This window comes from Azolla caroliniana, unplaced genomic scaffold (genome assembly GCF_043228905.1).
Source record: "Azolla caroliniana isolate FFs.n. ecotype wild unplaced genomic scaffold, voAzoCaro1.0.p SCAF_11, whole genome shotgun sequence".
NCBI lineage: Eukaryota > Viridiplantae > Streptophyta > Polypodiopsida > Salviniales > Salviniaceae > Azolla > Azolla caroliniana.
In genome coordinates this window covers 17,813,535-17,884,181 of record NW_028230446.1, presented here as the reverse complement: position 1 = coordinate 17,884,181, position 70,647 = coordinate 17,813,535, and the positions used below count along the sequence as shown (strand labels likewise).

Below are 70,647 nucleotides of genomic sequence, written 5' to 3'. Positions count from 1 at the left end.
TCAACATAATATTTGTTTTTGTTCATAGTCGTCCTTCATATAGTCGATTATCAAATCACATCAGAAGTGAACAAGCAAGCGCAACCCGAATTCACAGAAATAACAATGCAACAAATTAGAACTCAACATTGTCTGGCATATATTTACATTTATATAAGGCCAAGAATACAAGAGAAACTGTAACTTTGAACTACACGCAACAGATCTATAGTATTCCAAGAGAAGAAGGACGAAAAGAGGGAGAAAGAAAGAAATATTAACGTCTTCTTATGGCCAAAATCGGCTCATGAGACAATTGGTTTACAACAAAAAAGGAGTATTTACCCATTCATCGAAAGAAAAAATAAAAACAAAACAAAACAAAATAGAGCTTAGGCTAAATGGTTTTAGTAAAAAAACAAGTTCTATAAGGAAATGGCTTTATACTCTAAGGCCTAGTTTCATTTCCATCCAAGTCTCTCAAAAAGAAGCGGGAGGTCAAAGGGTTTCGATGTGGATGTGACCCGTGGTCCCAATGTAAGAGGTACCCCAACCATAGCTTCTACGCGGCGTAGCTCATGTTCCCTTATCTTCTTAAGCATTTCTACTCCGCATCGAGTTTGCTTTGAAGCCCAACATCCGAGGGCAATTGGTTGTTCTTTGCATTTCCGCTTCATCAAGAGAGAGGTCGAGTGGTGTAGGTGTGTCCGCATTTATTGTCTCCCCTTGGTTCTTGAAAAATTACATTAGTTTCATGTTGGTGGATATTAAAAGGGTTATCGTTAACACTTTGTAATTTATATCTCCCTATGTTGTTTTAGCTCTAAGATATACCTACCTAGTCTCCCAACGAAGAAAGTGATAAAAGGAGTCGAGAGTCTTGTGTGAGTCCAAGAATACGACCGACAGAATGACCAGGCACAGAGGAACCATGTTTGTGTGAAGGCCCAAGGGAATATAATTCAACATGACATTTTGACTATATGCACTCTTTTTGGGTTATACATACATGTGCATACATACATACATACATACATACATGTATACATACATACATACATACATACATACATACATACATACATATATACTTGATTTCTTCTTCTCCTCTGTCTCTCCTCCTGCTCCTCTGTTCTCCGAAGAAAAAGAAGAATACAGAGACCGAAGGAGAAGGAAAATACCATGGACAGCAACTGGAGATCCACCCTCACTCAGGACTCACGGCATAAGATCGTCAACAGGATGTAACTATTTCTATTCTTCCTTCTGATCTGTCTGTTGCGTTCCTCTGATGATGATCTTTTGATCTTCTCTCTACATAAGAAAAGGGGTTCCTCTCTTGTTTGTTCTGTCTCGCGTAAAAATGGATGTAATTGTTATTATGCACGAAGCAATGAGAGGAGAAGACATGTATACTATACTTGATCTGTTGAGTGATTGTGTGTATGTGTTGCGTGGCTGATGAATACATGCCTAATTAGTCTCTGCTAATATTCTTGACCTGATTAAGTATTGCGTGCATGTATGCGTGTGCCGGGTTAATAACTTAACAGAATTATGAAAAATGTCTGGACAATTCCTTGAGAAAACTTCGTTCTTTTTGGAGATATAACTAATGATGCATTGGTCTTGCCCATTGTTATTTTTTCTTAGAGTAGATATGGAACGGCGATGCATTGGGATTGTCATTATTATTATTTGCTTAGAATAGATGTAAAAGGGCGATCAACAATGTAAATACTGTCTGAAATGCCATACGAACCAATGTAATAGGCCATGTGTAAGTGTTATGTGTAGGCCATGTGTCTTGACCGATGCATGTGAGGTGAACCAATGTGAGAAATAATTTGTGAGAGACAATATTTTCTTGAAAGCAATTCAAATTATGTGTGCACATAGAATGGATACGTTGCAAAGGCATTTGCCCCTCTCTGGCCAAGATGGCATGACTGAGCTTCTGAAAATTTCTGCTCATTTTGAGGAGAAAATATTCTTTGCTGCCACTGATCAGGTATAGCTACATAAAGTTTGCTCCACATTCATCACATTTTCTTGTTTTATTATTGGTATTATTAATTTTTTGCCTATTTTTGCTCTTAATCTTTATAGCACGATTACCTAAAGAAAATATCATTGAAGATGCTCAACTTGGAGTCGCGGACACAGAGTGGAGAGGATGCAGAGGATGCTGGTGCTTTGTCCACAAGGTCAACTGTTACATCTCAAAGCTCTACCCAACCAATGGATACTTGTAAGGATCTACATAGCTTCACATCTCTCTCTCTCTCTCTCTCTCTCTCTCTCTCTCTCTCTCCAGTTATTGTCTGCATTTTATTTGCTGACACAATGTTACACTTAAAAATAATACAAATATATAGCTTGGAACGATAGAAAAATACCTTTAATTCTTTAACTCTAGTACATGCATTCTACATGTGAATTTGATTTCTCTCTCCATTTGTTTCACCTAAAATTAATTTATATATTCAATGCTGAGATTTTGCTTCTTTTTTTTCTGGATTTTATTATTAGTATGATGCATGAAAAGGCACATGGCTGATAATAAAGTTGTCTCAAATTTCCTGAATTTGTAGTTGTAAACAGTGAAAATACATAGTAACTTGAAATATGACCTTTGTGTGTGACTGGTTTTCTGCTTTACTGTTTCTTACAACAAAAAACACATTTTTGGCTGAAAATCAATGCCTATATTCTTTTGAAGGAGTTTTCATAGTTTGACAATGCTGATAAAATCTCTGTGAATAATGTATCTCTTAATCTCTCATTGAAAAGGATATCTATGAAGATTTCTCATATTGGTTCATGCATACTTTATTATAAATGTCCACCCTAAACCCTAAACAGACACTGTGTGCCATCATAGCAACACAAAAGAGCTCCAATAAAATCCTCGCTTATTTCCTGACCGTACTCATCAATGGTAACATTGTAGAGATCACACCTACATTTCAGGCACCCCAATGGGTCTACAGTACCTCGTGTATCGATGGCATGAAGATTGAAGAGCCATGCCTCGTCATCATAGACTCCGACTTCGACACCATATGGACTAGGTAAGGATGTGTTTGTATGGTGCGTCTCGGAAGGCAGGCCATATAGTTTTCCCAACATATAGTTGGCTAAGTACCTTGTTGGGACAAACCCCATCTTTTCCAAGAAGGCTGAAGCCATTTGTAACATTTTTCTGATAATTCATAACTACCCAGTGATGGAGATAAACATCGCTTCATGGGACTGGGTTCCAATCTTCATAGATCACCTCAGCATTGAACTCTCTTATTGCAATGTGTCCTTTGGGAAATGGAATCCCATAATAGAACTTGTTCTGTACTTGTCCTGGTGCTAATATGAAGGTCGGATACCTGAACGTAATTGACTTCAATGTCCCCTCCTCATTACTTTCTGTAATGATTTCTAATTGAGCTAACACAATGGCTGCTGAAAGAATAGCAGCAGAGAGAAACCACAAGTTCATCTCTTGTGCGGCAAAAGAACCTGTATGTATACAGATATGCACACCACTTGAAGATGTAACTCACAAAAGCAGATATACCATAACTATATATTTTTTTCTGGAAACGCAATATATATAGATATCCTCATGTGTACATACAACCACACATATATGTGCACACGTACATACACATACATACTGATACATATATATACACACACATACACACACATACACACACACACAACATTGTGCGGCCATGAATGATTGATTAGAGATATTTTGGTAGATCTCCCAGTAAAACCAGCTATTCAGATTCATATACGCAATAAATACATATAGGGACATGCATACATACATACATACATACATACATACATACATACATACATAATACACACAGCAAAGGAAGTTGTCCTAAGTCCTTATACTCAACATCTATTCTTGCATACTATTTCTTTGATGTTCTTCTTTGTTGTCTTCTTGTCAAGAAACCGCTGTTGTGATCCCAATGTGTTTTGACAATATGACATTGTATTAGAGCGTCGAGGTTATGCATTTTGATACGTTGCACAAGTTGTGGCGAAGGAATCGAAGAGTTATTGAAACATTGGCAATTAAACAAGCATACCATCACTCTATTGAATTGAGTTTACTCCAAGGGGCCAACATGACTCATACTTTGGGGTGTTGCATTTTCGCGATCACGATGGCTATAAAGCACCAATATCGATTGTTTGAAGATTTGGTGAAGGAGTTGTTTATAAATAGTGGCCAATTGCAAGAAGTCTCTTGTTGTGGATTTGGTGAAGCATGTTGATGGAATGAGTTAACAACTAAGAATCGGCAAGGGTTCGGTTCGGTTCAGTTCGAGATGGTCAAAACCGAACCGAACCATTAAAAAATGTTCAAACTGTTAAGCCATTAAACTGGTAAAACCGCAGTTTCGTGGTTCGGTTTCGGTTTTCGAGCTTAGGTCAAATTTTAAAATTTTAAAATTTTAAAGATTTTCCGAAAATGTGAGAATAAGGCCTGAAAATGAGAAGATTGTTGAAAAACAATTTTTTTAATTTTAAAAATTTTTATTGTTAAATCGTTTAAACCGTGGTTTTTAACAGTAGAAATCGAATAGAATCGAACCATTTAAACCGTTAAGCCATGGTTTCACGGTTCGGTTTGGTTCAAACTGAACTGTTGCCAATTGTTATTAATAACAATGTCAAAAAGTTTGATGTATTATACATAATAGGACAAAAGCAATCAAAGAGAGAGATCCCACCAAAAATTTCATATTGTTCGTGAGATCTCAATTTATCAATAATATTTGTTACATTAAAAATATTTGATAGTCTAGCTTCTCTTGGGATTTCGCTACAATCATATTAAAATATTATATCACATTTTGATGATCACACAAATAAAATACACTAATTTTATCCTTTTATTATAAAATACTTGCATTTTAGACCTTCTTGAGACACTCTTAATATGGTCACTACCTACATTACTATGATACAATTAAACTAGCAATGACCAATGGAAACCACCCACAACTTGGTATGCAACAAAAAGACATGTCAACCAAATCAATAAATGAGTGGGTATAAGATGATCATAAATATTATTTATTTATCCAGTTGTGAAAAAACCCATCACATGATGATTTCCATGAAAGGATCAAGACTCGTTTTCCCATTGGCACCGACCTTGGGTAGGCCCAAATTTTAAAGATTGTACGTTTAACCAACTGTCATTGAAAAATCAAAATGCTAATAAGTAGTATTTATGGAAAACTCTGACTTTGGATGAAAAAACAATGCCCTTAGGGCCACAACATAATGTTGAATCTACAACGTCTCTTTGTATTATTCTAGGTTGTTTTCTCTTGTTATGGTAGGACTAGTTTGTACAACAGACAAGATAACATGAAAATATATCTCCGAACCTAGTATTGTTGTTTGTCCTTACACTTAGAAAAAGCTATTATTCTATGATAATGCAGAGAATGGAACATGTAAATAAAATTGAGAATCCCTAATCAATTTTGGCTAGAGAAACTAGTATTTTTTTATTGTTTCTCTTATTCTAGTACAAGAATGAGAGGACAACATAATGAAGAGGGGCCTCAAAAAGCATTCCAAAGCATAAGTGAGAAACAATTATCTTATCAACACTTGCACAAAGTAAAAGGGAATAAAGCCAAGTCATGAATTCGAAACATAATAGAGGTAGGATTCAAACTCTGTTGTCGATGATTAATTGCGATCTACTTACGACTTCAAACTTGATTCAATTGTAATAATTTTTATTTTGCAAACTAATAAATTGGAACCATTTGTGCATGTATAGAGAATAATGCAATGGAATAAGGAACAACACCCTTGAATAAGCCTTAATCTATCATATACTATTGATATATCATCTATCATCACATAGAAGGCCACTTGTGATTTCAAGATAGTTATGTGTTTCTAGAATATATTTCCTTTTACCACACCCGTTAACATTGAATCATAGAGCAAGATGGTGCGCACTTGCCCAACTAAAAATTCTTGTCCTTGCGAAATCCGAGAGAGAGAGACCTCTATGAATGATTATCAAGTACTCGAGAAAGAATGTGTCTTTGACAGATGTTCCTAAAGTTGGCTATATCAGGACTATCTAAACAATTATGCTGGAACAAATATATAGTGGTGAGTACTTTTTTTTCCAAAAGAAGATACTAAATTAGTATTAAGAAAACGTCCTAAGGCTATATGTACATACAAGATGTACCTTTCAATAATGAGCCTCTTATTCCTAAATTGTAATTGTTGGCTTAAATAAATACTTCAATGTAAAATAGAACCACTCCACCTTATTAGAAATCCGTTTATAAAACATGTCTTTGTCCCAGGTGGCATGAAACTCCAATCGGTTGAGCTTTGCCTGTTGCTTATTACCTTTTATATTATTCAAAGAACCTCAGAAATTATGCAAAATCTCTGTCCAAATCCCAAAAATCTTTTTTATAGTAGTGAACACTAATGTTATTTCATAATCACCCTTGAATGTAGAACAAAGTCTCCTTGATAGTTTTCTAAATATCTTACTTTCATTTGACCCCATTTTATAATTTGCCAAATTTTGCATGCAAAGAGTCTGATATTTGTTTGAGAATTATATGCATAAAATTTAGGACATCATTTCAACACATATTATCATGACACATAGCAACAGGAATCCCAAAGACATTGCATTGCCTCTTTGTACATATATTTATATCTAATTAGCCCTTTCATGTTTTCCATCTATATGGTATAAACAAAATAGCTTGCCATAAAAGTAGGGAAACTATCATGTTGATCCTTCATTTTGAAAAACTTATGTCAAGCTTCATGCAATTCAAACAATTCATTGTCATCCTCACAATTCAAACACGACATACCAATAGAAGCCATAATGTTCCATTTGACAAGCCTTTGCATCATGTACTTGTTGAGGACATTTGTCGGCATCAATACTCGTGCCGCATTTATCCTCCATTTCCAAATATTTCCAATGTTTTTGTGAGTCATGAGTCCTGCTATATTCGGCAAAGGGCTTTACTTAAAACACTGAGATACAGAGACATAGACAATTGATTCGACATCTCTATTCTGGTTCTAACTTTCTGGAAGTGTGTCCCCTTAGTGATATGTTGCATCAATCTCGATTAGAGAGGGATCAATCAATCTTCATAACTCTTGTTTCATTTGTGTGTGAAAGGAATATGTATATAATTCAACATGACTTTTTTGACTATGTGACTGACATGTATGTATGTAAATTGTAATGTATGTATGTGTTCATATATAGATTTGAAAGAAGTTATACAGAAGTTTCATCTGGTTCAATTCCAGCCGAGAATGACAGAAGCTTCATCTGGTAAAGCATATATACTTGAACTTTCATGATACTATGAAAATGTACACATACTAAGATCGGGAGGCTATTTAAGAATCATGTGTGTTTTGCAGTGCATTCAGATTATGTTTTGTTCCTGGTTTTTGGCCATTAGTTTGCAACTCTTAACTATCCCTTTTTTGTTTGAAGTTCTATCGATTTTTATGGTGTTTGTGTAAGTAGTTTGTTTTAACAGTTTAATCATCTTGCTGAGACTGTCCACATGCTTCATTGTGTTATTGCAGATGCAGGCTTTGAAGGAGAGGTACCTTGATGGCTCGAAGGATCTTTGTAATTTGCTTGCAAAAAGAAGCCAATAGGTACAGTTACGAACAATACTAAAAACTTCTGTCAAGCCGCCTGAAACATGTTCAAATGTTTCACTTGTATGGGGAGGTTTTTAACACTTGGGATATGTATAGCGTTCACTCGTATGGTGAGGTTTGCAGGAATTTTCTCTATAGCTTAATGATATCATTGACTTTCAATCTTGCAATGCAAAGGGTGATTGTGATATTGAAACCTGGAAATCTTGATCTTGCATGTTCTTCTTGGAATCACTATGGACTTGGTCCTGAAACCTCAAACTTGTTCTCGTTTTCCTTTTTGATCAAGACTATATTTGTTTCAGATCTTAATCTTGTCATTGACATTGGAATCAATAACTTCATCTTGCATTTATTGGGGGAATGATCATTGCAATGTTAATATTTGATTTCATGGAGGATTTTTGGCTGAAACGAATCGAATGTTTTTATATCAGAACACATTTGTAGAAAATAATAGAAGCTTATTTTGTCTCTATTAAGAACTGCATTAACTGCAAGCACCCATCAAGACATCCACATATTCGTCTGTATACATGTGTTTTGGTATGTTGATTCACTTAAGGCCTTTCATCAGAGTAAATTCTAGGGTGAAAACATCCTGTCATGTGTGAAAAAGTTTCAAATTTGATGTTGCATGTTAGTTTTTATATGCATTCAATATAAAATCATAGTTATGCTACTTACTCTGCCATCCTAATTCAGTCGATGCCACACAAACAATATGCTAAATTATCGAGCTACAAGACTGTTCTGCAACGAATGATCCCATTCCTTGCGGCTCCCAAAGGAATTCAACCAAATTAAGGTTGAAGCATTTGAGAAACAAATAGTCAGCATAATGGAAACTTTCAAACGTCGTAAATAGGCCCCTTTACAACAACGGCAATGCGTTCCATAACTCCTAATGAATTTACCCTACCGAATCGCACCATCCCTATAATATGTAGAAGCTTCTCTCGCTCTCTCTTTCACTAATCGGGCAAAACTTGTAGGAAAATATCTGCTAGAATTATGGAAGTCTTTATCAAATGAAGGGTTGTTTGTCTAAGATCTGGGCATAATCAATTCCACTTGATTTTCCTCTCATGGTCCACTTGATTTTGTTGTATTAAGTTGTATTGATTGAGATTACTAATAAAATAATGCTTTTGGTGTCTGCTGGTAGGAGAAAGCAATGAAGTGATAAAGTATGTTGCACATCATTTTACGTGTTTTAATTTGCAACCAGAGATTAAAAAATAGTGTAATAGATTAATCTCCTTTTGATGGATGGAGAAACAGAGAGTGTTGAAGCTTGTTTATGGTAACCTTCCCAAAAAAACAAACCATGTGTTTTTCTTCTTCTCGAATTCTACCCATTCAAACGTAAAAAGGATTTCTATGGTATAGAGAAGATTCATATGTACAATATTCTTGCTTTATATTATGCCAATCTCAAATATCACTGATATCTCTAAGAATAATCTGGAGTAGTGAATACTAGATTTGTGCGTAAAAGAATTAGAACTATTTGATCTTTATGTGTGGATCACCATCTTGCTTGCAACTTTTGCTACCGAAATCTCTAGAATGTGTCAAGAGTATTTGAAAAAGTAGACCTTAAAAGGAAGGGGTGACCGAGGGGCTTAACGTGTGGCACCGAAAATGCAAAGTAGATCGTTGTTTATCGAGGGTTCAAATCCCTCTCCTTCCTTTGGAGGCCCTTCTCTTTCCACATCCCTTTCACTGTGGCATTCCGCTTATGTTTAAACTTTCCTAGAATAGTATTTGACGATTGACAAGCCGATAGATTCTCTAGTGACAGTTTTATTACCTAAGCCTTTTGGATCTGTTGTCTTCTGAAAAAGAGAGATGAAGTGCTCTGGTATTTGATTCCTTCAAGAAGACTACATTATACCGGTTCTTTTAAATTTGTGAATGTTTCATAATTTAGAATAAAACCTCAATCCATTCTAGAATAGTACTCATCCAATTTCAGTAAGGATTCATTTTTGTGACAAGTTACAACCATGACATATGAATAAGAGCCATCAACCACCAAATTTGTTATTGTTTTGTGGATGGAAAAGGTATGGGATTCTAGGGGATGGGCGGGGCAAAAGATCAATATTAGATAAATGGCTGAAAATCATGTAGTATACTATTCATAATTAAGAGGTATCATAATTGTAATTCTACCAACATCCTAAGGGCTTTTGACCAATTGAGAGGATAGACGAAAGAAAGTTGGGGGAGAGATTGTGTGTCATGTTTGTTTGGTAGTTGGTAAAACACTCCTTCAACATACGGTTGTTTGATGGAATAGTCGCGCCTCAAGGGGATTTCAGCATTCTTCAATAATATAAGTGGTGTGTTATTGTTTCTCAACCTTCATATGTGTATATTGTTTAATAATTATTTTCTATTGAGAGAGAGAGAGAGAGAAAAGAGAGAGAGCAAGCGCAAGTAGTAGCAAAGCTAGAGGTTCAAGATTGACAGACAACCATTCTCATCCAATTTGCTACTATCCTTCAACCCAACAATATGGATGTCGAGGAAGAACGTTGTCGATTAAGAGAGCAAGTGCAAGTAGTAGCAAAGCTAGAGGTTCAAGATTGACAGCGAACCATTCTCATCCAATTTGCTACTATCCTTCAACCCAACGATATGGATGTCGAGGAAGAACGTTGTCAATTAAGAGATGTGTTTTAGTGTTGCGAAGTTCATCACTAATAAATAAAAGAATGACAAGTTCAAGTTGGTAGGTGGCTCTTCCACAAGCTCCATCATGGTATGTGCTTGTGGAAAGTTCATGGCTAGTTTCTATTTCTTAACAATGGTGCCAAAGATGGAGCATCTTTTGTTGTCATCACCGAAAGCTATTTCTTACTTGGATGTACTTCTTGAGAGCCACCTTGAGGTGTGGGAATGCACCACTATCTACTCTTTCATTGGCAAGTTGAGAGAGTGAGAATCAACTACTCTTGAGTTGCTAATGTATAAGTTAACTACTTAAAAAACACTCTATCTTACTCTTGATCTGTAGAGCACAATGTCAGTCTTAGCTAATAGGGTCTTCTATGTATTCCCAATTTGTAGCATTCAAGATGTGATGCCCAACAAATTCTTAACAAAACTTAGGACACTCAAGTAATACAACAACGTTTTTGGGTTATTTTGGACTCTTCCCCTTATAGAGGCAACGATGTCCTCAGAATTAGCCTTGTTTGGTGGATGATGCTTCCCAATTATTAAAATATACACAAAGTTATAAACTTAGCCATTAGAAGAGGGGTTGTTTGCAAAAACCACTCTTGAACCTTGTACGCAACAACCACCTCTGTATCTTTATGTCCAAAATAAAACCATGTAGACCATAGTTGAACAAGTGGTTATGCATTAACTATTTGTTTGACATTATTGATTGATACCCTTTGGAGTGGAAAACGAACAAGGAGTGAAGCCGAAACGGCTAGCAACCGATTAAAGTGTGGACGCCGAACTTGGAGGACCAGTCCGAGTTGGCTCGAATTACTGAAGAGGATTTGCTGAAAGCGAATGGCAAAGAGTAGCAGCCAAAGGAAGAAGAAAAGTTGGAGCAACAACAAGAGTAGGAGACAAAGGAGGAGCCGAATCAAAATGAGGACAAGGTTGTTGAAGAGTTCACTTAGAGAGAGCCAAACATATTAAATATTTTGGATAATTGCTAAGGGCACGATGGGTTCAACGTGCAAGGCATTGTCCCACCCCCCTCCCAAGGGGTTGAGCGTGAGGGGGAGAGAGAGATTAGAGAGGAAGCTTCTTGTTGCCATTATTCATGCCCCATATGGGGTTATATAGGAAAAGAGGATCATACCTCAATGTGATCCACAGGAGTGGATACCCCTCTATCCCTTTACACACCCAACTCATTCACACTCTTTCATATTTTACACACATGCACACACATGTACATGTGTTCATACAATACGAACATTCATACTCACTCTTGTGCAAATTACACATACACGTATACCAATACGTTTCACCCAAAGACTCGCACTCATCTATCCCCGTACCTCTTATACGGACAACAAGTAACAAGTGACAAATCAGAGCTTGACATTGTCTTGCATTACATTTCTATATAGCCAACAACGAACGAGAAACTGTAAGTTTGAACTACACGTAACATATCCATAGTATTCCAAGAGAAGAAGGACGAAAAAAGAGAGATGAAAGTGATAAAAAGAGAGTCTTGTGTGAGTCGAGGAAACACGTTTGTGTGATGGCCCAAGGGAATATAATTCAACATGACTTTTTGACTCTATGCACTCTTTTTGGGTCATACATACATACATGCATACATACATACATACATACATACATACATACATACATACATATATGTATACTTGATTTCTTCTCCTCCTCTGTCTCTCCTCCTGCTCCTCTGTTCTCCGAAGAAAAAGAAGAATACAGAGACCGAAGGAGAAGAAAAACACCATGGACAGCAACTGGAGATCCACCCTCACTCAGGACTCACGGCATAAGATCGTCAACAGGATGTAACTATTTCTGTTCTTCCTTCTGATCCCTCCCCCCCACCCCCCCCCCCAAAATAAAAACAAAAAAAAAAGACGAAAACCAGTCTCTTGCGTTCCTCTGATGATGATCTTTTGATCTTCTCTCTACATAAGAAAAGGGGTTCCTCTCTTGTTTGTTCTGTCTCGCGTAAAAATGGATGTAATTGTTATTATGCACGAAGCAATGAGGGGAGAAGACATGTATGAGGGGAGAAGACATGTATACTTGATCTGTTGAGTGATTGTGTGTATGTGTTGCGTGGCTGATGAATACATGCCTAATTAGTCTCTGCTAATATTCTTGACCTGATTAAGTATTGCGTGCATGTATGCGTGTGCCGGGTTAATAACTTAACAGAATTATGAAAAATGTCTGGACAATTCCTTGAGAAAACTTCGTTCTTTTTGGAGATATAACTAATGATGCATTGGTCTTGCCCATTGTTATTTTTTCTTCGAGTAGATATAGAACGGCGATGCATTGGGATTGTCGTTATTATTATTTGCTTAGAATAGATGTAAGAGGGCGATCAACAATGTGAATACTGTCTGAAATGCCATACGAACCAATGTATAGGCCATGTGTAAATGTTATGTGTAGGCCATGTGTCTTGACCAATGCATGTGAGGTGAACCAATGTGAGAAATAATTTGTGAGAGAATATTTTCTTGAAAGCAATTCAAATGATGTGTTTTTGTGCACATAGAATGGATACGTTGCAAAGGCATATGCCCCTCTCTGGCCAAGATGGCATGACTGAACTTCTGAAAATTGCTGCTCGTTTTGAGGAGAAAATATTCTTTGCTGCCACTGATCAGGTATAGCTACATAAAGTTTGCTCCACATTCATCACATTTTCTTGTTTTATTATTGGTATTATTAATTTTTTGCCTATTTTTGATCTTAATCTTTATAGCACGATTACCTAAAGAAAATATCATTGAAGATGCTCAACTTGGAGTCGCGGACACAGAGTGGAGCGAATGCTGGTGCTTTGTCCACAAGTTCAACTGTTACATCTCAAAGCTCTACCCAACCAATGGATACTTGTAAGGATCTACATAGCTTCACATCTCTCTCTCTCTCTCCAGTTATTTTCTGCATTTTATTTGCTGACACAATGTTACACTTAAAAATAATGCGAATATATAGCTCGGAATTTAACTGTATACATGCATTCTACGTAGTTACACTTAAAAATAATGCAAATATATAGCTCGGAATTTAACCGTAGTACATGTACGGATCTACATAGCTTCACATCTCTCTCTCTCTCTCTCCAGTTATTGTCTGCATTTTATTTGCTGACACAATGTTACACTTAAATATAATGCAAATATATAACTCGGAATTTAACTGTAGTGCATGCATTCTACATGTGAATTTGATTTCTCTCTCCATTTAGTTCGTCTAAAATTAACTTATATATTCAATGCTAAATTTTGCTTTTTTTTTCTGGATTTTCTTACTAGTATGATGCACGAAAAGGCACATGGCTGATAGTAAAGTTTTCTCAAATTTCTTGACTTTGAAGTCCTCAACTGTGAAAATACACAGTAACTTGAAATATGACCTTTGTGTGTGACTGGTTTTCTGGTTTACTGTTTTTTACAACAAAAGACACATTTCTGGCTGAAATAGAATGCCTAGAGTTTCCATAGCTTGACGATGAGGATAAAATCTTTATGAATAATGTATCTCTTAACCTCACATTGAAAAGGACATCTATGAAGATTTCTCATATTGGTTCATGTATACTTTATCATAAATGTCCACACTATGTTCTACTTATTCTTTCATGTCCTTAGTATGCGTGTTCAGGCACTCTTTCCTATTTCTGGTTGTGCAAATAGTGGCCCATGAATACAGTGAAATAGGAGACATGTAAATATAGAAATGTTTTGCAGCCATACATCATATATACCACCACTCGTATGGGATAATATACACGTGGGATTAAGCATTTTTCAACTAGTCATTATGCTGTCACCCGTATAGGTAATATATATTAGCATCAGATATAATAAAGTAGAGTATATGTGGAAGTGCTCATGTTGTGATACATGATATGACTTGTTTACTGTGAAAACTTGTGTGCAGCTATGATCCCCTTGCAACAACATCCACCGCAGAGTCAAACACAGAATATGAATTCAGGTATAGGTCAAGTTCAGTCATGGCAGCAAAATCCTCAATCTGCTCCGCCTGCTGGCATGCCAATGGCTAGTGGAATACAAAGCTCATCTGGTTTGGCTTCAAGTGTTGCTAGCATGGGTCAACATACTGCCCAACAAACGGCTTCTTTGCAACATGTCACAGGACAGCCGAACCTTAGTGTACCAAATATAAGTGGCAGTGCACTTAACACGAACAATGCCCTGTTGAAACAGAGGTTACAGATGGCAAGACAACAACAGCAGCAGCAACAACAACAAGCGGTAACGGGTGGAGGATCAGCAGCACATCCTGGCTCGATAATGCAACCACATCTTCAACAGCAACAATTAGTTAATGCACAACCACAGCAGCAGCAAATGCAACAATCACAGCCAGTGCCAGTATTGCCTGTGGTACAACCTCAGGCAGCATCACAACCTCAAGCACCACTGATACAACAACAGCAACAACAGTTGCCAGGGACTCAGCAACTCCAACAGCAGCAGCAGCAACAACAACAGCAGTTGCAAGGAGCGCAGCAACTTCAGCAACAACAACAGCAACAGCAACAACAAACAACCCAGCAACAGCAGCAGCTTCAACAGCCCCTTCTTCAGCAGCAACAACAACAGCTTCAGCAGTCACTACCACAGCAGCAACTTCAACAACAACAGCTTCAGCAGTCACTACCACATCAGCAGCTTCAACAGCAACAGCTTCCCCAACAACCACAGCAACAGCTCCAACAACAGCAGCAGCAGCAGCAGCAGCAACAGCAACAACAGTCGTCCCATACTCTGTTATCCCAACAGCGCATGCACCAGTTATTGAAACAAAAATACCAACAACAATCAATCCTACAGCCTCAACAGTCACAGTCGTTGATTCAACAACCAGCTATGCTTCAGCAACCCTCTTCAAGTCTTACGAATTTATCTCAACAGCAACAACAACAGAACCAGCAGCAGCAGCAACAACAACAACAACAACAACAGCAACAGCAGCAGCAGCAACAGCAGCAACAGCAACAACAGCAACAACAGCAACAACAACAGCAGCAACAACAACAGCAACAACAACAGCAGCAACAACAACAACAGCAACAACAGCAACAACAGCAACAACAGCAACAACAGCAACTGCAACAGCAGCAACAGCAACAACAACAGCAACTTCAGCAACAACAGCAACTACAGCAGCAACAACATTCTATTTCTGGATTGCAACCAATGCAGCTCCCACAAACATGGTCAGGTCAATCAGTGCAACAGGCACAAAATTTGAACCAGCAAGTAAAAGTGGCTCAACCTCTGCAGCCACACTCACAAACACAAGCACAAGGACAAATGCAAGGACAAACACAAGTTCAATCACAACAGACAATGGTTCCCCTAGCAGCTTTATTGACACAATCACAAACACAGCCTCAGCTGCAACCATCTCAACCACATACAACTTCATCCCTACTTTCTATTCAGCAATCAGCATTGCTATCACAGCAACCACAATCAGGACCAAGTCAAATTGACCAACAACAGAGACTTTCTCAGCAAAGCAACCTGGCAATGCAACATTCATCTACTTCAACAGATCAAAACCAAATAGCGCAGGTCCAATTCCAACGGGGAATGACAGAAGTTTCATCTGGTAAGCTTATACGTGAACTTTCATGATACTATGAAAGTTTACAGATACCGTGATCATTATTTAGGAATTATGTGTTTTTTACAGCACCTGTTGACTCATCCTCACAGAATGTACTCACAGAAGCTGAGATACAGGACATTGTTTGGACAAAGGTAAGATAACCCCTTTTATTTCTATTAGTATTTCATGATCAAGGTTTTTGCTTGCTGTCTTTCAAGTGGTAAAGTTATTTCAAATGAAAAAGAATTCATTTATTTCATGTGATCAGGGTATTTCCTGCCTAAAGTCTATCAAAGATTTATTTTGAGTTTCAAGCTAGAGATAATGGAACACTATGCTAGAAAAGTATGAATCAGAAATAGGTCATTCAATTGACTCCAAAAATTCCAACCACATGAATTTAGTATGTTGCACCCTGATGAAATAGCTGTTGTATTACTGGCATCCATTCTTTTTTAGCTATTCAGATTATGTTTTGTTGTTGGTTTCGTTAACATTAGTTTGCAATGCTATCTATCCCTTTTTTGTTTGAAGTTCTATTAACTTTTATGGTGTTTGTGTAAGTAGTTTGTTTTAATGGTTTAATCATCTTTCTGACTGTCCACATGCTTCATTGTGTTATTGCAGATGCAGGCTTTGAAGGAGAAATACCTTAATGACTTGAGGGATCTTTGTAATTTGCTTGCGCAAAGAAGCCAACAGGTACAGTTACTAACAATACGAAAAACTTCTGATGAATGTCACGGCTGAAACATGTTCAAATGTTTCACTTGTCTGGTGAAGTTTCTACCACTTGGGATATAGGTCATAGTTTGCTGGAATTTTTTCTATGGCTTAATGACATCGTTGGCTTTCAATCTTGCAATGCAAAAGGTGATTGTGATATTGAAACCTGGAAATTTTGATCTTGCATGTTCTTCTTGGAATCTATGAACTTGGTCTTGAAACCTCAAAACTTGTTCTCGTTTTCCTTTTCGATCTCTTTATTTGTTTGAGATGTCAGTCTTGTTATTGATATTGGAATCAGTAACTTGATCTTGCATTTATTACGGGAATGATCATTGTGATGTTAATAATTGATTGCATTGAGAATTTTGGCTGAAATAAATTGAATGTTTTCATATCGGAACACATTTCTAGCAAATAATAGAAACTTGTGTTAACTGCAGGCACCCATCATGACACCTACATATTCATGTGTATACTTGTGTTTTAGTATGTTGATTCAGTAAGCCCTTTCATCAGAGTGAATTATTCTAGTGTGCAATATCCTGTCATTTGTGAACAGTTTCATATTTACATTGCATGTTACTTTTGATATGCATTGAATATAAATTGATGATTATGCTACGTACTCTTCCTTTTTTATTCAGTCTATGCCACACGAGCAACATGCTAAATTATCAAGCTACAAGACTGTTCTGCAACGAATGATCCCATACCTTGTGGCTCCCAAAGGAAATCTACCAAAGGAATTCAACCAAGTTAAGGTTGAAGCATTTGAGAAACAAATAGTCAGCATAATGGAAACTTTCAAACGTCGTAAACAGGCCCCTTCACAACAGCAGCAGCAACAGCAGCAACAGCAGCAACATCCGCAGCAACATCCGCAGCAACAACAGCAGCAGCAACATCCACAGCAACATCCGCAACAACAGCAGCAGCATCAGCAGCAAGTACCCTCACCACCAGCTCCTGGTCAAGGGCAAGCTCAACAAGTTCAACAACAAACACTTCAGCCATCTCAGAACTTGCAATCAGACAAGACAGTGCCTTCAATACAAGACTTGCATCCAACCAATAGTCAATCAAGCAGCAGTTTGGGAATGCTACAATCAACTACGACTTCTATTCAACAGAATGTTGTCACTTCATCTCAGTCTAGTTTACTGAATGGTTTGCAAGGTCCTATTGCAAATGCACTGCTTCAGAGTAACTTACCACCTTATGGGCAGAGTACTCTTAGTGGGTTACAGCAACCAAGCTCAATGCAGCAGCAACAGCAAGAACAACAACTGCTTCAAGCCCGTTTATTGAAGGATCAGCAGCAACGCCATTTGCAGCAAAGACAACTTCAGCACCATCAGGAACAATTACAGCAGAAACAACAGCAAGCCACTCAAATCATGCAGGCACAGCAAAATCAACAGCTTCCGGATACAATAGCTGATAATAAGGTTGCTAAGCAAACGGCTATTAAACAAATGCTTATTCATCAGCAACATCCACGAGGAATACTGCAACAATTACAGCATCAACAAAATGCTCTAACTTCACAAGCTGTTGCTTCTCCACAACTTTCTTCACCTCCACAAATGTCGCCCCAAAATGATCTGCAAACCCTGAATGCTGCTTCTCTTAGCATTCCCAAAATTGGAACACCTGTTCAGGCTGCCACCCCGCCTTTTATGATTTCTTCTCCTGCACCATTGCAAGAAGATTCGGGATTAAAACCCCTTACTCCTATATCTTCAGTGATTGGAGCAAATAGCCTTCCTGCTAATGTGGCAAATGTACAACAATCCTTTATTGGTGGTCCACCGGGATTGTCACCATTAATGCACGATTATACACCAAGTCCACAAAATATGATCAGCAATTCAGATCGTTTGCAAGCTAATCTTGGTGTGTTGTCAGAGGATAAGCAAACTCCAAGCAAGCCTCCACTTGAGCGAATATTAAAAGTGGTTAGTTACTATTTATCCTTTTAATTCTTTTATTTTACTTTCTTACACGTATTGTATGTCCATCAGCATTTTGATTTTTGAGAACATAATGAAACGATAAAGAACTGACAAGCATGAAAAGATATCAGAGGTAAGAGTGTGATTTGTTCTTAATTTAATTTATTGAGAACATAATGAAATATTTGGTGTGAATGTTTTTGAGTGTACATAATTAAAACAGAATTGGGCATGGAATCCTAAACAACAAATTTTCAGATTGTAAAAAAGGATTACCTTATTAACTAGGGAGGTGGTAAACAGGAAATACCTTATTAACTGGTTTCTGAGGGGAGGGTTTGTTTAACCCTACTTTGGTAATTTTGGCAGATGAACTCTATGTCATCTAGGGCATTGGCATCTGCAGTGAGAGACATTAGTACGTTGGTGAACTTAACAGATAAGTTGGGAGGTTCTGCACCTGGTATCCAATCAAGAGCTGTGGTCGGGGAGGATTTATCCCAAGTTACAAAGTGCAGGACGCAAGCTAGAGCACTAACCTTACCAGAGGGGAATGCCAATACAGTAGTCAACTTACCAGATAAGCTGGGAGGTCCTGCACCTTATACCCAATCGAGAGTGGAGGACTTATCACAGGTTACAAAAACTAAAGTACAAGCCAGGGGACTAGGATCACCAGATGGGAGTGGCAGTGCAATAGTGAACTTATCAGGAGGTTCTGCACTTGGCACCCAATCAAGAGCTGTAGTGGGTGAGGACTTATCACACGTCACAAAGTCCAAGGCACAAGCTAGAGCACTAGCTTCACCAGATGGGAGTATTATCAACAGAAAAGTTAAGAGAAGGATTGATTCTATGGCTCTAAGTGTGATGTCTTCTGTGGGAAGTGTTGCTAATAGTTTGCAAAGACCTAATGATTTAGAGTTGGAAACAGAATCTACAGCAACTTCAAAGATCAAACGTCCTAAAATTGAAGTAAGTGATTTTCAGGTTCCCAAGATTTTTGAATTTGGGGCCATTCAGTAAACACATTATTTTGAGCTTGATCATTTGTATTAATAAGTTTTTTCCAAGAAACATGGAAGATTTTAGTAGTTTGTAGATATGCCATTGATAGTGAATGAGAAGTTTGTCAGATATGTTACTTATTAACAAACTATCATGCTGTACTCACAAGGAAACAAATGGATGACTTTACCTTGTGCATATGGATTCTTCTTGTAAGGATCGTGTATTTCATGAAAAGGAACCCAGCTTTACATGGTATGATGGTACATCCATGTTCTTTTGGTTTTTAAATACATGATAGTTGCATCAACTGCTTATACAGACAAGTTGGAATCATGGAAATATCGTGCTGGAGTATATTTCTATGAAAATTATAATAATGATTGATTTTGTGCTGGAGTGTATTTCTGTTATACTTATAATGGCTTTCAAGCCAACCTATAATTAATTATATTTGCTGTTAATGGTTCAGATAAACCAGGCTTTGGAGGAAGAAATAAACCATATCAATGAACAGCTTATAGATTCCCATATTGAAATAGATGTGGACGGGATACAAGCTATGGCAGCAGATGGAAGGACATGTGCAGTGGTGATCTGTACCTACAATGCTGTTTCTCTTAATCCAAGTAATCCATTCCAAAATGGGTCCTTCCGTGTAGTAAGTATTCTTAATATTTTCTTCTTCTATCGAAGATTTAAATTTTTTTTAGATCTAGCTTATAAAAGTGAAAACTCTGCTTTCGTCATCAGAAACTATTCTTTAAAGCTCTTTTTGGATAGATGCCAGGAAAGGGGAAGGGTATAATTTTTAGAGCTAGCTTATAAAAGTTAAAACTTTGTTTTCAACATCAGTAAATATTTTTTAAAGCTTATAGATGTTATAGGTAACTTAAGAAACACTTCGAGAGTTTATTATGGCTTAGCTTCTATGGATCAACGAACTAAAGAATTTAGAGTTCTAAAGTAAGATTTAATTCTGAAGGACGAAACACTCTGGGAAAGAGAGAAGGGAGGAAGTGTACAGGGGAAACGACAGAGAATGTGAATGGTTGTACTTTATAATCACTCAAAAAGGTTTCCCATTGTTTCAGGTTCCCATTTCACCATTGAGATTATTTATACCATCACATTATCCTGATTGTTCTCCACTTGTTCTTTCGGATGATTCAGATCCTAATGCCAAGTAAGTCAAACCTTAACCTTTTTCTGTAATCCTTTAAAATTATGCTGAATAGATAAAGACATTATTAAATATTTTTTTGCAATATGATTCAGTCATCCATTCAATCGGCTAGCAAAAGAGGAGTTTACTAAAGCTGCAAGGTTTTTATCTGCACCGGTAATGCTTGGTGACATGGTGAGAGCATGGGATGCTAGTGCTCGCAGTGCACTTGTTGAATTTGCAACCAGACAGGGTGGTGGTTGTTTTAGCTCAACTTTTGGTTCATGGGAAAATTGTGTCAGTACGTAGAAGTGGCAGTTGGATTTGTATTCCATTGACGTGCCTGCATTAAAAAGCACATGTCAATAAGAAAATAGATTATGTGCATCAGGTATGCTGTACATTTTAGGTACTTTTAATACTTACGCTCCAGGTGGGAAATTAGTGGGTGCACTTGGTTCGATCATATCCATGAATTGTGGATGTGAATTTGCCCCAGAAAATGTTTCGTGTTTAAAGTACATTGGACTGAAAGTCATGAGCTCCATAGTTGAGCTTGATTTTTGGGCGATTGTAGCAAATTATACTGTAATTGGAAGATTGAGATTGGCTTTTGTAACAGTAATTTTATAACATTCTAGCAATTTAATCCTGGAAAATTGTACAGTAAAATTCAACGTTAATGGAATGACAATACTAGGAATACAACCTCTTGTGGTTGAAATTTCAATATTTGCTTCTTGTTGGCTATGTACATAAGTTTTAAGCACTGCTAGAAAGAGAGGGATGGTTGATACTACTAAGATGGTTATGATATTGATTATATGAAGTTTTGACAGCGTTCTTTTATGCTCTCATTTATCCTTTGTGTACATGTTTGCTCATATTTCCTGTAGTTTTTCTTATTTATGGCTCCCTTGATGGCAAATATGTGATTTTGGGTTTCTTTAGAATGATTTATCAAACCATTTATTCTTCTTTGAGCTATCTGTATTGGTGCCTTTGTGAGACGTGCTTAAAATAAATAAATCTGCATCAATAAAATGGCTTGTTGAAAGCTTGCTGCTTTCATTCTAGTGTGGCATCTTTGGGAACCGATTTTGAAATATTTGCTAAATTATCATAGGTGATATCTTGGATGTACATTGCCTTGCCTAGCATTATAGGTCGTCAACAATCCTGATATATAATAGCAAATTGTCTTGCACTATGGTTGAACTTCACGTGCTTGAGTCCTTCAACAGATTTAAGATCAGTAAATAAAGTTGAGATTGTAAACTATATTATATCATAATGCAATGTATGGACACGAGGATGATGTTAGTCAACATGAGGTTTCATAACAAAGGTTGAAAGCATATCTTTGGCTTATAGTATGGTTGTAATTGTCATTTAGGAAGTTCTTTCCTAGGTGATGTTGTAGGGATAATATGTAATACTTATGTCCCAAAAGCTCAAAGTTTCAACTTTCAATTATATACTGTACGAATAAATTCAACACATGATATGCATTTATAAAATGATTTATGCCAAAAACTTAGTCTTTGCAAAGAGCCATTTGTTATGACTTCTTAAACTTAACTTCGCATTTCCTATGACTACGCATTTCCTACGACTTTGCAAGTTTCCATAGACTCACAACCTCAACTTCTCTTTTATATTATTGATTTTGAATAATAAAGTTATCCTAAGAAAAGCAAGTTTCAATGGCTTTCACAAATTTAGTTTTGAAAAATGCCACATTGTTTCCATGTCTACTCGACAAGCACAATACTTTTCTCCTAAGAAAATGGTTGCACAAGTTCAGTTTGCACGATCAAACATTTGACATTTCAAAGGCAATTTGTCCCACTTAATAAAGAAGACTATGGGTGGATCAGCAAGCAAGCCTGATCAGTGGCACATGTCATGGCGCACCTCTATTACAATCATATGGTGCGAGGAGGATACACATGGTGTTGTCACAACATCTAGTGAAGTAAGTTGTTTTTTTTTGTTCTCGTTGACTCATTGTGTAGGAACAAAAAGAAGCTTTTCCATGACCTGGGTAGACATCTATTCTATTCAATGGGATGGCCCGTGGCAAATATCGAGGGGCACAACTTGTGCTTTTGAGAATGAGGCGAAAGAAGAGAACCACATAATTATATGGTGTTTTACAAGTGTGTGAATCCAACCTTAAAAAATCTGGGAAAGCAAGAAAAGCTAAAAGTATGTTTTTACTTGAAATCAGAGACAAAGAAGAGCAGGAAATATTATTAGATATAATAAGTGATTCGAAAATGTCATTAAAAAATTAGACAAATATGTATGTAAACAAAAAAAACAAGAACAAGAACAAAAGGCAAACAAGAAAAAAAAGTGAAGCTATTTTGAATTTCTACTTTAATATTTCTTAAATTAAAAGAAGGAAAAATAGTTTAGCAAAATATTTATTGCAAGTAAAAAGAGGAAAAAAGATAAAAAAATTGTAATTCTTTTTTTTTTTTTTTTTGTTCAGAAAAGGGCAAAGAGCTAAAAACATGCAGACATATTTTTGAGCTTTTTATATGTTTTTCTTTTAACGCATTAAAAGAAAAATGGGACCCAAAAAAAAGCAGACATTTTTGAAAAAAACTTTAATTACATGGAAAAGCAAAGAATCCGGCGAATCAGTCAAGACAGGGGGGGGGGGGATGCCGGCGGCGGCCACGTCAGCAGTCCCGAGGGTGACGTGGAAGGTCGGGGCCGACGTGGCAACCTGAAATAAAAAGATTTGAAAAGAAAAAGCACCATAAAATGAAATGAAATAAATAAAAAGAAATAAATACAGACACAATAATGATTTTTACTCATAAATAAATCGATTAATGAATGATGCGTTTCGACACTCCTTCGCTGCCCATTTTTCCTTTAATTTTAATTTGAATTTATTAGCATTTATCTAGCCTCAGAATATATTTAATAAAACAATTAAATAATTACCTCTCTCCTCCTCGCAGATCCCCGCCTCCCGCTCTCTCTCTCTCTCTCTCTCTGCGTTTTCCTTCCAATGTAGAAACAGAGCACTCTCTCTCTAGAACAGAGCACTCTCTCTCTAGAACAGAGCACGCTCCACCCACAACCACACCATTCCTCTCTCTAGAGCAGAGCATTCTTTCCCTTCATTCCCTCCCCTTTCTCTCCCTGCCTCTGCCCCTGCCCCTGCCCCTGTCTCAGCTATGGCAGGTTGAAGCTTAACTAATCCACTTCTCTTGTTCTAGTAGAAGAAACAAACTAAGAAGGAAGGACGGGGAAAGACGGAAAAAGGAAAAATAAAAATAAAAATCAATGGCTTCTTTGATAAGAGGTGAGAGAGAAGATGATTTGGCTCTTTTCCATGGAATGCAGCGGAGAGATCGTCCTGTAATCCATTCCGACATTAATCACAATCATAACAACACAGATCCATACTTCAATTCAGGTAAAAAACTTCGTTCTCATTTTGCCCAAGGTTTTCAGAACGAAAAGTGAAATTGTCAATGAAACTTGTGGAAGTATAGGTAGGGGACCAAAAAACGCTTGCATTTCCCCCTGTTTTTATTTTGTAACAAGATTAAAGCGAACTGAAGATGAATGTGTTTCTCCCTCTTGTTTTTTTAATCCTTTGATTCTATTTGGTTTACATCATAGTTGAACCAAGTTCTACGTAGAGAATGATTAGTCTTCCATTCCTCTCTGATTTCCTTGTAAACGGTAGGTAAAACAATATGTGCCTTTGTTCCTCTTTTTGATGTTCTTCAATTCATTCTGTGTTCAAATGTGAACCTTGTATGATCCCTCTGACTTATATCATCGATCATGATTGCACATCTAACACGAGGAAAGAAAAAACACCTACAATTTCGTAAACCTTATAATCTGTCTTCAACTCTGTATATGTATGTAATGCATGAGTATGTATATGTACATGCAATGTATATCTGTGTATATATTGTCAATGTACATTTGTGTGTATATATATTCTCAATGTTCATGTATGTTTATGTTTATTTATTTTTTAATTATCTGAAGATTTTCCTTCTCTGGAACAGCAAGGATATCAAATACATCATTATACAGAATGGCAACCTCAACTGGCTCTGTTTATCGAGGCCGGACATCGGGTGAGGAGCTTCTAGCTTCAGATATGGGTAAAAATGACTATGACTGGTAAGCTGTGAAAACAGTAACATATGATGGAAGGAATTCATGGTGTTGAAGTAAATTTGGTAACTTTGCCTGGTATATTCATTCTTTATAGGCTTTTGACTCCACCTGGTACACCTTTAGTTATTGCTGGGCCAGAGAATGAGCCAGTCATTGATTCTGGCTATGTTTCATCTGAGAAAGGGTTTCCTAACCTTGTGAAATCTCTTGCAACAATGAAAACAAACCAAGTAAGTCGATAAGTAAATGCTTAAATACTAATATTTGTGTCTTTTAGCATCGAGATATATTGGCATTTTACATCATTCGAAACCCCTAGATGGCTTATTGATGGTACATTACATAATCTTGTGTGAGGTTCTTTTGTTGGAACTTCCTTTCAAGAGGCAATGCTAATCATTTCAAACCTTGGGTTATGGAAAGTGAATTCGTAAATACATTTTTTAACGGATGATTTTTGCATGACCTCAAACTAAACAGGAACCCTACACGAGGCTCATTGCTCGATGCTTGAAACCACAACCTTAAGGTTGGAAAATAAAAGCCAGTATCATAAATGTATGAATATAAGGCGATACCATATACTTAAGATTGCAAAACACAAGTCAGTACTATACATGTACCGTTGGGTAATAAATTAAATCTGTAAACTCATTATAAAGGAAATTTTTTGCATGAGCCCACATGAAACCCGCAGCTCAATGTTTGAAACCACAACCTTAAGTTTGGAAAACACAGTCTTTTCTGCATAACATATTGTTTAATTAGGTAGTTAGTCTAACAATATCAAATAGGTAAGATTAATTTGTTAGATGTCTGTTGTTATTTTTATTAGCAATCTAGAGGATTATCCACAACATCAAGGTTTGATGCGGCTTCGAGAATGACCCGTGGTAACATGCGTAGTTCAGCAAATGCACCAAATAGACGGTCATCTCTTGCTCCGTCAGCTCCACCTCCAGCTGCTAGACCGGCTTCTCGACCATCAACGCCTACAAGCAGACCAATGATCTCATCAACAAACAAGATCAGCAATGGCATAGCTAGGTCTAGTACTATTTCACCTACATCAACAAGATCGGCAATTTCATCTCGATCGACCACTCCACTTCGAAGATCCTCTACTCCCACATTTTCTCAAGGGCAAGTAGCACCTGGTCGATCTGCTTCAGCTAGCAAAGCAAGTTCATCAACTTTTAGAAGTGCACAGGCAACACGTGGAAGCTCCCCTACAACTAGAACACAGACTTGGAAATCATCGGCAATGCCAGGATTTTCCCTGGAGCCACCACCAAATTTAAGGACAACACTTCCTGCTCGATCGATCTCCAATTCTAGAGGTGCCTCTGTTGGGTCTGCAAGGCCTATTGTGCAAGCTCCCATGGATTCAATGAAGCCAACAATGTTATCATCACCATCATTAAGCTCTTCGAGGCCGGGATCATTCTCTTCACCATCTTTGGGTCCTTTGAGGCGGGGAACACTATCATTAATGTCATCTATTTCTAATAATACTATGACTGGGTCTTCTAAGCCAAGGAATTTGTCATCTAGGCCCATGACTTCATCTTCACCATCTAGGGGCTCATCTCCATCTTTTTGTTCAACAGCCTCATTGAAAACTAGTGAATTAGTTCCAGATAGATCTAGAAGACAATCTTGCTCTCCTAGCATCTCAAGAGGACGGACTTCAACACCTGAGAGAACCCTCTCAAGGAACGGAAGGAGTAGTGATTCCAACTTTAATGGCACGGTTGGTGGTAGAAGTACCAAGATGATTGATAGAATGTCACAATCTAGATGTGTTGTAGCATCGGCTACGTCCTCTGGAGAATTACCAGCATTGCAATTGAAATGTGGTGTCAAGCCAACAACGCCAACTCTCAAAGCCAATTCTTTCTTAGGGAAGAATTATTTACCAAGGAAGTCGATTGACATGGCACTTCGGCAGATGGTAAAATTAATAATAATGTGTTTTATTAATATTAAGTCTAAACAAATCATGCATAAATGATAGGAGCTTACTATTTCATACAAGTGTAGAATCTAGAATGATGTGCATTAAAACTTAAAACTTAAAACTTAAAACTTGTGAGTACATTATTGTTTGATACTATTGTAGATTGTTGTGCATTGTGGATGTCTTTGACAAGTGTAAACCTTGTGAATACATAACATGAGTTTACTAATGCTAGTGTAGATTTATGTGCATCGTGCACATATTTGTCTAATTAGTGTAAATACATAAAATACCAGTTAGTATATGATTGTATTGTAAATAAATGTGTACTATGAACACATCAGGGATAAGGGCATGAATACATATAACCCCTGATACCAGAGAGTATTTGTCATATAAAGAACCATGTTTTCATTATGTGCAGGATATTCGGCAAAGTGCGACGAATGGCCGAACCCTAGTATCAAACACAGCATCATTGGCACTCTACAGCACTCGATCTTCAAATGCGCGTGTTATTCGTCAAGGATATTCCCCAGTGACAACCAGCAGTATTGCTAGCTCGGAGCATAGCATGAGTATAGTAAGAGATTTAGAAGGTAGTGAGGTTGGAGAGGAGGCTTGTAGCGAGGTTGGAAGCAAAGCATCTCCTAGAACGAGTAGCTGGAATATTGATAGCCCCGACTATAGAGAAGATAGTGTTGAGCTGATGCAGGTTTTTAGCCGTGGTGCTGAAAAGCGGAATTCTGGATATTCAGATTCTCCTATTGTTTCATGTGAACATGGTAACGAAAATCCAAAATACGAACTTTGTGACATCAAGAATCGATTACAAAGCTTAAAAGCTAGTCCAATGTCAGCAGAGAGTATGAGGTTGAGTCCATATTCATGTTCGAGCAGTGGGGCATTCTCACCGTCTTGATAGCCTGGCTAGAAGACTATTTGTTTGTGAACTAAAAATATGCAGAAGAACATGATGATTTGTCTTACTTCAGCAAGTTCACTCATGATCTTTTGTCTTTAACCCTTATCCCTGCTCATGTGAAGTAAAAACGTATCAAATGTAACTATCAAACATTCAGGTGTTGTTTTCAAGGGAGTGGATTGCGAGATCAAATGCCACACATCGGAAAGAACCTCAAGTTTTTGTGCTAAGAGTTTATGTTAAAACCTAATTTATTCTATGTAAGCATGCCACCATATATATGTATATGTATATGTCTATGTATATGTATATGTATATGAATGAAGGTGCTGGTGAACAAACAAATCTCAAATACCCTAGTGAGAAATGGATCAAATTGAGATAGTAAAGATAACATCAGAGATGGCCCAAGAATGTGAGAGGTAGGGGTAACACCTAATAATATCGTCCCTCCTTTACAGCACTTTTCCATCCCTCATTTACATGAGAGGGAATAGGTGGCTATAACTTCTAATCTCACATTTAAAAATTCCGACTGAGTCTCACACAAACAGTCTCATTTATATGTTTAATCTTCCACCACAGTTTTCATTAAGTAAATGAAACGTGCTGTCATTGCCCCCAAATTCCTACATTTGTATGGTCTTTGAAAAGCATTTATCTTACCAATTGCCTGGCTGTGTGGGTGAGAAATGGATTTGTCACTGCAATTTATGGGCATTATGGACATTGTGATTGGACAAAGAAATGGGCTCTCCAATTCTTATGACCTATATGGATTTTGTTTGTGAAAACAATTATTATGACCTGATTGATAGGCAGTGCTCACCTTAAATACTCCATTGTCATGGTCTCTTTGTATGCATGTCACTCTTATCAACTTAACGTGAACTTTCTATGATCATGCACTCTTCGTCAGGAAGATATTTGTCAAAAATTTCACCTGAATTAGTCAGCCATTGAGAACTGCTTATGAGATGGTCACGAAGAAGCTACATAGTTTTGAAAATGTAATAAGGATGTAAGGAGAGTCCAAGATATTGGGGGTTTGAACTCACATTCCCATATAGCCAACAATCAAAATGATCATGATCGTCTTTCCTTAGATTAATAAATAGTTTTACATTGATTAAAGTTTGTTATAGCACACAAGTGAGATTATTGAACTTGTAGACAAAATCTTTAAAATCCAACATCAAAAGTCAATTGTGATTTGAATCTAACATTTCCTCTTATCAAATCAAAGTTTCAAGCAAGTATCTCCATCCACATCCCTTGATTACATGCCCAACTCAAATAACATTCCAAGTTGGGGAAGACTAGGGAGATATCCCATCTCACATTTCACACACCTTCCAATTTCTCTCTAATTTCCCACAAAATTCTCATATCTTACCTTTCACATTAAAATCACTTTGAATTGCCTGTTGTCAGAAATTTGATCTTACTGAGCATGTATTATTAGAGTTTGATCACAAGGTCACACAAATCTTTTGGTTTAATCTTTCTTTTATCATCCAGACCTAATCTTTTGGTATATTCCTTATTTCAAATAAAGGTCTTCGGTTTGAGCTTTGGTCGACACACATGTAGAAAAACGAAAATGGGGAGGGAGGGCGTTTACACACAAGATTGAAGAGGGCAATCAATGCGAACAAAGGGCACATCAAGGAATTTCTTATCACATGGCCAAGATGTTGTCGACATGGGTGGGGTGGGAATGCCATTGACTGGCTCGTGGATCACAGAGGCAGTCGATATGCGAGGAGACGAAAGCTCTCGAGTGAAGGGGTAGCATCAGGGGCCGATTCGGTGAATGTATTACATATAGGCAGGCCAGGCCAGGGCGAGGACAAGATGGAGCCAATGGTTGGCAAGCATCAGCAAGCCATGGGCACCCAAAGTGTGAAATGGGCACCCAAAAGACCTAAGGCATGCAGGCAGATTTACATGGATTGACCATCACAGGGCAAGGCAGGGCGAGGACAAGATGGAGCCAATGGTTGGCAAGCATCGGCAAGCCATGGGCACCCAAAGTGTGAAATGGGCACCCAAAAGACCTAAGGCAAGCAGGCAGATCTACATGGATTGGCCATCAGAGTCCATCCATGTTTTGGGTAGAGATCTAACACGTCTATACTACATGATAGTAGTAGTGATGACCAAATAAACAAACTGCCTCTTTGGCTTCACAGTCTCTATCTCTGGTGAGCAGAGATGGCTCCTAAACCCTCCTCCTATTCCCACTCTCGTTTATCTCTGTAGATAAATCCATCTTCCTCCTCTGTTTTCTCTTTGTATCCCTCTCTATTAATGGCCCTCCTCTGTTCCTCTTCCATTTCTCACTCACTCAATCCTTGCAGAATCAGAGGAAAGACCACCCACCATCATCAGTGGTGTGCACAACACCACAAGTTAATCCGCTACAAACCCATCATTTATTCTCACATAAGATATGGACCCTCTCCTCCTCTGTTCCTCCTAAGCTTCCGGAGTCTAATTTCATCAAAGCTTTCTTCATCTATGGCTATCCTTGCTATGAGCTTTTCACATTTAACTTCACTTTGGCATCAATACAGCTTCAGAGACAAGACAAAACCCATCCATGACCATTTTGCCAGAAATGACTCAATGTTGCAAAACAGCAATGACTTTGATGAGCTATGCAATGAGATGAATGGCGGAAAAGGAACAAGAAGACAGATTTCAACCTATTTCTCAGAGCAAGGGGGCCTAGCTATGGCATTGCTAAGTACAAAAGCAATTGCAAAAGATCAAATAAGCCCTGTGATAGCATCACTATGTGCCAATCCAACTTTTATGTCAGGGCTGATGGCATGGGCAATAGCACAAGTCTTGAAGGTTTTCACCACATTTTTTGTTGAAAAGAGATGGGATTGGAAGATGGCTCTCGGGTCAGGAGGGATGCCCTCTTCACATTCAGCCCTATGTGTTGCTCTTACAACGTCTGTGGCGATTTGCCATGGTATTGGTGATGCCCTGTTCCCAGTATGCCTCGGTTTTAGCCTCATCGTGATGTATGATGCCACTGGTGTGAGAAGACATGCTGGTATGCAAGCTGAGGTATGTGTTTTTTAAGCTCCTAGTTTTTCGTTGTTCATTTTGAGGGAAAATCACCAGATTACTCCCCAAATTTTCTTTAAATCACCAAATGTCCTTCAAGTTTTACTGTTATTTCACCAAACGCCCTTGATCAACCTCTTCTCAAACAGTCATGTGCTATTTGATCACTTATATGGTCAATTAATGAAGATTCGGTTATTGTGAAGGTAAGATAATCAGTAAGTTTGTTAACATGCCCTCTCAGCAGTAGGGATGTTCACGAACTGGGAGAAGTTGAACATGAGCCTGTAAGGTCATTGTTTAGTAGCCATCGTAGCCAAATTGCCTCACAGGATGCATAACAAGCTGCTCGGTGTTTAGCTTCTAGGGATAAAATAGAAACTATAGGCTGGCATGTGCTGCTCCATGATATAGGATCTGGACCGAGGTGAGCGACAACTGTCAGTAGGTGAGCAATGAGAGTAAGAAATTTTGACCCGATGAGAATTGCACTGTCCAGTGAGAGTGTACTGATGTGAACGTGCCTGATATATAAGACAATGTGCGTTGCGCATCTTTTTGAGGCTAGGCAGTAAAGGATTTCAGTAAGCTGACAGTGTAGGAGATGTTTGGCTGGGAGCACGTAAGGCAGACTAGGCAGTCAACTTGCTGATGATAGAGCTCCCACTTGACTGGTGCAGACAGATCATGTCTGCGGGGAGTGATGACCTCGTGGTCAGAAAGAATGGAAACTTTAAGTCAATTAGTCATATGGAATGGTTGTTCAGAAGATGATGGTGCCTTGTGATATTTAGTCACCTTAAAATGAGAAAATTGTAATTCTTCTGTCATTTCAAAGGAAGACAATTGCATGGCAAAATGAATATTTCTGTCCATAAACCTGTAAATATGATGAATGTTGTAGAACGTATCAATTAGAATCAGCTGTGGTTCCTTGCATGCCAATGCAAAGGAGAAAAGCATCTAACGTCTGACAAGAAAAAACAGGTGACTGGTATACATAAACCTCATGTTCAACAGAAAAACCAGGTGGGGAAGGTGCTCTTTACATCCATCTGCCAAGAGAGAGCACCCACAATGGCTGCCAATGGCATGGACTGTCTGGATTGTGGTTGATTATCGGGTATGTAGGTTTCATTCACAATCCAGTGCGGGATGCTTAGCATCACATTTTGCAGCAAGATGGGTTTTGTATTTCTCAAAAGTCATCAATGTGAATTTATGCTCAATGATCCACCAAATATCTATGAATTTATTCTTTTAACAGCATGACTATATGATTGATATGCTTGCATTGGTTGATTGGACCAAGATTCTTTGTCACTAGCTTCCTAAAATCGTGTGCTAGGGGGTCGCCTGCTTTCTCAACCTTCCCCTATCATCTGTCATGTTTGTCAGTTGGGAACAACACCAGTGTCTATTTTTAAAAGCTGCCCCTCTATTGCATTGAACCCTCTAGCTCTTGTTCATGCAGATCTTTGTGGACTGATGTGCACTATGTCTTTTTGACAAACCTCTTTACCTTTGTGGTTGTAGCTGACATGAGTCAGTTATGTTGGATATTCTCTCTTCATCACAAACCTGAGGCATTTGAAATTTTTTCTCATGGATAACAGTGACTGAAGCTGAAAAGGTTTGGAAAGTGAGACAACTCTGTATCAATTGATGGGGCAACCTCAACTTCATGAACATATTCTCTTTTTTACCTGTTAAGGCATCCAAAGACACCATACCATTCTGTATACTCCCATCTCAACTTGATATAGCAGAACCAAATAAACTATGATTCTTAAAATGGTCTTTGATATTCTTTCTCATGCCTTGCAGCAGTAGTTTTGGGTTGAAGTTTGTCTACATCTGTACACATCTGGAATCAATGCCAACCCCATAAAAAATTCAACACCTTTCAAGTCTAGTATGGTCAGAACCATTAGTTTTCCATGAGCACCCACAATCTGGGGAGCATCATGAGAAGCTTAACTAACCTTTAAACCGGTCACTGTACAGAATTTGAAGGCTTTTCGCCTTTCTAATCCCAATGCTTGGTCAATTGGGGTGTAAACTGTTATGTCCTTTGATGAAACTTTTCAATATGAATATGCCCGATGTTTCAAATCCTAACAATAACCAAATAAAAATTCTAATGTTTCGCCGCTTGGATTTTGCCACCAGAGTCTCAAAGCTAACTTTAAAGCCAGCTACTGTGCAGAATCTGAAGGCTTTTCGACTTTCTGATCCCAATGCTCAGTTTATTGAGTTGTAAGCAGTTATATCCTTTGATGATGTTTCAAATCCTAACAATAAACCCATTAATAATTCTAATGTTTCTCCACTTGGATTTCTCCAAACGAAAAATCATTTAAGGTGACACATTAGTCAATCTTGCTTTGGTGGGACACATTCACGAGACTCAAGCTAAGCAAGAAACTGCCGAAAAACCTCTAGGATGTTCCTTTTTGCACAAAGTAATGCTAGTTTAACTCGAGGGTATCCAACACTTCAAGACTTAGGAATTGATGCTACTGCTTGCTTTAGAGGAAACCATCCTCTGTGCAGTGAGCCTGAAGAGCAACAGAATCAACATTGGAGATGGTGACTTTTCAGCCACCAAAAAAGTACTCTGGGTATCGTTAACATCTCAGCAAGAGACAGGTAACAGATTGAAAGAGAGTTTAAAGGGTTTTAGCTCTTTATCCTCTGGTGAATGAGAAATTGAAATATGTCCAACACGGGTAATGAGGATCTGATTACTGACAGTAACTGACTGATGGCTTGAGGGAGAAATAAAAGAGACCAATCTCTAATGAATGGATTACGTGGCTCCACTATCTACTGTGTAACCACTAAGAAGCTTGTTCGGAATGCAAAGATTGAGGTTAGCAACTAAGAATGTCCTGTCAGATGAGGTGTCAATCATATAACCGGAGTGGCATATAGTTATGGTGAGCTTCATCTGCCTTCTTTTTGTTTGAAAATTCAAACTTATTGAAATATGCTGTTTTTTCTACTGAGTGCACAACATCGATTGAGGGGCCTGAAGTGGTTAGGAGTTAAGGCTTCATTTTGAAAAGATGCAGGAGGTTCAAGTTCTATAAAATGAGATAGAGTATCCACTAAAGTAGGAGAGGCAGGCCAATGCGTAGTGATAAATGATTGATAGTATCTGTCACATTGTTCTGGAATTTTGAACATCATCATGGCTATTTTCTGAAAGTTGAGATTTTCAGCACTGGCAATGATGTTGTAAATTAATGTTGTACTGTGAATATTGGATGTTCCAGAGTTCTCACTCCAGCTAAGGCAAGGACTTTACTTCTTACAAATTGCCGTATCGCTTCCTTTGACTATGAGTTTGTCTTCACCACAGGAACCATGATAAATATTCAAAATAGGACATACAAAGTAGCCCAATAAATAGATATGCTACATATGATAAGTATGTCGCAAATGAAAGATATATTACGTCTCTAAAAGATCATAATGGCCTATTGAGATTTGACAAAGGTTACAACTGCTTTATATTAGATCTTCAATGCGAGTAATGAAATAAAAACAAAAGAAATATTTCTTTATACTATAGCTTCCACCTCCTAAAAAGTTAATTGGCTTAAAATGCAGCAAATGAGAGCAATCTTAGTAATTGGTAGATCGATTTTGGTATCTGTGACAACATTTATTCCTGTAATGTCAAATCCAATTCAGACATTTCCATACTGAGCGAATAAAGACTATGATTATATCTTACTTCTTAGCATCCTGAGAAACTGTCATCCAAAACGTAGACAACTTGCAGTGAAGAGTGTGCTAGCCCAACATCCTCTTTATATATGTAGTGGTCACGTTCATTGTGGTGGAGGGTGCAATTCACCTGATTATTTGCTCTCTTTACACTATCTATGAAATTAATTTTCTACCGTCGTTCACAATGCCTAATAGTACCTATTGGTATTCCACAACAAACGTTAAGAGTTTGGGAATTTCGATGTTGTCTTAGGTTTTTAAAATGATTACATTTCAAATTGATGCTGTGGTTTTTGAACTTGCAATATTTTAGATTTGACATTTTAACCGTGTGTTTCCTTGGTGCCAGAACTTAGTTTGTGGTAAACTGGGCTTTTACAAATTACTTATGGTAACATCAGCTGCTAGAGTGCGCATAACAATGTTGCATTTTTTTAAAAAGGACTTTTAATGTTGAAGTTACTGTTCTTTCATATGTCATCTAGGAATCGGCAACTAGTTGGCTCAACCTGAACCAAACTGTTAACCGTTTTTAAATGGTTTCGTGGTTCGGTTCAGTGTAGGCTTGAGCTTCCTTAACCGGTTTGAGCTCGGTTTGGCATGACTCAAGCCGAACCAAACCAAGTTAAAGCTTAATCGGCTTGGCTTAACCGGTTAGCCTTAACCGGTTTCGTTTGGACAAGGCCAAACCGGTTAAGCCAAAACTGAACCATTGCCGATTTCTAATGTCATCCAATCTCACCAATTCCCGACCATACCCTACCCCATAATTCAGTTAATATAGACATATCCAATGTTTTATATTTGATAAAATATACACTTGATTATGAAGATAAGACTTTCAGCCAACCATTGAGAGCTCTGTTTTAAGTTTTATAATTGGTCAAATTTATGTACGATTCATGGTTTACTTGTTTTGAACAGGTACTCAATATGATAGTGGAGGATTTGTTCCAAGGGCATCCGATAAGTGAGAAGAAACTAAAAGAACTGCTTGGCCATACTCCTCTACAAGTAGCTGCTGGTGCTATTTTAGGGATTATTGCTGGATATATTTGCTCACAAGGATCAGCTCCATTTCCAGGCCAGGTTTAAACTTCCATATAATTACCCAAAAAAAAAACATCTTTTAGATTGCCCGGTTTTATATTGTGGTTTACATGATAGAATCGTTGGGTACAAGAAACAAAAACCGACATTATTAATCGTATTTCTTGACTAGAACCCATGACCTTTTGTAGCAGTTCTGTTGATTTTGCTGGTATTGGGCTGAACTTTTTTGTATAATTTTAGAAACCAGCTTGTATGAGTAATGAATGGTTTGTGCCAGTACGTCTTCTATTTTATTCCCTTTTTTGTGCAAATTAACATTTACATTATATGATCATCCATAAAATGATGACTAATCTTTATACAAAAATGTTAAGCTCATCATAATGTGTTTGAGTTTGGATTCAATATGCAGGTATGTTCTTGCTACTTCTTATGATTTGAAGGAGACATGGTTAAAATATCAATTCCAACAAGTAAAATACCTTAATGAGGCATCTTTATCTATTTACAATGTTGAAACTTCTTACATTGTGTCGTTAATATATTTGAAAGCACTACTAGCATAGTAACATCAAGTGTGAATTGTTCAGTCCAAACCTAATTGCAATGAAGGTTTCTTGGTTGATTATGATGAAAGAGGCTGCTTTCAATACAGAATCAAGAAAGCTAACAACATGTATTATAATCCCAATATAAATTTGAGGGACTATCAAGATATTTAGATGACAATAAGCCCCAATAAATGATCGCTAAGTACTCGTTAATCCATCATCAATATGCCCACATTAATGATGTCAACTTGAACATGAGGCATAATACAAACATGTCGCATCATCTCAATTAATCCAGAGACCTTAATATATGTTGACATGGTATCATTATTTCAGGACATTCTATGTGTACTTGCACCAATCTATATTGATGTGAGAGTGATTGGAATATCTATAGTATCCACTTCATTCAATGCAAGGTATCTCCCATTCATTTATTATGGAAGGTTGTATGGTTGAGCTTGACATCGTAACAATGTTATTGAAATGTCGTCAACTATCCGATTGCAATCAGTCCAGTGTATGTAATGATTAAAAGAATGATTCATACCCCTCGTTTTAGAGTCCTTGAGACATCTAGACATTATCATTGAAATGTCAAGTAGCTGATTCCAAGCATTCAATATCCTTGGATTTTAGATTGGCGCTCATTACAAAACCGAATAGTTGATTGCATGAAACCAATGGATCATTGCAAAACCAAATAGATGATGGTGAGAAACCAATGGATCAAGAGTCCCTATAGACTAAGTTGTATATAGGATTTGTTATCATGGCATTCACTAAGGAACAATTCGGAGCGAGAAAAAGGTAGAAACAATTAAAACAAATCCTATTCAAATTAAAAGTAAAAGATGCGAAACAAGATAAAGACAAAAATTTAGTAATTAATCAAAGGAAAAAGAATATTAGATAGGACTATCAGAGCGAGGTTTCGATCCTCGGACCTGTGGGTTATGGGCCCACCACGCTTCCGCTGCGCCACTCTGATGGGATGAAGACTTTTAACAAAATGATATTTAAATAACTTATAAAGTCTATCGCAGTAAACCATTACTTGCTACATACTTTGGTTTTGTTGGGTAACCATTTTAAGGTAAGAATGTCTGAAGTTTCTTTCCCATGATAAGGCTATGAATGTCACAAACAATATTGATAGATAACACATGGCATTGAGACACCCTGATCTACTCTCTCATCCTTTCACTGCTTATTGTTGGTAAATGGTTGCTCTTCCCTTCAGCTCTTCCACATCCACATGAATATGTTGACCTCAAGATATCATCTCGCCCAGACTCCCATCTTATTGGTGTTTATTGTCATTACACATTCGTAACATTCATAAATATTTGAATGAACTCGATGGTTGCTTGTGACATATGTACTTGTAATTCATTAAAAGAGTTACTTGTTTTACTTTTCTAGAGTGCATTATGACTTCTTCTTGGCCTCTTTTTAGTTGGGGAAGCTTCCATAGCAATTACTTACAAATAAATTACAGGGCAGGTCATATTTCATCCGAATCTTTTTTTTTAATATGCAACCTTTGTTTTATCATTGCAATTAAAAGTTGCTTTACCGGGTGTGAAACGAAAAAAAATCCCTCAAGAAACTATTTTTAAGTATTATTTTTTGTACGATGCAAGGGCTATATGTATTCCATATGAGAATGTATATCTAATTGAATTATAGCTTGATATTGGTATCTTGACCAGGGTACAATTTTCAAAGAGCAATTCAACATATATCTCATACATAAACATATATTATATATTGGTAAAGCTTCCCTAATTTGTGTATTGCTATGAACAATTTAATGGAGGAGACTAGTCAAAGAAAATAGGAGGAAGTGGAGGACCTTTTTGACCTATTCTTGTGTGTGAACATACATGTGTGTGTCGTCGTGATCATTGAGGTGAAGGTGTACCTACAATAAGCAATGGTTACATTCTAGCGTGCATAGATTGACCATTCTCACCGCACGAGTGGTCGGGTGGGTCAAATGCAGAAAAAGGTTAATACGAAATGAAACTCATCATGAGCGACAATTAAGTCCAATGTCTTAGGATATGAATGTGAGTCTTTGAGATGCTAATATTGGGTAACATCCGAGAAAGGAATATGTACTTCCGAGGATGTGCTAGAGGTACGGCACTCCGTCTACAAACGATGCGGCCTATGCTCGCGACGACTCTTTTATCATCGGATGAACTCGCAGTTTCGGTTTTCATACTCTCGAGCCGGCCCTTGAGTTGTCCGGACATCCCAAGCGTGAAAGTGGACATGTAGGGGGGGGCATATTGCTAAGTATGGCAAGAAAACCGTGTTATCATAACACAATGAATAGGCATAGATAGATACACAGAAAGAGAGAGACAGAGACAGAGACAGAGAGACATTTGTGTGTGTGTGTATAAAGGAGGCTCCAAATGAACCAGTAGCTAAGGGAAGGAGGAAGAGATCTAGCAAAAGAAAGAAAGACAGAAGCAGCAGCAGCAGGAGGAGGAGGAGGAGGAGGAGGTTAGAAAAAAGAGTGAGTTGACCCATTCATTGTCTCTCTCCCCCCCCCCTAAGTTTGTGTAAAGAAGGAAGAAAGGGAAGAGCCAGAACAGAGTAACAAAGCAGAGTAGAGAAACAGAGAGGAGAGGAGGGTAGCTAAAGCTAAGAACAAGCAAGGATCTGATCTATGGCAAGCACAAGTGTCCAAGATCTGAACCCCAGTAGGGTAAAAGAAACCATGGGGGTGGACACACACCTCGCGATGATGCCGATGCCGATGCCGGTCGCCACAATTCCTGACCCCAACTCGGCATCTCCGGGTGAGCTCTACAACATGACTCATGCGGCCCTTACCATAACCGACCTTGCCCCACCCCCGATGCACGGCTCCAACCTCCGTGTGGCCTACCAGGGGGTCCCCGGTGCCTATAGCGAAGCTGCCGCCTGTAAAGCCTACAATAATGGAACTGGGGGGGGATCATGTGAACCCATCCCTTGCGACCAATTCGAGGTCGCATTCCAATCCGTAGAGCTCTGGCTCGCCGACCGCGCCGTCTTGCCCGTCGAGAACTCGTTGGGTGGGAGCATCCATCGGAACTACGACCTGCTCCTGAGCCACCGCCTCCACATCGTGGGCGAAGTCCAGCTCCCCGTGCGCCACTGCCTCCTGGCCCTCCCGGGAGTCGAGATCCGTGACCTCACGCGCGTCATAAGCCACCCCCAGGCATTGGCCCAGTGTGAACACACCCTTACAAGCCTGGGCCTCATCACCGTGAGCCGCGAGGCCGTCGATGACACTGCGGGTGCGGCCCAATTCATTGCCGCCAAAAACCTCCGGGACACTGCGGCCATCGCCAGCGCCCGGGCCGCCCAGATTTACGGCCTCCACATCTTGGCTGAAGGCATCCAAGACGACCCGAGCAACGTGACGCGTTTCGTGATGCTCGCGCGCGAGCCCATCGTCCCCCGCACTGACCGCCCCTTCAAGACGAGCATCGTGTTCGCACACGAGGAATCCACGGGCGCCCTCTTCAAGGTCCTGTCTGCATTCGCGTTCCGGAACATAAACCTCACGAAAATCGAGAGCCGGCCCCAAAGGAAACGGCCGCTCCGCCTCGTCGACTTTACCAACGTTTCATCCGCCCCGCCCAATGCAGCAACCTCTTCCAATGGCACTGCCAAGTATTTCGAGTACTTATTCTACATAGACTTTGAGGCGTCAATGGCAGAGCCGAAGGCTCAGAATGCTCTGGCCGAGTTACAAGAGTTTGTCACTTTCCTACGGATCTTGGGTAGCTACCCCATGGACATGACACCTCTTCATCCCATTGAGTAGAAGAATCCCATCATGTCTACATGTACTCTCTTGAGGTATTCCTATGGACGGTTTCATACCATATGCGTGAGTACCTTTGGCCACGGAAAATGTGAGAAATGTGAGCATATGTGCTTGTCAAGCCACATTTCTAATTGCTTTCCTTGAGGAAGAGAAATTTGTATTAGGTCTCATATGGACATCTCCCTTGTCATTCGATAGTCTAAATAAATTATTGTTAATTGTGTTGGAATCATGTGACATGGTTTGGAAATTGGTCACTTGGTTAGGAATACCAAGGCAACACATTGGTTTTGAGAATATTTGTATGAGGACTTGGTTTTCATCGAGATTAGTCATAGAAAATTCAAATTAGTTCTGAGTTGTTTAATAATGAATGTAACATGCTATGCATGTTAATTTGTTGTTTTAACAAACACATGTATACATACACATTTCAAATGAGAACACCTTTGAGAATTCTCAAGGTACATATGTTAGCTTTGATGTTCGATGGATTTTGTAATCCAAATTCATAAGCTTTGTAAATGATCCAAATTGTTCAACATTGGTTGAAACTTCACTGATTAGAATGATTCCCTCTGCGTGCTTGTATTCAATAGTTGCAACTTGCAAGTGTTACTTTTCCAGCACACTATGTGCATTAAAACTAGTTTGGAAGGTTAGAACGCCTTTTTAGTAAACAAACTTTATTGTTGTTTGAGAGAGGAGTTCTGACTCCCAACTCACATTGTAAGATCATAATAATTGATGGTTTAGAGACATGGTTAGGTCATTATGATATAAATGTGGGGTGCTTCTCATAAGCACCATATAGAGAAGTAAATTGGCCCAATTATCGTAAATTTGTTGTGAGTTGAAAAACAAAAAAACAATATTTATCCTCAATGATCATAAATTTGTTTGTTGACTTCAAAACAATGTGTAGGGGATACATCTGCGTGTATTGCATATTGTGCTTGCACATATATATATATATATAGAGAGATGATGATAATAATATTTGCTAAGAGTAAAAGAGAGGATGATAATATCTTACTATCGTCAAGAGCTCAAAAACATGACCTATGCCAACCAAACAAAGAGATTTGCAAGATGGTCTCCTCTGCTAAGCAAAGGCCATATTCACTTGTGGTTCATACATATTTTTGGAAGTTTATGGTATTTTTAAGTAGAGAAGCTCTACATTGCCAATAGGAGCGTGTCCAAGTTGGAGCAAGGTTGGTGCACTTTAGTTAAGGAATCAATGGTGGGAAACATTGATATATGTGGTCGTGAATTCTTCACGTTGAACTATAAATTGGTCGTTGTCTCCTTATCTGTAGGAAGAATGTATGCACATTTAGTGTGGCTCCAATAAGGCACATCCGTTCCCAAATTAGAAGATAGTGGCTCACTTTGAATGGCATGACAATGGTCAAGTGTGGCTTGTGTGCACTCATTTATTTTCCTGTAGTCCCTACATATATTATTATAATAAGTGTTCATGCATTTAAAAATCTTGATCTATCAAACATAGTAAGACACAAAAAATTATGTATTCCATACCATGTTTCACGTTGGGCTAAAGATGGTTTGGTTCCATATGGGATGAGCATGACATGGAGCTTGAGTGTCACCCAATGGAAGGGTAAGGAAATCGGGAATTTGGAGATGAGGGTTTGAATCCTACAACTTGTAAAATGTTTAGGAAGTTTTCTTTTCGCATGATACTTTCCTCACCATCTTGATCCAATATCAAACAGACTTCCACTGAAATATGATGTAGAAATGAAGTAATAGATAATGGAGAAACAAACTAGTTTTAGTTTTATAGTTACAACTTTAGCTAGGTGTATTAAAAACACAAGTAACTAGCAAAATAGTGTCTTTCAGCTCACACAAGGATATCATTTGAATTGAGCGCTTTTGGAAATTGAGGGCTGCTTAGCTTACATGAAATAATGTCTCACTAGGTCCCACGTGAAAATGAATGTTTGCACTCATGCAGAGTCTTGCCATCAAGGTATTTTTATTTGTTTCTTTCTCTCTATTAATATGTGAATTAGGAATATGTATATACAAACGTACACATGCATAACCTCTTTTTTCTTTTATTATTATTTATTTATTGTTTTCTTTTTTCTTTTTGCAATGTTTGGCGATGTGTTTAGGAAACTAAAAGCAACGTTTGGCAAGACACAATGCATTGAGTATAACATTGTGATGTGCTCATGTTTAGGGGATGCGAACACCCCCTTTTTCTATAGTAGTGTCAAGGTGGGGAAACAATTTTAAATCCCACAAAATTAATACAAAGAGTTGTAGGAAGAAAAAGAATCCAAAATACTTGAACCTTTTACAGAGGTTGAGAAGGAAAGTATGGTAAGTAGGATATTAATTATGAACCTTGATTTGGCATGGCAAGTCCACCACGACAAAGTCACCTTGGTTGTTGGAGACTCAAACCTCCAACACATGCTTATGATTTGTTGCCCGTTGATGCTTGATTTGTAGTTAAAGCTTTGGTGTTCAATTCCCAAAAACTTTCCCCACTCTAAGCTCTTGCTCATTATATAGCTTTGAAGAGCCCACATGTTGGATAGAAACAACATTCTCTTTATTTGCTATGCACTATTAACTTCTCTATTGAGCATACACTTGTCCTTAACCTTCCATGAACTCAAGAGCTCGGAAAAATGTTTGTCGATGTATTCACATTCAACACACGATTCCTTGTATTCATTTATGCATTGTGGCTTAACTCTTTCCTTTTGTCATCTTTAGCCTCTCACCCTTTTGTTTCAATGGCTAGCTCTTACCATGTGAACTATATTTTGATGTTGTCTAAAGTTTTTGTTTTAATTTCCTATCGCATGCACTTTATTATTACCGTATATTTCAAATTGGTTTACGACGTTGGTTTCGGTAATGAGCTTCTCAAGTTGGGTCACTTGGAGTCTTCAATTTTGTTTTGATTCCTTGACTTTTATCAAGATAAATTTATAACACAATGTTATTCTTTTGAACCTTTGGGTCGTGCAAATTCCTAGGGTAACCCTTGGATTATGTGCACTAATATTCAAAGCTATGTCTCATAAGCATAAACTTAAACAAAAAACATATGAAATCGTATAGTGAAGACAGAATGCTAGAACCCTCAAGTTGTGGCACATATGCAAAGCCATTTTCTAAGAGCATATTACTAGTGTGCATAGTCAAAATTTGAAAATCTGGATATTCTTTTAAGATGAACTCAAGGTCACACTCATTGGCAAATGCTCGAATCGATAATGTCAAGTAGCAAAACAAACACTTGTATGCAATGCGATCTTCACTTATTTAACAATCTCCTATGAAATAACATCAAAACATTAAGAGAAATGTATGTTGGGAAAGTTGAAAGTGCTTTTTATGTTGTATAAATTTCAAAGCTCTTAAAGCCGTCTTCTCCATTTAATAGTCTTCGATCTATCCTTTTTCAATGAAATTATGGAGATGAATGATTGGTTGGCTACTTGCTACATAATAACAACATTGTAAAAACTTCACGTAAAAAACAGTTAGCCTATATGGGAGATCATTTGGAAAAGTGGGAAATCTATATTGAAGAATTACTGCATTGAGAAAGCTATAATAATGAATGGATTAAGGTGATATAAACTTATGACATCAATTCACAATTCACAAATTCAATTCACTTTGTAATGACTCTTCCAAGATCCACAAAATACATGTATTTCGTAACCGAAAACCATGTAATGACTATTAAGAGTAAAAGCAAGACATAATCTATCATCCATAGAGCCAATGGGTACACACCCACCATAAAGTTTTGAATAATGGAACTACTAACTAGATTCACCCGACATCCATCTCGTTAATTTCTAGTCGAACTAAGAACCTTCTTATACCTAGTTAAATATTGATCGCTTCTCCAACATGAGACTTCCTCTTCTGTTCGGTTTGAAATTCCAATGCTTATAGTTCTTGTGCACTTTTTTGAGTTTCCATGGGGTGACCTTGGCTCCTAAGATCTTACTTTTTGCTTAACCTTTCCATGTCTTCCAAAATGTTGCCTAAAATTTTTGTTTAGTACACCACCATTTTTTAATACATATTTTGCCTCTATTCATGAGAGATTTTCAAATACCATTCATTATTAATAAGGATTAAGAATATGTGAAGTTTTATCATTTCTTTACATCCATGTATTGATGCATTGTTATTGCAATGGCACTAAACTAAACTAAACTAGTCCAAAATTGTTGAGTGTTTATACTTTGAAGGTGTTGGCTTTTCCATTTGTGGGCACATGCATCTACTAGGCCATCTAGAGTTTATGGTATGTTTTACATTTCACACAATAGTTTTTTTATATGCTTTATTCATATTAAGGAATCCTTTTATATCAACAAGGTCCCATGTGGAGGATTGGTTTACTTTTTTTTATACTCTCAAAATGTTTTGAAATGTTATATAAAATGGCACAAATGTTCATACTTCATTAGAAGGTAATGTAATGATTGAAAAAAGTCAAGATTTTGGAGGTATACTCTAGCATTGGACCTTGTTTTCAGATGGTTGTCATTAATGAAGGACAATATGTAACAAGAAGAAACAAATCCATATGACATGGTCACTAACAATCTCAATGATATCATATGGAAACTTTTCCTATAGTGAAATGTAGATATACATGTCCTACTATCTTTAACAACTACGAGTTGTCCATTTTTAGTGGGCTTGGGACAAACAAGGTTAATCCTAAGCAACGTGCAACATATATCCATTTGGAAACACTAAGTCACGTAAACATATATCCATTGGGAGACACTAGTTCATGTAAACATATATCCATTGGGAGACACTAGGTCATGTAAACACAACAATTGAGATGGATTCGTACAACTCTCTCTTCCGGTGTGGTGGGACGTGCGTGTATGAATTGAGAGAGAATTGGGTATGGGAAAAGAAATCCCCAAAGTTAAAATAATGTGTATGGGCATATGAATGAAACTTTGTCCCAGCGAGAGGGCAAAGTGCCCCTAGGGAAGAAACTAGACTTGTTAAGGCAAACTTGGGTTCGAATCCAAGATTCTTCGTGGCATTCGTATTAACTCTTTTGTGATACTCACGGTCGGGCCATCGTCATCAAATGATGGATCATCCTCGAGATGAGAAGGATTGGGCATGCAATGCTGACCAACAAGACATTTTAGGGTCCTTCGTGTTGTTTGCAGCCATTTTCGTCGATGCATGTCTAGTTGTTCTCCATCCGGAAATCTCCGTTCATTTATGCGATTTGTTGATCTATGCAAGCCTGGAATTTCCGACATGCATCGTCGTTGGATGTTGTTCCAGACCCTGGGAGCCGGCAATTTGTTCCGGAATTCGGTCTCCCCCATCTCCAAGTCCATCACCTTATTATTATTCGAAACCCGGGTACCACCGTCACCATCGATGATGCCGCCATTTCCCCCAAAGTATCGATCCCTTTGCGTGAAGAAGTAGGAGACCCCATGCGATGGCAGAACAACATCACTCCATCTTCGTGGTTGGCACAAACCCTCCGATATTGTGACCCGATGGCCGAGCCGTCTTGCCAGCTCCTCATCCATGTGTTGGAGGTGGGGTGGAAGCTCATGACAAAAAGGAATGGGAATTTCATGCTTGCTCAATGCATTGTCCGGCTCCCCCACCACATGGCCACCCGCTTCCGCGAGCGGATAATTTATACGATCGGGATCTTCGACGATCGTCTCATGAATGGGGTGCTCTAGACTTGCGCTTGTACAGGCCAGCTTCCGGATACTCCCGCCGAGACAAGTCTCGTTAACCCGCGAGCTCGCCCTCCCGCTCCCCCCGCAAATTAGGAGATCTTTCCGCCAGCTGCCTGACCATCCATGCCGACTCGATCCCAACCCGGCTGATGCGATGTGGCGGTTGCTGGATCCGATCGTGAAGTGGCTCGATGACCCTATGCCTAGGCGAGACACATCACAATCATCGAAATCCCGATCGCGTTCTACATAGTATTCGAATGCATGATCACCATTACCCGTTGTGACCGCATCGGCCAATGGGAAGCGGAACGATTGGTGAAGGGAAGGGGGTTCGCTTGATGGAGGCCGGAGACCGCCGAAGCTACTCTCGAGGAGGAGGAGGGAGTCAAGGCCTACATGGCGGCGGCAGAGCGGGCATGTGGAATGGTGCACGAGCCAAGTGTCGACACAATGCGTGTGGAATGCGTGGTGGCACGACGGAAGCAGGCGGAGAAGCTCGTGGTTCCCGAACCTCGATAAGCAAACCGCGCATTCGAGACCGTCTTTCGTCCCTCGGAGCGATGAGAAAAGGAAGGAAGGGAGGGACTCGATGACGAAAGGGTCGAGGCCAGCGGGCTCGCGGCTCATGAAAAGAGGATGGGTGGGATCATTGGCCATTTGGGGATGGGTGGCTGCCATAGGAAGGATGGCTAAGTGCGAGCTGCCATAGACACCGAATTGAGGTGGCTTGCAATGCTTGGCATAGAGCAAGAGGAGGAAAGTGAGGGCGAACATGGTGCTTAGAATCGCAATGATGACCGTGATGCTCGGATGGAAGTTGTCAGGTTGTTGGACATTGGCACCCGGGCTCAAATGGAAGCCACCAGAGCTCACGCTTCCAGTGGACGGGGATGGCGACATAGGGCCCCTGCCCGCATTGGTGGAGAGTCCATTGGAGGCATGGGTTACCAATACTAGTGAGACCATGGCACACATCAAGTATAATACCAACACCATGACTGTCACTCACTAGGACCACACTTCACTTTACAATACATAATGTGTATATGTAGTATATCTCCAAGTCTAAAGAGTAAATAACCTTTAGCCATCCACGCATTCGACACAAAATCCTTCTCCCATTGCCAATGTCAACCATCGTGAAGAAACCATTACTCGATCCGTTCACTTCTTCTACCTTATCCCAATCTTCGATGACGACGGTAATACAATCTATCTATCTATCAAGTTTAGTTTAACATCTTATGTCTCTCTTGTTTGCTCTATATTAATCAATCTTCTGGCCACCATCCAATACCTCTAACAAGGTCCTTGCTTGTAACCAAGCCTTGAAATCTTCTTTCTATATTGTCTATGATGTGTAAGCTACCCAATGTTGATATTCTTATCTTTCATTCCAATGTTTTCCTATTTTTCTCATCCTAGCTTCATGCATAATTTACCCTCAAATCCTCACACATTCATCTAGACAAATCTAGAGGTTATGGAACTCTAATTAAAAGGTGTCTCATCTTGCCCCATATTCACTACCCTTTTCTAATTGAGAGTTGTGGTACTCACCTCATGACACATCTTGCCATGTTTTACAATTTAAGATTGTGTAGACCTTTCTACCAATCCATCTTGAAGATTCCCTTCTCCATGTCCACGTAATGTCGTAAGCAAAGAAACTAGCTTGCTCAAAGTTGCACAAGCCTATAAAATGGCCCAATATTATTCCATTGAGTGCTAATAGATAAACAACCTCATCTTGAACGGCTTATTAGGTGGAAAAACAAAAGAAATATGATTCAACTTGTCGAAGTTAAGGAGGTGGTGAATCTACAACTACAAAATTATGTTGTAATAAGATTTTGATGGCTACTCCATCTCAAGTTTATAAGAGATTCTCAAACATTATTTATATTATAAATTGAGAAAGGTAGAAGAATTGTTACTTGACAATTGGAGAAGTGACGAAATAAAAGTCTTTGGAGTATCTAAAGATGGAGTGGATAATCTACGTGACTTGTCCAATCAATATGAAATATATACAAGACAATACTTTAAAAGAGGCATTTAGTTTATGAAGAAGACAAAGAATGAGAAGCCACTATCTAATGTAATCAAACGTAGATGTGACAACCTAAGAATCTTAATTTAAAATAAAGTGTACAACTTAACCAAGATACAAAAATGAAGTTGGTCATGAACATGAGAAGCAAAGAGATCTAATTTCTTTCCACATCTTTATTTACTACCCACCATCATCATTAACTTAGGCAAATTTTTGGGGGGTTTCATCATGTTTACGTGCTCCTTCTTTACCTCATTTTGCATGTTTGCAAAAATAAGATTTCAGCTGATTATTGAATAATAAATTTGTACGTGGAACACCGGAGCTTTGTTGTCGACACGATAAATTTCTATCAAGCCTTACTTCGATAAAGATTTGACCATCACAAATGTATACAAATAAAAGGCCATTTAAGACTTTTATTATTCGAAAAGAGAAGGTTCCATACCCTGCTTGTGTAATATATGTGAGTACATAAATGCAATAGACAAATTATTTTGCCCATTCACAAGATTCCCATCTTTATAAACATCGTTTTTACTATTTCCTATGCTTTACAAGTATGATCCTAAAGGTTATAACTTATAATATTTTTATCTGAATGAGAAAATGCTAAATATCATCAAATATGGTTTATAAGTTTGACCCACAGTTTTCCATGTATAGTGGCACTTAATCCCTTTCAATGTATATATCCTTGAATATTTAAGACATATCTTAGTTCATCACTATTGCATTGAGGCGACAATGTTGTGTTGAAACCTTGGATTGTGGAAAGTTATTTGTAAAGACAAATTTTGTGTTAGAATATGGCCTCCACAAGAGTGCATCAAATGTTTCACCCCTAAGTTTGAGAATGAGTTGATGTAGTTCCTTCACACTTGAGATACCAAAATAGCAACATGTGAGTTTATTGGTGTTGCAACCCCCACAACTTTGATCCACTAGGCTTCAATTGGAGTGAGTCAATACAATCATGCAAGTTCTTGACCTATGAGAGACGGTAGAGCTTGATTCTACACAATCCTAGACTATGGTGTAGTAAATGATTGCAATGCCTTTGTAGCATGAATTTACTTCTCTTGAGTCAACATTTTAGGTTTCATCCTCTTTAAACACATGATCATTTATGCTTGGATTTGTCCATTGTGTTGCACACGTTGAAGTTTGTATGAGCACACCATTGTATGCCCTTACATCAATTTTCTAAAGAGAACATATTAAGCTCAAAGAAATTATATGTCTTATCATTGAATCTATTATGTCAATTAATCCCTTTGTCTATTTTCGTATCGACGTGTGACAAACCATTCAACTAAATTCCATTGAATCTTAAAATTGTTTCCCCGTCTTGATCATTGGCAAACAATGGATGGTGCAATGTAAAAAGGTATCAAAGTTGTCATTTTTTAGAGGTGGGAGTGATGAACATTGACACAACATTAGAGCAAGGAGTTGTAAGCACAAGATAGGATGTTGGCTACAAAATCATGAAATTTGTGTGAGAAATGGTGGGATAGACCATCAACGAAATGTGAATGTGGCACCTTTCACCAAAGGAAGCTAACTGGCAACAATTGCGCATTCCTTAGCTTTGATTTTCCATTTTGAACTCTAAAATCCGATATCATACGAGGAAGGTATGAACTTTCTGATTTAGGCGGTCACTCTTGTCTATCCCTACCTAATTTGTGCCAGAACTTTATTTTTTCCTTCATGTCAGCAGCCCTGTATTTCAAAATTCAGATTTTATCACGCCATATCATAGCATACTTTGTTAGCTTTGCTTCACCTATTTAAACTCTGAAATCCAATATCACACGAGGAAGCTATGAGCTTTCTTATTCACGCGGGCGCTCTTGTCTATCCCTGCCTCATTTCTGCCAAAACTTTGCTTTTTCCTTCATGTCTTTCGCCCTGATGTTGAAAGTTCAAGAGACAAACGATTCTTGTGTGTCTATGAAGTGCTAGATATATTTGTCATCATCCAACCTTTGATACAAGTGCTTAACCCAAATGATCCTATGAGGACAATCCTAAGCTTCTTCGTGATAGCAAGCAATTCAATGTTGATGTTGAATTGAACATCATATGCTTTGTAGATTCTCCATGACCAATATGACATTGTGACCTTGGACTCGAATGAAGAAACTTGGGGATTAAGTTGTCTATAGAGAAGAAGATATATTGAGAATGTTTCTCACAAAAGAATCCCAAAGTTTGTGAGACGATGGAGTGAAGTTCTCCCAACAAGGTTTGACGAGATCATAGACCACAACATACATGCTTGGGATATGCTAAAAGTGCGAAAAGAAAGGGAAATAAGCCCAAGTCATGTTTAAAGGACCAATAGAAGGGTTCATATTCTACTAAGTTGTGATTCAAGGGTGGAAGTGGAGGATAAGCTCCATGTTGATATAAGAAAAAGGATATGGAACCTTCAATGTATGGGGACCACTCTAATTTGCTAGCTACCTACTAGGCAAACCAGACAAATACTTGATACTTAAAAATCAAGGAGAGTAGCTATCTACTTACTAGACAAAGCATTGAATATGTTTTGTGCTCACTTGGAGAATGATAATTATGACATGGTTCTCTTAGGTTTTGAAGTTGTGGCTTTCATTAGTTTTGTAGTTAAGGTTATAGTGCATTTGAAATTGTAGGATTAGTTAGAATGGACATGCATTTAATTATTATATAACATCTAAAGGGTAGGTATGGGGTCATAATCTCCCTAAATAGGACTTACTAGATTAGTTTAAACTTTTTTCCTTGCATTGCGCTTTCCTTAATGGATAAACAAATTGTGCATCAAATTATGTATATTACATGTAATAAATATCTATTTCCTATGTGGCTTGCCAAAGCATTGGAAGGAGATTATATCCATTAAAATAAGATTGGATGAATGTTGTGACCATATCCATAAAGTTTATGATCAATATTACATAGCTCTAATTCAAAGACATGGCAAGAGTTGCAACAAAATGATAAAGGAATGAAAGATGGGACTAGGTTACTTCATATATACTTCATACATGTGTTTGCTTCATATAGTTGAAACCAATATGCACTTACAGTTCTGATTGTGCATACGATTTCTTTTGCCTCACATTTCAATTGTTTCGGCGAACATGTAATGCATATTTTAATAGAGCGACGCTTGTAAACATAATTGCCTATTTAACTTTGCATTGTTGAACACCAAGATGGGAGATCAATCTAATTATGTTGCTTTGCCCGTTGAATCAACTGATTATGCTCTTATTTGTTGCAAGCTTCCATTACATTGTTTAAGATGCTTATTCTAGGGTAGAAAGCCAAGCCTACATATGAGTTGTGTTATGTGTTAAAGATTCAGTCCCATCAACTGTGTCGTCGAACCCTCACATCAATGCCCCACAAGTTTGTTTAAAGAGAACTCTTTTGCAACTTCTGCATTGTTACTACATTTTAACTTCTCAAATAAAACATATAGATATTGCTAGAATAGGAAAACCAAAATTGATAAACCAATAAGCTCAATAGTGAAAGGATGAGATTGAACAATAGGTTAGGGCCGAACTGGATGAAAGGGAGGTTTTGTTTCAAACTAAAAAGAAATGCAATTTCCTCTGCCAACACACAATTTGGTTGACAAATTGCAATGATGGATCTAATGAATGCAATGGAAAGTGACACATAACATGGTGCTACAACAACTTGCTCCAAACACAATTCCTACATATAAAATTCTTGGCAAAAAACTAACTATAACAGGGTACCATAAGTGTTTCTCACAAAACATGCATAATGTTTGGATCTCATGCAACTTTTGAATTGTTTGGTTGAGTGAAGTTACATAAAACCCATGTAGGAGCCAGGTTGCACACAAATATCCCATGTCGACTCAAAGCTAACATTCAGATCCCGTGTATATACCTATCCATTATCATGTGTTGATGTGTGTGTATGCATGTGTGTGATAAAATCCAAAACGTGGCTACAACATTCACAATCTCTTGATTCTCCCCATGCAACTAGATCCCTTCACGACTCTTATTTTCATATAGCTCAACAACCCTTATCGAATGTATTTACAGATTGGATCGAGCATCTGAACAGAAATTTCAAACATCCTCATAGATGTTTGGAGCGAGAGGCATGAGTTTTTCAAGTACCTCCTTCATCGTGGGTCTAAGTTTCGCATTGAGACAAAGACATTCTTTTGCCACTGCAGCCACTATCCTGGCACCTTCACGTGGCCATTCACCAGCAAGTTCTGGATCTACGATGCGCATAAGCCTGTGAAAATCATCAAAACAGGGTCTGGACAATTCTACCAAGTTAGTCTCAAGCCCATGTTTTTGGTCAATCACTCGTCGTCCTGTAAGAATCTCTAACAAGACAACCCCAAAGCTATATACATCACTCTTCAGTGTCAAATGTCCTGTAACACTTCCCACAACAAACTCCATTCAGAACAATATACTCTATTCTCATGTTGTAACATAAGTGCATTTGTACCCTCAATAACCTAACCTGTTGCAACGTATTCTGGAGCCGCATATCCCAATGTCCCCACAACCTTAGTCGAAACATGAGTATTATCTCCTGTAGGCCCATTCTTGGCAAAGCCAAAATCTGAAAGCTTTACATTGAATTGCTGAAAAGAGAAACATCCGTTAAGAATTGAGTCTTTTATTTTCTATCTTCTTCTCATCAGCAGTGGCCTTTCATAAATGGCAATGGTAATGTTTTTAACCCATGGGTTGTGAAATTTCGAATTTGTAAAGCCATACTTTTTGAAGAAATGTCTTGGTTGCATTTGACTAAACAGACAATATGATTGTTTTTTATGCTGAAGATAAAATTAGATGCCTCATTTTATACTTTGTTATTGATTGTTAAAATCATATATTACTTACCAAATCTAACAAGATGTTTGCGCTCTTCAAATCTCGGTAAATGATTTTCCTTGCTGAATCATGGAGAAATGCAAGACCTTGTGCAGTACCAACAGCGATTTTCATCCGGACTGGCCATGTTAAGACATTTCTTCTTAATGTAGTACCTAAAAACAAGAAACATGGTCTTTCATGTCCAAACTCAAGACAAACAAAAAATCTAAATGATCTCCATGGAGCCTTTGCAGTGTGAAACAAAGATTTGAACAACTCACTCGCGAAGAGATGCATATCTAAGCTTCCTCGTGACATGAACTCATACACAAGAAGACGACGATCATCTTCAGCACAGTGACCGATTAGCTTTACAAGATTGGGATGACGAAATTGACCAAGAAAGTTGACTTCCGCCTGTGCTCGATACAAAACCAATCAAATAGGAAAAGGGTTTTCATTGTATTCATCGGAAAAAAATAGGTGCCTTCAGCAAGCTTTGCTTTTAACTAGAACTTGAATGCACATGAAATAAAGTGTTTGCTTACTTACATATAAACCCATGGGGGCATAAGCTTTGGTTTTCACTAGAACTTGAATGCAGATGAAATAAAGTGTTCGCTTACTTACATATAAACTCATGGGGACATAAACACTGATTTATCCCTAAGTTTTTTAAATGACCAACAGAGCACCTTGGTGAAAACAGGAAAAAACATAGGGCTATTTTGGTGGAAACAGGAAAAAACATATTACTTCCATATTACAGATACCCTCAGATGAGAAAACACCTCCCGAAAACATACAAAATTTTGATACCAAGATTTTCATTCAAGAATCGAGACTACCCACCAACCATTCCTTATGGCCTTGTGTGCCAGCTGAGTTCAGTATTTTCACCGCAATAGCTATACCATGTTCGGGTTTACTGGGCTGATAAGTTCTCTCATCGATGTATCCCCTGAACACCTTCCCGAACCCACCCTCACCCACAAAGTTGCTGCTCTGGAAATTCCGTGTGACCTCTTTCAAAACATTATAGTTGAATGAATGTAATGGAGGGCCGAATCTTTCGGATTGCGCTACCGCCATAGAAAAAAGGCAAACATGTTAAACTAAGTGACTATCTCTACCTCATACTTTGACTGGACTGCTCCTAATTATTAAAACATATCTCTTCCTTCAACTCAAACCAATCTCCAGCATAAAATTGAAACAACCAAACAGCATTCTTTTTAGTGTTTCTTGTTTTTTTAATTAAAGCAAAGCAATTTCACTAATTTTTTCCATAAGTCTTATGCTTGAAATAAAATAAAATAAAGCTTTTTCTTTGGTTAATAATGAAAATAGACTCAGGTTTTGATTTAAAAATGACAGGAATTTATTTATTTATTTAAAAAAGCTTTCTGATTTCGTTAACGAGGCAGAAAAAAAAAACTCACTAGGATCATCCGACAGACTTTGGGAGGAAGAAGAAGGGGGAGTATTAGATTGAACCTGAGCAGCAACTCCGACACAATTCCCCATCAAGAAGAAGAATGAATCAAATCAAATCAAATCAAATCAAATCAAATTTTGATCAGAATATTAGTACAATCTTTGGTGGCAACTGAAGGAAGCTTCAAGCTTTGGGGTCATGTTCATGTTTCTGGGGCTTGTTCTGGGGCTTCAGGGCGAAAATGGGCGATGGAAAACAGATAACTAAGACTGGAATTATGATATAAATAGAGAGAGAGAGAGAGAGAGAGAGAGAGAGAGAGAGAGAGAGAAGAAGAGAGAAGAGAGAGAAGAAGAGGTCTCAAGGTCAAGTCTTGGTTTGTCTTTATTTTCTGACTCTTAAATAGCTAGAAATCAATCAAGAACCCCAATCATACACACACCACACACAGATCCCAGGAGAGTAGAAGATGAACCCATGCCCATCCATCCCATCCCATCTCCATTCATAGATATGTCCCTGTTGGACACATGGACCCCACCCCCACCCCCCTGTACCATCCGTTGAAGGACCGTATCAGAAAAAGCATGACCAGCTTCGTAACAGTAGAAAAGTAAGTCAAGGAAGGAAACGCACACACTTTTTGTCTCTGTGTCTAGGTTCATATATATCTTCCCTACCGACCGATGTAGTCGAAGGCTCGCGTCACCCCCCAAGTACTTGCATGTACAAGGGTTTGTAAAAACAAAAACAAAAACTAGTGTGGAGTTAGCTTCGGAAAGTTGTAGCATTGAATCACATGCATTTGAGTGAGCAGAAGTTCAATCCTCGCTATCTGCTCAACCTCGCCTATTGTTCATATTATTGCCTCTTGTGGACGTTTATCTCTCTATCTCTCTATGTCTATCTCTATCTTTGGCCATGGCCTAGGCCCCTTCTCATATATCACAATTGGTCTTTTGTCGACATTAAAAATCTATCTATCTATCTAGAGTTCAAGTATGGAGTGGTAGCACTCCAATACAAAAGACTATGAAATCTCTCTCTCTCTCTCTCTCTCTCTCTCTCTCTCTCTCTCTCTCTCTCTCTCTCTCTCTCTCTCTCTCTAACATGGCGTAGGCCTTGTCTTATAGATCACAACTAGTCTTTCGTGGATATTAAAAATCTATTTATCTAGGGTTAAAGTATGGAGTGCTTCCTTATGAAGTTACATTCTCCTTTGTTTTAAGACTATATCACTTTCCATTAAGATCATGGATATGAAAATAATTGTTGAGTATTTGCATAAGGTTTAATAAACCCTATCATATCGACGTCCTAGAATCACATGGGAATCAAGTCAACAAATTCAGAAGACACTTACTAGCAAAAATATGGCTTTCTACATGTATGTAGGATATGAAGAAATGGTTTGGAAAATGGGATGCATTACCTTTTTTAAATGATGTGTCAATAGATTCCTCCATGAATGAGGTTTGTTTGTAATGCTAATGTATCATAGCTTGTGAAAGATATGAAGGTTCACCTTTCACACATTATATTACATATCTTGCACCAAAGTACAAAAACTTCTTCAACTTCGAACAAGGGAATCACAATCACCAATATATGCTAGGGCTCATTCATTTCTCCACCATCCATACCATTTCTTTCATATGAGTTACCTCACTTTCTCTTGGAATGGGAAAGATATGAAGAGCATAAGCCTGGTTGCAAGAAGACACATATCAACTTTGCATATGTTGCGTTAAACAAGTTCAAGAGCCTATATATCAAGTTTGTTACTATGCTAAAAGCCTTTGACAATATTCAAGTTTGTTTTCCGCACTTTGCCACTCCTATCCACTCCCATGCACATTCCTCTCGTAATCATGTTATGCACTCTCAATTGCAATACTCGTTGGAAAAAAATTCAAAATGAACAGTCAATTTAATGCATAGTAGGCAAAAATGTCTCTCTCTCTCTCTCTCTCTCTCTCTCTCTCTCTCTCTCTCTCTCTCTCTCTCTCTTTTAATTGATACAAATTTCTGTATGTGGCATTGGCCAACTGGCCAAGAAGCTTAACAAATAAACATCTCAATGAATAAATTGTTTCAATTATATGTACCTTTGCTACCAACCAATACGAAAGCCTAGCCCACTTGCACTATCTTTATATGACATTGTCAATGGCTAAAGATAAATTCAGCCTTCAGTCTTTGATTGTTATGCAAATTTCATCGTTTTCACATGTTGTGAATATGTTCATCTCAATTATGTTGTAGTGCGACAATTTCTACATATAACACCCCTCAATCTCATCCTCTCACATCAAAACTTTTAAAGCCTACCAATATAAATGCCAAGTGTCTGCTTTAGGTGACTCAACTAACTCATAATCTCATTTGTAGTAGGGCTTCAACAAAATAGTTTTACTCAAAGCTTTCAATTTGAATTGACAGCATTAATGGATGAATAACAAAATTAGAAAATGTGACATCTTGTCTCAAATGACCAATTTTGGAACTCATTGCATGACATCTTTTTTTTTTCTATTCGACTTGAGTTTGTTGAGACTCACATGTTGATGCATATTTCATAGGTTTGCTTAATCCAAGTGCCCTAATATTTTGAGGTAATGCTAATAAAGTTTTCCATTATATGGCACTACCTCAAAGTTCAATAGAAGAAATTTTATAGTGTAAATCTAATCTATCAAATTTTATGTGAATATTTTCTTCATGACAATTCCTAAACATTTAATGGAGAAGGCGGAATTTGCAAATAATGAACATATGCATTTTGTGTAAAATTTGTGGACATATTTTACGTTAATCTTCTTATGTTGATGTTAAAAACATGACAATAATGAACATGATATGCTAATGGTTCCCGTATGCCAATACTAGTAAAACATGTCAACATGCTAGACAAACTAGTCACAATCATCTCAATTTAACATTTAAAGTTAGTATTTCATGAGGGAGACTTGAGTACTGACTCTGAACATGACCAATTACCGCTACTTTAAAAATTGATAATGAAACTACACAAAATACTACATTTAATTGTATTGTATTCAACATATAGAATCATTTTTAGAGAAAAGCCAAAATTAAATTGGAATAGTGTGTTGCAACGAAATAGAATTAACAAAGTCACCCAATGAAAGGTCCCTTTAAAAGACCTTATGCACAACCTTATCAGATAATGTACGTAATTGAATTATTGATATTTGCGATTATGGGAACCGCACAGATATAATGAAATAAAAATATTACCCCATTTTTAATATTTTTATTCCTTGTCACATTGTATAACATTCTAAAGAAAATTAACTGTTTTTTTCCGAAAAAAACACTGCTTCACATTAGTTAGAAAACAAAATACATCAAAGTTCAGCCATTAAGATTCACAAAGGCCTAACCTTAGAGAGATGTATATATCCAACAACTCCAAAAACCGAAAGCAAATTCACCAAAACTCACATTGGCCTTCCCCTCACAAATCTAATCATAATCCCCAACCCCGCATTTCAAACAAAATTATCCCACCTACACTTTTACAACAAAGTTATCCGGGTAAACAAGAATGGTAAGTTATTTGTATCGCAACTACACATATTTACATCTCTTGAGCCATTGGCGGAAACAACCACCTGGTTGCTTGGTACATTAGTCTTATTTTGCTTCATAACATCTGAACAATTTGTGTGAATGTGGATTTGTGTTTCAATGAAAGTTAAATGATTTACAGTTATCAATACATTTTCCATGTGTTCATATTCATATAAATTCGCAAGACTAATTGTTGAAGTTGAGTAGATAGTTCCATAATGTGTGCTTCTATCATAAGTTTATTTTTAGACTAATAATGACACGATATATCAAAGATAATCACATATGTGTTTTCGTTAAGACAATACATTAGGGCAATTGAGATACAATTGGCCACTCCACCCTCCACATATAGGCCCAAGATAATACAATTTAGATTTCCTCTTAGTAGGACTCAAGAGATGCTCACTTAGAATCACGTTATGAAATTATTTGATTCATTAGATTTTAAATGCTAAAAATACCTTGTAAATAATGAACAAACTTGAAACAAAAAGATGAGTTACATTTATCATTTATAATGGATCCATAGAATTTATGGCAATATTCCAATTTTATTTGGACAATATCATAGTAATATTCATTCAAATGTGTAACTTCAAAACCATCACAATGTTAACATTTTCTTATAAATATTCCAATTCACATATACATGAGCTTGACTCAATGTTGTATTGTAAATGTCATGACCTCACCATATTACTTAGGTTAAGGTTAAAGCAATACAAGAGTTTTACCTTATGATTCTCCATAACATTAAGGTAACTCGTTAGAGTTTAGGGTTTAGGGTTTAAAGAGATGCGTACCTCAAACAACACTAGATATTTTAAAGAGCAAGATTTGTGTGACTCACTAGATAAAACCTTGAGAAGAGTGAATGAAATCCAAGGATCTAACAAACTTGAGAGAGAAAAGATATCATAGCAAGATTACTTTAGAAATGCAATATGTCAATGTTCACTAGATAATAAAAATTTGTGTAAGGATAAAGGAAGTTTAAGAGCCTCCTAGGTGGATTGATGATTGTCCATCCAATGGAACTAGATAATCACATTTTTTCCTCACTTGGTTCTTCGTAATGTCAATGCAACTTTGGTTGAACATCAAACTGAAATAGGCTCCCCTCACATGGTAACTCCGAAATCCTCAAGAAATCCTCGTAAGCAATACCACCTTACATCTCAAAAGATGTGCACACGACTTTTTTTGTCAGAAATTGTTAATTGTCACAAGCATGATTAGTTCAATGTTGATTAACACAAAAGGAAGTATGAGAAGTTTGACACATACTTTGTGATCAATATGTGATGCAAAGAGGTTTAGAATTTGAGACAAATTTGGCTTTGGAGAAGTTAGCATATGAGGGAGAAGGTCAAAGTGAAGCTTGTTACACAAGGATGAATTTTTTTTTAAACATTTTATTGTATACAAAAGATGGATCCTTTCATCAATTTAAGACAATAGACAACAATTGAAACTTTGTCAAACTTGAAGCTAGAGAAATCAACCATCCTCACAAACGTTATTGCACAATATTTGTTAGACAAAGATAAGAGAATGCACCCTCTTATATATGTATATTCTGATTCACAATTTATAAATGTACGACAACTAAAAAATGATCTTAGAATATGCAATTGTTTAGGAGCATGAATTCTAAACCGTTCCTAATAAAATATTAGCATTGAACTTTGACGTAAGTCCATTGCAGTGCCAGAGCAAAGACTATGACCTATCCCGTGAGGTACTACAACTTTAGGTGAGGATAATATTAACATATAGAAAAAGTAAAAGTATTTAAGAAGCATGATATAGAAACATTTGAAAAGAGATATGGGGTCGGAGAAAAAAGAACAATATTGAAGTCATTTTTAAAAAAAGCACAAAGCTATGTATATATAATTCGTGCACCCCTCTCAGATCTCATCTTATGCAGTTTTTTGGTGACTCATTTTTTAAATGAAAAGTTTTCCTCTCTACACTAACTTACCATCCTCCAATAATCACTCTTCCATGTTCGTGTCCACTCCCCTCTAGTGTTCATTTCCATTTTCTTCACCATATGCATCTTTTCTACATGAATTAGGAATAAGAAAAGGTGGAAGAACGATTAAGGGGATTGAACTCCATTGACAACACACAACAATCAAGACAAAGCAAAAGAAAACAATAATATTATCAACGAACAACGAGTTGTTATACTAAGATTAGTTAAAACAAATAGCTCATGTGCAAATAAGCAGGTAGATATGCACACTCAAGAAATGTCAATTAAATCAGTTTTCCTACTTGCTATTACGAGAGGTATTTCCTTGACACCATCCTCCCCATATCCGCTCGTGAGGATTGACCTGGAAAATCAATACAAGTTCTTCAAAGATATTTTAGCAAGGAACAAACTAAATCCTCGGGTCGAGTGGGATGCACTACTGGCAAATATTGTCTGGCAAAGACGCAGTTGGTTGGTTGGTAACTCATTTGGGTGATCATACATTGTATTGTTGATAAGATGAGTGAAGGCATGCATCATATTATTGATAGAATAATTGGGCCACTATAGCAAACTCCACATATCTATCCACTTTTAGTTTTCTTAATAAAATGTGGTAATATAAAGACCTAACCTACACTCTCATGCTTGATAATTTATCACTTGACAATAACACAGTAAACCTTAAACCAACAACATTGTGCTTTTTTAAACAACATATACCAATTGCACCTCATAGGTGAACACTAGAGAGGTTTAACAATTTAAAAAGTTTAAACACTTACAACGGGAAGTTAAGGTTTAAGTCCTTTTGCTCAAGGATTAAGTTAAAGCTATTAGAGAGGAAAGACTCTAGTTCTAGAAAGTTTAGCATTTAAGTACTTCCATCTTTGTCCGTTTTCTCATATGGGGACATTAGGCTTCTTTCTTGATATTTACAAGCCCCCCATGTTGTTGCTTTGGACTAATGTTGGTATCACCTAAGACATATGAAGTGTCTGACCAATGCTTAATATTATCTTTTAGCACCCCTTCTTGACTAACTTTAAGTTCATCTCCCTTGATATCTTTGTTATTTTGAAGTTGTCCATGCCAAAAGTTGTTTACTATCTATAAGGGTGGGTTGCATTTTCTAATGGCTAATTCTTGTGAGGGAGTTCTAATTAATATCATGTGGTCATTGTGGAAAGTTCAGGAGCATACTTTTATTGTTCTAATTTTAAGAATCACATATATATTTTTTGAGTTCCTTTCATCCAACTCAAGTTGGATTTCTTTGGCTATCTTAGATGAACGCTTTGCTTTGGTAAGCAAGCCGATTCCCTCTCTATAATCCATACATATTTGGGGAACTCATGTAGCATATTTAAGGTTTTTATCTCTATGTTTTAAGTCTCCTAACTTGGGGATTACGAGTGTGGAGTGGATAATAGAGTTTAGTTTGTGAGTGTGTGATCCTAGATAAATCAAACCATTGAACCCCCATCTCCTGTACACAATAGTCTCCTTGTTGTATATATGGCTATGACCATGAACATCAATTAGAGGTGTTGGTCGAACACGATATTGATCGATCCATGATATCTTTCTTTCTTTCTTTTCTTTCTTTTCTTTTTTCAAAGATTCACCTTGATTTTCATGGAAAGATGCCAAAGGTTACAAAGAACTCATACATGAAAACACAACCACCATACCCACATCAACCAACATGTCGAATAGAAAAGGCCCTCATATAGCTACCATAGAAACTATATTTACACATCTAAAATCGGGATCCTTCCATAATGGGAGGTGGAAAAAGCTACCTTGGTGGAGCATATCTCCACTTTATTCTCTCCCCAAAAGAGGTGAAGACCTCTCTGCCTTTGTCCACATTTCTCTAAAATGTTGATGATTATGAAACATAACATCAAGCTCACCAGTTATTGCCTCATATTGACCTCTTAGAGTATGTAAAAACATCAATTATATCTCCTTGAATAACTCAGCCGCATTTTGTTTGACTTTCTCATCTTACCTTCCACAATACCCAAATTAATAAAGAAATATTGTAGCCAAACCTTGTCCTCTACCAAAAAACTAATTGTCTAGAATAACTCAACCACATTTATTTCTTATATGATATCATTTGTTTGATCAAATGTTGGTACTTGCCTTTGTATCACAATTGAAGTGAGATGAAATGTCTCCTTCTGTTTGCTCTATGTGCATGTCTCAAGTAATATACTATGGTGTATCTTTCTTTAAAAAATATATAATAAAAACTCAACCGCATTTTGTTTGACTTTCTAAAATACACATTTAAATCTTGCCTTCCACAATACCCAAATTACTAAAGAAATATTGTAGCCAAACCTTGTCCTCTACCAAAAAACTAATTGTTGTAGCATAAAAGAAGAAGAAAAACACCACACTCCTTTTCATAATTTTGTATTTCTTCATCAAGCCTTCCCCATCTCACAAAACCCTACGTGTACATCTGTTTAACATAAACAGGATACGTAATTCTCAATACTCTTTTCCAAACTGCTCAACCAATAGGACATATCCATAAGACATGGTGAACCAATTCAATATGAAAACCACAACTATTACATTTTAAATCACGGCGATGCCCCCACATCCATGACTTCATAGGAATCCCATATTATACTAACAACCATCTAAACAATACAATTTTTTTAAGAATTTGCACGGCCCACAACAATTTCCAATAAACACCCAACCAAGAGTCTTATACACACTACCGAATCTCCAAAATTTATAAGCTGCAAGCACAACAGCCAAAACCCTCCTTAGCAATTCTCTACCCACTTTTACAAAGTACTAGAAAAAAGGGATTTTGCTTACCCAATATTCCGTACGTCGATATATTTGCCATTTCCACTCACCTGGATCCCTAAGAAGGTGATCCATGGGCTTATTCTCATAAACCCACAATTCAAATAAACTATTTGTATCATTTGGATTTGGGATTCAATATCCACTTTTTACCATTCTTCCACAATATACAAATAGGCATCATACTCCCTTAAGTTACAACATTGTCTTCCATAAAGATAGAACGAAGTTTTCCAGAAAGCAAAACATCAAAATAAAGACATTCATGAGAGTTTTTTTAGCCCATGATCCCCAACAATACCATACCAGAATGGGCGAATTTGAGAACATTGAAAGGAAGACATCGTAAACACTCTATCCATCTCTGCGTACATAATGTTCCCTCTCCAAATTGTTCTATAAGCATGGTTTTTGTTCTCCATTGTCGAAGAAGAAAAAGTCGGTCAATTCCTTTATGACCCAACTTCTCCTTTATCAAAATCAACCCACTTCAGCCTAGTTCTCTTCCATAACATTACCCCCTCCTCTGTAAGAAATGGTGGGTTCATTATGAGGGGTTGACGCAACCATTCCTCCGTACATGATGGTAGAGATTGGACCAAATTATGCTTCAAATCCCACCATGCCTTCATGATTCTCCTAAAAATTTATCCTGACGAAAAATATCAATGGAATGAGTAAAAACTCCTAAAAACCACCATCTAATACTATCTTTCCAATTGCCACCTAAAGATTTCATAACCCTAACCATTGTTTGCCTCAAAAGAAAATTCCATGGCTCCCCACCTGGAGCCTTAAATTGCAAAAGAGGGTCAATCAATCCAAGCCACCCTCTTCCTATGGACCTATAATAACTTTCCAATACACTTTGGCTCTAACATATGAGCAACTTTTAGATCCCCAACGAAAATTTCTAATAAGCCATTGTACTTGTGATAGGGCTAAACGCAAGCACAACCAAACCTACAAAATGTACCACATGGAAGCCAACAATACTTGATTTGCAATAACGACCCTACCTACCAACATCAATTTAGCAGTATTGCAATACAACAATTTCTTTCTTACGGCAAGCAACATAGGAGTTACATGACCATCCGGCGAAAGATTAATACCAACCTGGCATCCTAGATATCTTATAGGTTTACCATGTGGGATCCATTGAAACCCTTCTTGTGGACACCACAAAGGGGTTATTGTGGTGCCCACCTAGAAACCCACCGACTTTTTCCAATTAATAACAGTTCTAGAAGCATAGCAACATTTATCAATAGCTTGTTGTACTCTATGTCAAAGATTATCATGAGAACCTTGCAAATACAAGGTTGTATGATCAACAAATTGGTAATCCACAATTTGCTCCTCTACCATGGCCATTGCAACCCTTCTATATTCACAACATCACTCGTAAGAAAACTACAAAAAGCATCTCCAATCATCAAATATAAAAAACGAGTCAGTGGACATCCCTGTCTCACTGACCTCGAAATTGAGAATGCTTGGCATAGCTTTCCAACTACTAATACCCTACTTGTAGTTGAGTTGTAAAGAGTTGAAACAATTGTTAACCATTGATTAGGAAAACCTAACTTTTCCATGGTACCCCTCAAAAAAGACCAATCTACTCCATCATACGCTTTTTCAAAATCCAGTAACAAGATAGCTAAATCCTCTTTCATTCGTGTGAAATTACAACCGCATCCCAAAATAAGAAAATGTTATCCAATATACTCCTATCCTATAAGAACCTTGTTTGGGTGCTATGAATGATGTCTATTAAAAAAGGTTGAAATCTCATAGCCAACACTTGGCATATATTTTATACATAGTATTCAATATAGTAATAGGTCGCCACTTCGTAATACCACTACCACTTCCAACTTAGCATATATCGATCCATGATTTCTCTTTTTGAGATATTGGAGATAACTTCTTTTGGTACATGTACTTGTGTTTGAGTTGGGTTTTTTTTTTTACGTGCATGGCTAAACTAAATAGTGCTTAGTTGTGTCCTCAAAAATGTAATTGTTGGGTGGGTTATATGTCAATTTCTAGCATGCATTGAACTTTTGTTGGAGCGCTTTCCCAAAGTGTTGTAAATGACAAGTAGGGGGACATCTACATCAAGTCCATCAAATATAGTGGCCATATTGAACTTCCACGATGTGTAGCTCCCCCCATAAATATTATTGTTTATCATGGCTTCATGCTTCAAAGAACTCTATTGCTAGCTCCACGTCCTACCAATTGCAGCCATGTTGATCTAGATATTTTCCAATCTAAAATATTCATATGCATTTCCTAAAAAATATTGTTTCTCCTCAATTAACTGACTGCCAATGGAGAACCATGAAGTTCAATCTCGATTATGATTGGTCACAATAAAGGTTCTATAATACAGAGGAAATCAAAACATGTTGGACAATCAATCACGATAAGCAATGTCTCATTAGTGTAATTATAATTTATTACAACACAATTATACTAAGGAAAGAAGGATGTAAATGATTCCATGAATATAAGGAATAGTTGACCATACAAATAAACTACATATATACCTTACAAGTTGTATGCCCTTCCTTAAATTGGGACAAATTTGGAATTTGGAACTCCTTGACAAGGCATATTCGTATCTCATGGCTAAACCCTAGGTTTATCCCCCCAACGCTTTCCAGATGAGGTGTTTGGGGTTTTGTCATTAAAAACCTTAAACGAAGCTTTCAAGATGAGGTGTTTGGGTTTTTGTCACTGGCCAACAAATCTAGGAGCAAAACTCAGCCCTCAACCCTACCTAATAGTCTTTTTGTACAATTTCATTAGTTTCTTTTGCATAGCATGAAATTCATATGGGTAAACGCCAATTCATGTGCATGCCATCCCCACAAAGATCCAAGGATTGCATGTATTTTGATTGGTAAAGAAAATAGCTTTATGTGAGCAAAGCATTGGCAGTTGCCAGTAACTAAAATATATGTGATGTCGATGTGGAACAAAACATGTGCCATATCATTGAAAAGATGATCAGCCTTAAAGAATATGGAACAAGAAAAATGCAAATAAAAAATGTGTTGAGAGGCATTAACATCGCACAGAAGCCTAGCTAGTGGACAAAACATGAGTATGTGACATGTGAGACTCAATTACAATACAACCATTATAATCTGCCAAGACAATTGAAGAAGTTCCCTATAAAAGATCAACATAAAAAAAAACATCGTGACATGGTTGTTTGAGGAATCTGCATGTGAGCAAGATCCATCAATATACATCAAGCACAACCTTGGTACCTAGTTAAAACAACCGGGGGGGGGGGGGGGGGGGGGGGACATGTCAATCAAGGGTGTAAAGGGACTTTAAATAGGTAAAGATCTATTGAGTCTTTCGATCTAGATCTAGCCTTAGACGAATAACTTTCCTTTGTATCATCCATGAGACTGAGGATGTCACACACTAACTAGATAGCTTTCAGCTTGGTGTGGTTTCCAGATACCCTAGAAGGTTTCTACATTTATGGATGCCAAGGGCAGCTGCTTGCCAATCCCTTTCCAAGACAAGTGGACTATAGGATGCTATATGGTCAATGACCCAAATTCAAGGTCAACGGTGATAGAAGAATGGATGGATAATGATAGGGAAACCAAACACAAACACAAGATGACACAAGATCATGGTACGATCATGTGAATTAAAGAAGCTAATTTGAATCATGTGTCTCTTTGTGAGTACACACCAAAAGGATCCATGACAAGATGACGATCAACAAGAGGTTGTGAGTTGTCATCAGGGGAGACTGAGGCATTTTCCGAAATGTGTTGCCGCCAGAGGGAGACTGAAGCATTTTCTGAGCTGCTGGACAAAGAATCATTACTAGATACAAAGCTACACTGTTCAGCAGAATGACTGCCACTTGGTAACATGCTTGTCCTATAGTCACGACGGTAATAGCATGAAGCAAATACAGCTCCAAGCAATGACATAAATTTTGACTTGTCTATAAGTGGGCAACTTTATCGCTTAAATCTCAACTTAGAGCCTGGTGGTAAAAAGAAGTTGGAACAAGAGACTTTACAGTTGGCCTAAAAAGTATTACAAAGACGAAATTAGCGAGCTCTTTTGGTGACATATGCTAAACACTAGATAATCAACTAGGGCTACACATGATTTTTTTTAACCCTTGCCTGATCTCAATCTTTCAAGTTGATGATCCTCTAGCTTGGCTTCTAAGAGTTTTGTTTGGAGACTATTTTCCTTGAACCTCGTTGATATCTCCTTTGACCCTTTACCCGGGCATTGTAGTGGGTCCAAGGATGACCAAAAACGGTTCCGATGGTTGGTAGGACTTGATTTACTACGAGATTGATGATGCAGATGTCCAAATGTTGATTTTCTTGTGTTTCCCACTATTTGATGCAGCCAATGTTGGCCTTTCCTCCTTCCTAGGGAGCTCCTCCTCAATCCATCAATGTCCGCATTGTCCACCCATCTGGCATCAGGTAAATCCTCATTATCAAAATCTCGTTGCACTTTGCTTTCTAATTGGATACTTCTGGTTCGGTCAAGCCCTTGCGGTGTACCTATTATAAGCCACTGTTTTGTTTTCTCTTCATTTGAGCCTGCTTGGTTCATAGAACACTTTTTCCACTGGGTTCCGATGTTGTTTACTCTGATAGAATGGAGAGCACCTTCCTCTCCCAACACGGAACCATGTCCATCATTCTTGACAATATGACTGTCCAAATCAACCCCCCGTTTCATCTTAAGAAAGGTCTCGAGTTCGATTCTTAACTTGTCAAGTGCAGCATTCTTTTCTTCAATCTCAAATTTTGCTTCCATCATCTTCATTTGAACTCTTTCCTCGCGCCAAATCTCGGCCATATGAAGCATTTTCCTCTCCTCCTCTACTTCTTCCCTAACTTTAGCTGACTCTCTTCTTAGTTCCTCGACCCTTGCTTTCTCCTCTCCCACCTCTCTTGCCAATTCATCACACACATCTTCCATTAACTCTCGAGCTTTCCGTTCCCTCTCAAGGTCATGCAAAGCCTTGCTGAGAGCTTTTTTCACATCGTGGAACTCTGTCTTCATCTTCCTATGAAGGTTTTCGAGCTTGCTTCTTGATTTCCTTTCATAACAAAGCTCCTCATTGATGGATTGGAGTGCGATTTGGATGCTTTCTTCTTGCTGATCCCGCCACATGGATTTCTCTTCCATTAGTCTCCTCGTGAGGATTTCCATGTCTTTCCCATGATTTTTCTCATTCTCCATAAGCTCCTGTAAATGGGTATGGCACCGATCAAGCTCACGGCGAAGATTAGCAACTACCAATATACTTGATTTATGTTGCTCCTCAAGGTTCCACACTTGGTCAAGGATCTCGTGCATCTCATCCAACTTTGGCCGCCTAAATGCCTTATCCTTTTTTTCAAAAACTGGGATTGTTGAAAGAGCTTCCTGTTAGGGTCACAAAATGCATACAAAAGAAAGTTCACTAAGCCATTTAATGATCATCAATAAATAGAATTCTTTCCATTCCATACTCCACATCAATCTGTAGATCAAATACAATGGTCTATAGATATGTGGGAATTGATTAATTTGGTTAGAATTTATATTGGATCCCAAATATATTTATTCCTTCATCCTAAATTTGGGTCTCAACTAAATGAGGCCTTTCATCATGGATCTTCATAGGGTTTTTTGTTAGCAGAGTAAACAACTTACTGAAAAAGCTACAGAATACCATCTTCATGTGTCAAAGAGGAACAACCACTTTCTTTAGACACTATCTAATCTATTTAATACCAGTAGGGGGTGTTTTTTTCTTTTGCAATGGAAACAATTTCGTTTTAGACACTATGAAATTAATCCATTTAGGGTTCCTGATACAAAAAGGGGGGAGGGGAAAGCTTGCTTTGGCAGCACTACATTCTGATTGAATGAATGGAATAAGCATTTAGGGGAACAACTTACATGTTGCGGTGTTGTCAGGGCCGAATATCGATGAGCCTCCCAAAGGGCGGCCGCAAGCTTACGGGCGGACAATCGAGCAGTGGGCAGCTTGGGCAAGGGGGGTTTCAAGCAGCCACCACCACCATTTTGTACACGATGGGTGGCCTCCTGATATTGAGGAGTAGAATCTATTACCTTTCCCATGTATATTCCATGTGGGTCTCCATGATCAATAAGCTTCCATGAAGGAACGGGTGTACTAGGGCCTCTCCTCCTTCCTGCCATCATCAAAGAAGATCTCTTGAGTTGTAATCCGCCTCTCAAACTACTACTTACAGAGGAATCTCTTCTCTTCTTCTTCTTCTTTTTCTTCTTCTTCTCTTTCTTCCATGTTCCTCTTCTCCTTCTTCCTCCTCCCCCTCTCCTCGATTCAACCTCGTTTCCATTGGAAAAAACACCATCTTCTTCTTCATCTCCATCATCATCATCATCATCATCATCATCACCATCATCATCATCATAATCATCTTCTTCATCAAATTCTGGTTCTCCTGCCTCATCTTTTCTGTTGGGTACCTCGTTGAAACCATGAGAAGCCATTAGATCACAAAGACATATATGTCAAATCTTTGTGACACACATCCACACATACAAAAGTATAAGAGAAAACATAAAGGAAAAAACCAGCAGCAGCACTTTGGTTGTCAAAAGACAGGCCTCACATCATGTTTGTTATGGGGTCTCATCTCCAAAACTCTCTACCTAGACTTAGGGGGGCTTAAGTGTCTATAGAGAGAGGTCTCTGTGTTTCTCACATATTTTTTCTTTCAAACTTATGGGTGTTTTTGTGTAAAGTAGTTTGATGTGTAGCTACCAATGAAAAGAGAGAAAGAGAGAGAGAGAGCCATGGCCCATGTGTAAGACAAAAACCATAAATGTTTCTTTTAACCTGTTCTCTCATCATCTGGAGCTTCTTACATCTCACTTCTTCTGTTGCATAACAAACTCCGCTTGTGATCTACAACAACACCATTGTATGTGTATGTGTATGTGTATGTGTATGTGTATGTGTATGTGTATGTGTATTGTGTATGGGTATGTGTATGTGTATGTGTATGTGTATGTGTATGTGTATGTGTATGCGTATGTGTATTGGGTATGTGTATGTGTATGTGTATGTGTATTGTGTATGTGTATGTGTATGTGTATGTGTATGTGTATGTGTATGTGTATGTGTATGTGTATTGTGTATGTGTATGTGTATGCGTATGCGTATGTGTATGCGTATGTGTGTATAATAGAGAGAATGAGAGTAGTTTTAACTTTTAACTTTTAATACTTCCTCTACAAGTGCCTTTTAACTATTGCATGTACTCATTCTACCTCAACCGTTTGCAAGCTTTTTTGGGGGGTGATAGTTGAAACGCGAACTACACACGCTCAAAAAGTTGGTTTGCTTTACGATCATAGTTAATGTGAGCCGATTAATATAAATAAATGAGAGGGCATCAATCTTGAATGTTATGATTTAGTATGCTCAATAAAGCACCTTCATTTATATTCGATGCTCATTCCTGCTCCTTAAAAAAGAATTCCGAAATTCCAATCCTTTCGATGTTTTGTCGCACCTCCTAAGCTCTCCACGAATCACAAATTCATTGGGTCGAGGAGTTTGTGCTTGATTGTTTGGCTGATCCTTCCCCCAAGGAATATTTCTTTAATGACTCATTTTCATTAATTGATTATTGAATCATAAGAGTATTTCAGTTACATGAGATATTCAATCCCCCTCCCACCTTCCCTTCCCGCATTAAGGAAGAAGACATGATGGTACCGTGTATGTAATAAACATTTCGGCATGTTATTTGGTTATAAATTTTGCTATATTTTCTATGGGTCAGA

At 37.8% G+C, this 70,647-nt stretch overlaps 7 protein-coding genes, 1 non-coding gene and 1 pseudogene across 14 annotated transcripts; 5 read left to right on the top strand and 4 right to left on the bottom strand.

The window, feature by feature from the left end:
• Positions 1–1,108: 1,108 nt before the first annotated feature.
• Positions 1,109–8,904, top strand: LOC147858200 (mediator of RNA polymerase II transcription subunit 15a-like protein). 4 transcript variants are annotated; one of them, XM_087326846.1, is made up of 5 exons: positions 1,109–1,223; positions 1,879–1,990; positions 2,089–2,230; positions 7,624–7,698; positions 8,410–8,904. In XM_087326846.1, the coding sequence occupies exons 1-4, from the start codon at positions 1,162–1,164 to the stop codon at positions 7,650–7,652; spliced, it is 345 nt and encodes a 114-aa protein (XP_087182972.1). In that variant the 5' UTR covers positions 1,109–1,161; the 3' UTR covers positions 7,653–7,698; positions 8,410–8,904. The 4 variants fall into 4 exon arrangements, with proteins under 4 accessions (XP_087182972.1, XP_087182971.1, XP_087182970.1 ...); XM_087326845.1 differs by lacking the exons at positions 7,624–7,698; positions 8,410–8,904 and adding an exon at positions 6,085–6,150; XM_087326844.1 differs by lacking the exons at positions 7,624–7,698; positions 8,410–8,904 and adding an exon at positions 2,953–3,060.
• A 3,198-nt stretch (positions 8,905–12,102) lies between these two features.
• LOC147858199 (uncharacterized) lies at positions 12,103–21,527 on the top strand. The gene is made up of 11 exons (XM_087326842.1): positions 12,103–12,233; positions 12,959–13,070; positions 13,169–13,301; positions 14,353–16,056; positions 16,141–16,208; positions 16,684–16,758; positions 17,430–18,743; positions 19,110–19,715; positions 20,221–20,409; positions 20,843–20,934; positions 21,027–21,527. Exons 1-11 carry the CDS (start codon positions 12,172–12,174, stop codon positions 21,220–21,222), a joined length of 4,551 nt encoding a protein of 1,516 aa, XP_087182968.1. The 5' UTR covers positions 12,103–12,171; the 3' UTR covers positions 21,223–21,527.
• A 2,660-nt stretch (positions 21,528–24,187) lies between these two features.
• Positions 24,188–28,229, top strand: LOC147858198 (uncharacterized). The gene is made up of 5 exons (XM_087327672.1): positions 24,188–24,355; positions 24,966–25,083; positions 25,175–25,310; positions 25,916–27,034; positions 27,465–28,229. Exons 1-5 carry the CDS (start codon positions 24,223–24,225, stop codon positions 27,960–27,962), a joined length of 2,004 nt encoding a protein of 667 aa, XP_087183798.1. The 5' UTR covers positions 24,188–24,222; the 3' UTR covers positions 27,963–28,229.
• A 1,915-nt stretch (positions 28,230–30,144) lies between these two features.
• LOC147858197 (uncharacterized) lies at positions 30,145–36,119 on the top strand. Of its 2 annotated transcripts, XM_087327387.1 has the most exons (3): positions 30,145–31,049; positions 32,037–32,172; positions 35,715–35,853. In XM_087327387.1, exons 1-2 carry the CDS (start codon positions 30,279–30,281, stop codon positions 32,163–32,165), a joined length of 900 nt encoding a protein of 299 aa, XP_087183513.1. In that variant the 5' UTR covers positions 30,145–30,278; the 3' UTR covers positions 32,166–32,172; positions 35,715–35,853. The 2 variants fall into 2 exon arrangements, with proteins under 2 accessions (XP_087183513.1, XP_087183512.1); XM_087327386.1 differs by lacking the exon at positions 32,037–32,172 and having other exon boundaries at positions 30,157–31,049; positions 35,715–36,119.
• Positions 36,120–37,313: 1,194 nt separating this feature from the next.
• Positions 37,314–37,385, bottom strand: TRNAM-CAU (transfer RNA methionine (anticodon CAU)). The gene has a single exon. It is a non-coding gene; the product is annotated as a tRNA-Met (tRNA).
• Positions 37,386–38,877: 1,492 nt separating this feature from the next.
• LOC147858195 (arogenate dehydratase/prephenate dehydratase 6, chloroplastic pseudogene) lies at positions 38,878–40,461 on the top strand (annotated as a pseudogene).
• A 4,445-nt stretch (positions 40,462–44,906) lies between these two features.
• LOC147858194 (uncharacterized) lies at positions 44,907–47,848 on the bottom strand. The gene has a single exon (XM_087326834.1). It carries the CDS (start codon positions 46,988–46,990, stop codon positions 45,278–45,280), a length of 1,713 nt encoding a protein of 570 aa, XP_087182960.1. The 5' UTR covers positions 46,991–47,848; the 3' UTR covers positions 44,907–45,277.
• A 3,448-nt stretch (positions 47,849–51,296) lies between these two features.
• On the bottom strand, positions 51,297–54,610 carry LOC147858193 (receptor-like cytoplasmic kinase 176). 3 transcript variants are annotated; one of them, XM_087326837.1, is made up of 6 exons: positions 54,376–54,608; positions 53,786–54,015; positions 53,215–53,350; positions 52,961–53,106; positions 52,575–52,698; positions 51,297–52,482 (listed from the first exon to the last, which is right to left on the bottom strand). In XM_087326837.1, exons 1-6 carry the CDS (start codon positions 54,458–54,460, stop codon positions 52,163–52,165), a joined length of 1,041 nt encoding a protein of 346 aa, XP_087182963.1. In that variant the 5' UTR covers positions 54,461–54,608; the 3' UTR covers positions 51,297–52,162. The 3 variants fall into 3 exon arrangements, with proteins under 3 accessions (XP_087182963.1, XP_087182962.1, XP_087182964.1); XM_087326838.1 differs by having other exon boundaries at positions 52,340–52,490; positions 54,376–54,610; XM_087326836.1 differs by having other exon boundaries at positions 52,961–53,350; positions 54,376–54,609.
• A 12,230-nt stretch (positions 54,611–66,840) lies between these two features.
• Positions 66,841–69,380, bottom strand: LOC147858192 (uncharacterized). Its single transcript, XM_087327409.1, has 2 exons — positions 68,767–69,380; positions 66,841–68,247 (listed from the first exon to the last, which is right to left on the bottom strand). Exons 1-2 carry the CDS (start codon positions 69,343–69,345, stop codon positions 66,967–66,969), a joined length of 1,860 nt encoding a protein of 619 aa, XP_087183535.1. The 5' UTR covers positions 69,346–69,380; the 3' UTR covers positions 66,841–66,966.
• Between the last annotated feature and the right edge of the window lie 1,267 nt (positions 69,381–70,647).

Excerpts from the sequence above, each read along its gene's own strand:
- LOC147858197 (XM_087327386.1), top strand. The coding sequence starts at position 30,279 with ATGGCCCTCCTCTGTTCCTCTTCCATTTCTCACTCACTCAATCCTTGC. Across the intron at positions 31,050-35,714 it reads ATGCTGGTATGCAAGCTGAG|GTACTCAATATGATAGTGGA; the intron begins GTATGTGTTTTT and ends TGTTTTGAACAG.
- LOC147858194 (XM_087326834.1), bottom strand. The coding sequence starts at position 46,990 with ATGGTGTTGGTATTATACTTGATGTGTGCCATGGTCTCACTAGTATTG.
- LOC147858200 (XM_087326844.1), top strand. The coding sequence starts at position 1,162 with ATGGACAGCAACTGGAGATCCACCCTCACTCAGGACTCACGGCATAAG. Across the intron at positions 1,224-1,878 it reads CATAAGATCGTCAACAGGAT|AATGGATACGTTGCAAAGGC; the intron begins GTAACTATTTCT and ends GTGTGCACATAG. Across the intron at positions 2,231-2,952 it reads TACCCAACCAATGGATACTT|GCACCCCAATGGGTCTACAG; the intron begins GTAAGGATCTAC and ends CCTACATTTCAG.
- LOC147858199 (XM_087326842.1), top strand. The coding sequence starts at position 12,172 with ATGGACAGCAACTGGAGATCCACCCTCACTCAGGACTCACGGCATAAG. Across the intron at positions 16,057-16,140 it reads AATGACAGAAGTTTCATCTG|CACCTGTTGACTCATCCTCA; the intron begins GTAAGCTTATAC and ends TGTTTTTTACAG. Across the intron at positions 18,744-19,109 it reads TTGAGCGAATATTAAAAGTG|ATGAACTCTATGTCATCTAG; the intron begins GTTAGTTACTAT and ends TAATTTTGGCAG.
- LOC147858192 (XM_087327409.1), bottom strand. The coding sequence starts at position 69,345 with ATGGCTTCTCATGGTTTCAACGAGGTACCCAACAGAAAAGATGAGGCA. Across the intron at positions 68,248-68,766 it reads CCCTGACAACACCGCAACAT|GAAGCTCTTTCAACAATCCC; the intron begins GTAAGTTGTTCC and ends TGACCCTAACAG.
- LOC147858193 (XM_087326836.1), bottom strand. The coding sequence starts at position 54,460 with ATGGGGAATTGTGTCGGAGTTGCTGCTCAGGTTCAATCTAATACTCCC. Across the intron at positions 54,016-54,375 it reads AAGTCTGTCGGATGATCCTA|CGCAATCCGAAAGATTCGGC; the intron begins GTGAGTTTTTTT and ends CTATGGCGGTAG. Across the intron at positions 52,699-52,960 it reads CAAACATCTTGTTAGATTTG|CAATTCAATGTAAAGCTTTC; the intron begins GTAAGTAATATA and ends TTCTCTTTTCAG.
- LOC147858198 (XM_087327672.1), top strand. The coding sequence starts at position 24,223 with ATGGCTTCTTTGATAAGAGGTGAGAGAGAAGATGATTTGGCTCTTTTC. Across the intron at positions 25,084-25,174 it reads GGTAAAAATGACTATGACTG|GCTTTTGACTCCACCTGGTA; the intron begins GTAAGCTGTGAA and ends CATTCTTTATAG. Across the intron at positions 25,311-25,915 it reads CAACAATGAAAACAAACCAA|CAATCTAGAGGATTATCCAC; the intron begins GTAAGTCGATAA and ends TATTTTTATTAG.